This window comes from Salvelinus fontinalis, chromosome 33 (assembly GCF_029448725.1).
Source record: "Salvelinus fontinalis isolate EN_2023a chromosome 33, ASM2944872v1, whole genome shotgun sequence".
In the NCBI taxonomy this organism is placed as follows: domain Eukaryota; kingdom Metazoa; phylum Chordata; class Actinopteri; order Salmoniformes; family Salmonidae; genus Salvelinus; species Salvelinus fontinalis.
The window spans coordinates 30,833,350-30,905,438 of NC_074697.1; the positions used below are offsets into that span (position 1 = coordinate 30,833,350).

Consider the following 72,089-nt stretch of genomic DNA (forward strand, 5'->3'; position numbering starts at 1 on the left):
AACCCCAGTCTGGTCAAATATGGGTCTTTGAAGAGGGCACTGACAAGATTAGTCAGATATCTCCTACAGACACTTGCAATTGTTCAGTTTAACAATGACAAGATTAAACTATTAGAAATCCTTACTATGTATTAATCACTTATTATTTATTACAAATAGATGACAGTATTCAGCATCTATGTCCTTTCTATAAACTGATCCAGACAACACAGTGAGGTGGGACCATGGATTTAGAGCTCATCAGTGTTCATTCTAAAGGGGAATGGACAGATGAGTCAAAGGCAGGCTTGAAGAGAGGATAGAGTCCCACTCAGTCAACCGATCACTGAGAAAGAATGACTTCATCCACCCCTGCTTAAATTGAATTACTTCAAGGTCAGTCTCCCTCTCTCGATTGAACTTCAATCTTTGACTATATGACTATGGAAAAGGAGCAAGAATTCTGTGATGGTTTTCTGAAACATCCATGATTGTGTTTCAATAGAAGTCGTCGTACCAAATGGTTTTGGAATGAACGAACACGAGGACAAATATAACTGCTTTGATGATGCTTGGGCTATTCATAACCCATCACATTCTGTCTCCATTTTTATTGAGTTTCACTTTCAAATGAACTCAGTCTGTCATTCATACATACAGTATACTCTCTCTCTTCCTCACCTTCTCCCACCATTTTTGTGTAACAAGCGTGATTATTATTTGTCCGAATATTGACTATGCTCTCCGTCTGTACCTTGTTATTAAATAGAAAAGCATGATATATACCAGGGAAAAAACTGTATGAGCTGCTTTAATTAAATGTAAGCTTACAGATGTAGGATCTAATTTGATGATGAGAATTTTCTTGCACAGCAGGAAATGCAAACTTGTAGTGTATTCAAGGTTTAAAAAGGCTTCTAAAGTTAGCAATTTCCACTTTAACATTTGCCCTAATGTATAATGTATCAACCTATACAAAAAATATCCATTAATTACAATCCACATAATTATACTGAACAAAAATATAAACGCAACATGCAACAATTAACCATTTCTCTGAGTTACAGTTCATATAAGGAAATCAGTCAATTGAAATTAATAAATTTGGCCCTAATCTATGGATTTCACATAACTGGGCAGGAGCGCAGGCCTATGCGTGGGAGGGCATAGGCCTACACACTGCGGAGCCAGGCCCAGCCAATCAGAATGAGTTTTTCCCCACAAAAGGGCTTTATTACAGACAGAAATACTCCTCAGTTTCATCAGCTGTCCAGGTGGCTGGTCTCAGACGATCCCGCAGGTGAAGAAGCTGGATGTGGAGGTCCTGGGCTGGCATGGTTACACATGGTCTGCGGTTGTGAGGCCGGTTGAATGTACTGCCAAATTCTCTAAAATTATGTTGGAAGCGGCTTTTGGTAGAGAAATTAACATTCAATTCTCTAGCAACAGCTGTGGTGGACATTTCTGCAGTCAACATGCCAATTGCACACTCCCTTTAAAACTTGAGTCATCTGTGGTATTGTGTTGTGTTACAAAACTATATTTTAGAGTGGCACCTGTGTAATGATCATGCTGTTTAATAAGCTTCTTGATATGACAAACCTGTCAGGTGTAGGGGTTATCTTGGCAAATGATAAATGTTCACTAACAGGGATGTAAACAAATTTGTGCATAACATTTGAGAGAAATAAGCATTTTGTGTGTATGGAAAAATTCTGGGTACTTTTTTTTCACCTCATGAAACATTGAACCAACACTTTACATTTTGTGTTTATATATTTTTTCAGTGCAATTCACATTTCCTGGTGCTGCATGATTATTTTCCTGCTGTAACAAACTGGCTCAAATTAAGACACTACATCTGTAGTGTTCAGGGCATCAATTCAAGTTTGGGCTCCCGAGTGGCGCAGCGGTATAAGGCACTGCATCTCAGTGCAAGAGGCGTCACTACAGACCCTGGTTCATTTCCAGGCTGTATCACAACCGGCCGTGATTGGGAGTCCCATAGGGCGGCGCACAATTGACCCAGCATTGTCCGGGTTAGGGTTTGGCCGGGGTAGGCCATTATTGTAAATAAGAATTTGTTCTTAACTGACTTGCCTAGTTAAATAAAGGCTAAATAAAATACTGGAATAGGAACACTTTCCTTTTTTCGGAGAGGCGATGCATCATAACATTACTACTATTACTACTATGTTAGTGTCATGAGAAATATTATTTGCTTGTTTACATTTGTATTTGATCATTTTCCAATTTAAAATTGAGGATCTTCTAAAGAGACCAACTTGATGTGAGTGCAACCTTCCAACCTTTGCAAAGCGTATGAAGCTGCAGTCAGGCAGGCAGTTTGTTGTGAGCCCTTTTGCCAGTCACATCTCCTTCCTACATACAGCCTAACGACATCTCATCCAGTTCATCACAGCAGTTTGTTCTGCATGGCCTGCACCACAGCACTGTTGCCCAGTCTACTGCCTGTGATGTTCAGGGTAATGTAGATCATTCTGCTTACTGGTTTCCTGATTATTAATGGTCATATTCTGCTGCTGCTGAAAGTTGTCTTTACTCTAGGATGGCTAACTATTCCCTGAGAATCAGTGAGTGAGAGACATACACACGCATACACACACACACACACACACACACACACGTAGAGCGTCAGTCTATTGGGGGAAGTAAGCTGATACAGAAACGTATAATTTGGGCCCATCACTCCTGCATCTTCATCACGCTTGGCCTGTCATCTGATGGAGCCAGTGTCTGTGTGGTTAATGGTGTTTATTGTGTAGGCCATTCTGGAGATCCCTCAGTAGAATAGGCCACAAGACAAATAGTTCCCATCACTATCTGTCTGGTTCTCTGTGGCCATTCCAAATGAAAATGAATGATAGAATGTTGCTGTGACATCTGAAGACTTCTCTGAGGAAAATTGTTGTGAGCAACATCAGTAGGTTGCGTCCCAAATCAAATGACACCCTATTCCCTTTATAGAGCACTACTTGCGACCAGACACCATAGGGCTCTGGTCAAACAAAGTGCACTAAATAGGGAAAAAGGTGCCATTTGGGATGCATACATGGTCTTCTGTTGAAGGAGACGGTATACAGAGTGCACTTTTATATCAACCTCTCTATTAAAGGCATTTAAAGTCACAAAGAAACAGAGGGCACACGGTTAACTTGTAAGAATGTGCATTTTCAATCGGAATTATCTTTGTTGCTATAGAGAACCATGTTATAATCATTTCAGCCTCAATGTTGGCACAGCTGGATAGTAGGACTTTGACAGGATCTATCAAAAGTGACAAATTCTGCAATTATTCTAAACTGACTGTTAACCTCATTACATCTTTATTTTCCACTGGTCTGAATAAAGAACTTGAGAAACAATGATTCTTACAAATGAACATGAGTATATCCCCATGGTCAGTTACAATCGACTGATTGGCTCTCAAAATAACGATGACTACTAACACCATGGATGAATATTGACCATTATCAATCAAATAAAAAGTGTGTACCCAAAACACGCTTCAGCCCAGCTTAAACAAAAAGGGAATCAGGTGCTCGAATGAGGGACTTGAAAATCCCCCATAAAAGTCTTACCATTTCTAAACGTTCCATATATACTGAGAATACAAAACATTAAGAAGACCAGCGCATTCCATGACATAGACTGACCAGGTGAAAGCTATGATCCCAAATTGATGTCACTTGTTAAATCCAGGAGGAGAGAGCCTTGAGACAATTGAGACATGAATTGTGTTTGTGTGCCATTCAGAGGGTGAATGGGCAAAACAAAAGATTTAAGTGGCTCATGAACGGCGTATGGTAGTCGGTGCCAGCCACGTGTACCGGTTTGTGGAGGTGTTTATGTTTGATATACTCAGTGTATAGATTTTCTTTTGTATATACGCTAGTGTAGTCACACTGTGTCTGGATCCATTATGTTACTCTGCTTCAGTACTATTCCATATTTACAGGGCAAAGTATAAACTGACAATAATGCATATCAGTAATTTATTGTATTATTCATTTCAAACACAAACAGTTGCATGAGCTAACCCGTTACATTAGCTTGTTAATCATTCATTGCCTTAGGTTCTGAAACTAAGGGCTCTATTCAATCCATATCCCGGAAGTTTAGCGTTACAGCGTGATACAAATTTTAGGGCAATGTTCCAGCGTTAGTGGAGACTGCATTCACGGTAAACGCTGCATATGTTGGCTCAGTCAAAAATGACCTTACATTTCTATTGCACAATCTGTAACGCTTCAGCGATAGATTGAATAGAGCACTAAATTCATGTAAGCTTGGCTTTCTGCTTACACCTGTGACAAGGGCATTGTTCACTTGCTACAGTAATATTAACATTTTATTTAAAAGCTTTTCATGTGTAAGGTATAGCATTCTTCCAAACCACAAAAATAGGAAGGTTTTAAATGACAGTACACCAGTTAAGCACAGGACTATCTGGTTGTGTTCTTCCTTGTACCTCATTTCACTTAAACATCAATATGAGGCAAAAATAGGGAAATGGAAACTGTGATTCTCCCAAGCCCCTTAACAGAGGGTGGTGACATTCTAAAATAGCATAATATTGTACAATATTAGTACCAATACAGTATATTCTGCACAATCATCCCCATAGTAAGTAGGGACTTTTAAGTGTATACACTAACAGCCTTAGATGTTGTCTTGATTAAAATGTGTATACACTAACAGCTTTAAATATTCATTGTGCACCATATATTTTCTTGATTTCAGTTCTCTCTCAAGAACATAATTCAATTTGTCAAACAAAACAGAGCAGGACTGCTGCTAGTTCTCACATTAAAGACAACAGCAAAACTGGCACAATACCATCACATGACGTTACGTCGGGGAAGGACTTCAGTGAGTCACACCACTGCCTGTCAAAATTGCTGAGTCTAAAGCACCGCCTACACCTTCCCAGAATGCTCCTGTTTTTTGGAGTCTGGGGCGTTAAGCTAGACTCCAAAGTCACAGTCTGGGTCTGGCCATGTCAGCTGATCTGGTGTCTGGATTGGCCGTGGTTCTGTTACTCCTTTGGTCCTGAGGATTCCAGACTTGAGGTGGCCTTGCTTCCTCTCAGAGACAGACAGACGGGGGTTGATGCAGTGTAGTGTAGCATCACCCACCAGTAACCAGTCTGCAGTGTAGTGTCTGATTATTAAGACTCCCTCTATCCCAATGCATTCATTAATTAAGCTTCACATAGACAGACAGTCACACGCTTCATCTCACTCTGCATCTCTGGCTGGGGGAACATGCATGAACCGGCAGCCCTGGAGGACACTCTCCTTTCCGTCTCCTTCCCTCCCCCCTTGGCGAGGCCCCAGACCTCCTCTACAGGCCCCAGTAGGGTGCCAGATTCCTGCGCTCCCGCTCGTAGATGTCAGGTATCACCCCGTAGGGCGTCTGCACCATTTTCACAGAGTTCCTGCCAAACAGCTTCCTTTCGTAGTCGATGAGCTGACGCCAGAAGCCCCCATTGGGCCGGATGACTGGCCGGCGGGCCTTGACCCAAGCGTGGGCCTCGGCCAGAGACACGCGGTGGTACTTCATCAGGTAGGCCAGGCACAGGGAGGCTGAGCGGCTCACCCCTGCAGCACAGTGCACTAGCACGGCTCCCCGCTTTCTCCCAACACTGTGGATCTTATCAGCTATGCTGTCGAAGTACAGGGAGAGGGGAGAGTGGGGCATGTCCGCCAAGGGTACCTTCACATACTCCACGTGGGGCCAGTTGAAGTTGGGCAGCTCAATAGTGGCGTTGACCACGCAGGTGATGCCCTTGGACAGCAGCAGGCTGCGGTTAGACGCCACGTTCCCCCGGCTCAGGAAGAGGTTAGGGGTGATCTGGGCAATGCCCCCTAGCAGACTGCCGTTCTCTGTGAGAAGCCTGGGCACGGCTGTGGGCACCACCGAGCTGTGGTGGTGGTGAATGTGGAAAAAGCCACCTTGACTGCGGGAACCCATTGGAGAATAGAGTGCTAGGAGTGATACAGAGAGAGCAGGAGGAATAACAGGAAGGTCTTCAGTAGCCTGAGGTCATGTTGGAACAGCAGAACCAGACAGCAGGTGATTCACCTAAAACAACAAAGGCACACATCCCAATTTCAGACCAAAATGGGCAACAGTTTTTCCCATTTTTTAAATGTGTTTTTATTCAATTTGTGATGACCACTCTCAGACTGGCAAACATACAGGTAAGTGTCAAAATAAAGAAAACCCCAACATAAAGTGGTTTAATAGGGCGCTGGGCCACCACGAGCCAGAACCGCTTCCATGCACCTTGGCATAATTTCTACAAGTGTCTGGGACTTGTCACTATTCTTACATGAGAAATTCTATAATTTGGTGTTTTGTTAGTGGTGGAAAAACGCTGTCTCAGGCGTCGCTCCAGAATCTCCCATAAGTGTTCAATTGGATTGAGATCTGGTGACAGATGGCCACGGCATATGGTTTACATCATTTTCATGCTCATCAAACCATTCAGTGACCACTTGTGCCCTGCTGATGGAGGCAGGATCTTTTTGGTATTAGGATCTTTTTTTTTCATCCTACGGGGGCATAGCCATGGTAGCCAATATAATGGCCTGCCCAGTATTTTTATACATGACCCTAAGCATGATGGGATGTTAATTGCTTTAATAACTCTGGAACCACACCTGTGTGGAAGCATCTGCTTTCAGTATACTTTGTATCCCTCATTTACTCAAGTGGTTCCTTTATTTTGGCAGTTACCTATACAACTACATCAACAGGGTGCCATTAAAGCTATTTGCAATGACTCATCAAATTAGGTATTAGGATCTTTTTGGATGACATTGTGCTGTGACAGAAAAGTTCTGTGTCTGGCAAATGTTACCACAAGTCATCCCTTGCCAAGAGAGAGAGATGTGTGTGTGGCCCGCAGTGCCAGTACCAGGCAGGGTCTATTTACCCCCTCAGGAAAGGTATTGTGGTGGCTCAGTGGCTGTAAAATGCCTCTAAGGCATCTATGGAGGGGAGCCAGAGAGCCAGATGCCCCATCACAGCATAGAAGAGGCTAATAAGAACAAATTGAACAACACAAAAACAATTCAAATACACTGGGCTGGGGACGTTTTCCTGTAACAGGTCACACAGTGGCTTCCAGTAAGTGCAACCAGAACAGTTGTTTGAAATTTGCCAACCTGCTCAATGTGACTCTCCCTTCACTGCACTGGAGCTCCAGAGAAAGACAGCACTGTTCCCCTGCTCAGTAAGAACTGTTACTGAAGCTACTGTCTTCCATTCTGAGTAATGCGTCACTCCTGCTGTCCCTCCCCGTCTCCCTCTTCCTCACTTTGCCTTTCTGACTCACCCTGTCCCCTTTTGTTTTTCTCAGCCTCTCCCTGTCTCCCTCTATCTGTCTCTCTCTCCCCATGCCTCCCTCTACCATATAGACATTGGTCCTCTGGAGGCAGATACACACTACCAGCTCCTCCACAGCTCCTGCATACAGATCAAATCGCTCCAGTCTCTGATGAGAAGGACCCTTCATCCATCTGCATTTAAATTGAAGTTAGTTATCTGGGTGGATCACAGAGTTTAAGGCACTACCTTACACACTGTTGCACTCGTCGTGCGTCATCCCATCCACACCTTGCACACTAACCGGGGGAGCTCTCTCTCCCTCTCTGCCACAGTCTGGTTAACAAGCCACACAGATCAAATCAAACACATGAAATATGAATTCAATCTGCCGTCTGTGCTGAAAACACCTGCACACCCAATGTCACCCTCCACCTCAATGTGGTTGTTCTCTGAGGCTCTCTTTATGACACACACACATATCATAATGCCACTAACCAGGACAAATAGCGCCTGCTTTCTACCAGAGAGCTTCGTTTTAATGGCAGTCGCAGGAATGCCATTCACTGAGGGCTGAGGCTGCATTCCCATCAATGGCCCAGTTTGAACAAGTTGTCTATCTCCCTTATTCCCTGCACTCCCTCCTTCCCCAGCACTGATACAAATACTGCTATCCTATTCCCCTCCGATGCTAACTTCAAAGAAATGTATCCTCTCAGCCCTGGCACGGAATCCCTTGTTCCCGAGCTACATTTCACTCTGGTGTGCATCTTGCCTGCTCACACATGCAGTGGTTGCCATGGAACACTTAGGTGCAGCTGACTCCACAATCTTTCTCACAGTTGCCGTTGGTGATAAACCAAAAATACCTGCAGTGACAGCAACACTAGCAGCAGTCTATGACTGTGTATATACAGATAGTGACTAATTCAAAATTACATTTAATGGGAGAAAGGGAACAGGATATACTGTACCAGAGGTGTCATGCCCATAGGGGGCACAGGGGCAGTTGTCCCCTCAGATTTGTCCAGTTTTCTATTTTATTTTATGTTTCTCTGTAATACTACCTAGCAATTTTATGAAGTTGGCTTTAGCTAGCCCAGACAGGTTCCCAATCTCCCAACCTTTCAGGTTATCAATCAAGTTACCGGGCATGCCTTTGGGCAAAGTTGGTAGACTTTTACTAAATTACTAAATGTACTGAATAAGACTCACATTCCTTTAAATCTCTTTCCAGATTTGAGCAAAGATGCAGAGAAGCATATTTAGTTTATTTGAAATAACCACCAGTCAGGAGGATACACAGCTCAAGAAGTATGCTTAGATAGCAGAAACATATACTTCATTTTGACATAGAATTAGGCATAATGATTATGGCTCTAGATTGCAGGAAAAGGCTGTTTCAGGTGTCTGAAAATAATAAATGATCCTACCACCCCCTAGCCCTGCTCACATACGTTGTGCCCCCTCAGATTTCTGGAGGGAATGAAACAGGAGCAAAGCACAAAACCACTGCCTGGCTTTGCTGACATTCGCTCCCTCCATCCACATGGCTATTTATATCCGACTTGGCCTGGGCAGAGGGGCTGAGGAGGCAGGGAGTAGAGAAGAGGAGGAGGGAAGGAAACTATGGAGGGGATATCATCGAGATGAACCTACTGTCTGCTGGCAAAGTAATGGCTCTCTGTCAATCGAATTTCCTCTGTGGTTTAATTCTCCAAAATAAATATGTAAAATGAAGCTGATAGAGGGAGCAGCTTGAGACACATTTACAGGACCCTTATAAATGTGGTTAGCACCTTCCACAGGGTTAACACTAATATCCATCTGTCGATCTGCCTTCAAGGCACATTATGCACGTTCTCACCACACATGAGGCCTGCCATGTGGCTGGTGCTTGGCTCTATTCGGCACGGCAGAAATGCATTCTCCTACATCTGCATTGCAAACACACAGCCCATCACTCAGTGTTCGTTTCAGGGCATGTCAACACAGGGCCCATCACAGATTCTCTGATGCACATCTCAAATCGCTCTCTCTGCATGGCGAGATTCTGGTCCGGTTCCACCTCCCATAGCACAAATGGGAAACGTGAGCCACGTTGCAGAAAAACTGGAGCCTCATAAATTATCTCTTCTCCCACACCAAATGTGGACCTTCGAAATCAGATCTGAACTGGGCATGTGCAGCTGGCTTAGCAGCTCATTGACACTCACACCCGCCAGTCAAGACATGTTTGAAAATACCGAAAATTCCTGAATCAACAAGTGGCTGTCTGACTGTAACAGAGAGGGAAGTAAGCAGTAGTGTACTGTTCTCTCACAATACAATTCATAATTAGTTCACCCTCATAGACAGTGTTCCCACAGAATGACGCTTTATTTTAGAACACTATCGCTAAATGGGAGCTGTGAGGAACTGTACACCTACCCAGAGCCTTCTATGTACAATAAAGGTCTCTGCATCTATACGTTTTTTTTGGGGGGGGTTATGTATTGTCACATACAGTGCATCCGGAAAGTATTTAGACCCATTTACTTTTTCCACATTTTGTTACGTTACAGTCTTGTTCTAAAATGGATTAAATTAAATTGATAAAAAATAAAAAATAAAAATATTAAATTTACATAAGTATTCAGACCCTTTACTCAGTACTTTGTTGAAGCATCTTTGGCAGCGATTACAGCCTTGAGTCGTCTTGGGTATGACGCTACAAGCTTGGCACACCTGTATTAGGGGAGTTTCTCCCATTCTTCTCTGCAGATACTCTCAAGCTCTGTCAGGTTTGATGGGGAGCGTGGCTGCACAACTAATTTCAAGTCTCTCCAAGTCCGGGCTCTGGCTGGGTCACTCAAGGACATTTAGAGACTTGTCCTGAAGCCACTCTTGCATTGTCTTGGCTATGTGCTCAGGGTCGTTGTCCTGTTGGAAGGTGAACCTTCGGCCCAGTCTGAGGTTCTGAGTGCTCTGGAGCAGGTTTTCATCAAGGATCTCTCTGTACTTTGCACCGGTCATCTTTCCCTCGATCCTGACTAGACTTTCAGTCCCTGCCGCTGAAAAACATTCAATCTTGGTTACTTTAGACCAGAGAATCTTGTTTCTCATGGTCTGAGAGTCCTTTAGGTGCATTTTTGTCAAACTCCAAGCGGGCTGTCATGTGCCTTTTACTGAGGAGTGGCTTCCGTCTGGCCACTCTACCATGAAGGGCCTGATTGGTGGAGAACTGCAGAGATGGTTGTCCTTCTGGAAGGTTCTCCCATCTCCACAGAGGAACTCTGGAGCTCTGTCAGAGTGACCATCGGATTCTTGGTCACCTCCCTGACCAAGGCCCTTCTCCCCCAATTGCTCAGTTTGGCCGGGCTGCCAGCTCTAGGAAGAGTCTAAGTGGTTCCAAAGTTCTTCCATTTAAGAATGCTGGAGGCCGCTGTGTTCTTCAGGACCTTCAATGCTGCAGACATTTTTGGTACCCTTCCCTAGATCTGTGCCTTGACACAGTAGTGTCTCGGACCTCTACGGACAATTCCTTCAACCTCATGGCTTGGTTTTTGCTCTGACATGCACTGTCAACTGTCGGACAATATATAGACAGTTGTTTGCCTTTCCAAATCATGTTCAAACAATTGAATGTACCACAGATGGACTCCAATCAAGTTGTAGAAACATCTCAAGGATGATCAATGGAAACAGAATGCACCTGAGCTCAATTTCGAGTCTCATAGCAAATGGTCTGAATACTTATGTAAATATATAACCTGTTTTCGCTGTGTCATTATAGATTATTGTGTGTAGATTGACGAGGAAAAACATGAATTTAATCAATTTTAGAATCAGGCTGTAACGTAACAAAATGTGGAAAAAGTCAAGAGGTCTGAATATTTTCCGAACGCACCGTACACCAGATAGGTGATGTGAAATGGGTTGTTTTACAGGGTCATTCATAGATTAGTGAACCTCTTCAGCCTAACTTGAAATGCTAGATGAGAATCTGGTCTGGTATGTTTTCCAGTATATTAGGGATGACACCTCACACGAGACCAGGGTTAGGCTGTCTTGACATCTGTCTGAGCAGAGTACCACCTCCCTGTGACACCGGCGACTGGGCGCTGCTCATTCACACCACCAATTTGTCTCCTGTCTGTGGAAGCTGCCATGTAACCCTCTACACAGTCCCGCCGCCCCCTTTTTAAAGTCCCTGTCTCTCAGCTAGAGAAGTGGACCCAAGCCACCTGTAGCACCAACTCATTTAATGACAGAACATTGTGGAGGAGTGACCATAAGATAAGGCTATGTTTTATTGTTTGAGAATATCCTGTTTGAATGGTTTGATTTGTTCAATCTATGTCATTTGATCTCTCTCGCTCTAGTCTATACAGACACAAAGACTGAACACATTCATTGGTTGTTGTGGCAGAATAGACAGTATAAATTATATGATAGGTATCACTGTATTTATAATGCATTTACTAACATGGAGAGCATTTGTTGCTGCCCTATGGCCAGCTGGCTCGATGAGGGTGAGTGAGTGTGGGTTGTACAGTCTACAACAATATTTATGTCACAGGTATAGCATTACCTGTGATGATCAGACCATGGCATTGTACAGTACTAAAAAAGAGGTTGGAGATACATGTTGTTGTTTATTGAGTAGTCGTCTCCTTTTCATCCCTGCTACTTCATAGTTACGAGAGTGGAAACCTCAACCTGTTACTGTGTGTGTGTGTGTGTGTGTGTGTGTGTGTGTGTGTGTGTGTGTGTGTGTGTGTGTGTGTGTGTGTGTGTGTGTGTGTGTGTGTGTGTGTGTGTACAAAGTGAATAGGTGTGCGTGTATGCCATGTGTTGAACATAATTCCAGTAGACTACAAGAATACAAGGACTTGTGATTTCTGTAAGGTCTTGTAAATCACATGGTAGTCTATTTGATTGTAGAGCAAACACATTATTCCCCTTTTAGCTTTATCCCATTGGGATCACACACCAAATGAGCAGGGTATGATAAAATAACTACGAATTATGCAAACCAATTGTGAATATATATAGAGCGATATAGGCTAGACATGTTTTGGTCTCTTGACTGATAGGCTACTGTCACTCTTTGGCCAGCAGTATATCCTACCTTCTCTGCCTACTATAAGATATTGTAGAAAATGATTCAGAAAGACATGCATAGGCTATACTTTGCATAATATGTGAGTTTTACACAAAATATTATCATCACAAGAATAAAACTAAATCTAGATATTTTATCTATAGGCTACATACAGTAGAGGATAAAACCAACTTACCAAACCACTTTACTTTGCCTGAGTCGATGATTTTCCAAGCGAGTTGCTAACGCACGATTCCAGGCATGCGGTTGCAGATGATTCAAACTCTGAACATTAGGTAAAGCAGATCATTCGCACAGTCGTAGTCTTGTGGGAAATAAAATACAATATTAAAGAATAAGTATGTAACAATATCACTAAAATGTCAAAGTCAGCAGAGAGAGAACTCCATGCGAATGAAATGTTTCCAGACAGCTCTCCAACGTTCGCGCAGCAACAGTGTCGCGCAGGAAAACATTCGGTACTGAAGCAAGAACCTAGGTGGTATATTGAAGCGCCTCCCCTCTGAACAACGCAGTAAAAGTAGCTGTGGGTAGGGTACAATAGGTTAGTACCATCATTTGTTTTTCATGAAATGATGGTGAAATCTGACTTGCTACTAGGTATTCTACAGAACTTCACCTACAGGGGACATCTCTCCAAAAGGCAGCTCTTTGAAAACATAGACATGAACATCTGCATCGCTTCAAAAATGTCACAGCCATGGGTCAAAGTAGGGCCATGCGTAAGGGCAACAGAAAGCAATAAAATGTTCTGCCATGCAGGGTCAAAGAGCATGGCTGTCATAGTTGACTGATGTCTACTAATAGAACTGCAAGGAAGCATACTTGAACTTGAAATGTTCTGAACCAAGACACAATGCCAGTGTTTGTTGTTTGTTAGAACAGCCAGCAGCCCTCATGGTCAGAGTTTAAAGGAGTCAAAGAAAACAAAGAGAGAAAAGGTCAGATGAAAACCTGATACCTTTAGCAGGAATCAGATCTGGAATGTCTATTATGGGGCCCAAATGGCACCCTATTCCCTATACAGAGCCCTATGGGCCCTGATCAAAAGTACTGCACTACATTAGGAATCAGGTGCCATTTGGGACTGACACAACACTAGACATCCCAGTTCTATAAATGCTGTTGGCCAGTTACCAAGCCCCTGTGAAGGTCTGGCTTGTCTCATTAGGAGACTGAACGAAAGGCTCAGAGATAGAACACAGGATGGAGAATTCCATGCACTACAGTGTACCGGTTGAACTTTTTCTGCCTTTGGGTATCCTTGCATTCTTCACATTACATTTGAATGATGTAATTCAGGAAATGTGACAACAAACACAAACAAAATGCAAACAATGAGGTACATTTATTTCACAAAGACTGGACTACATAAGCCTGTTGCTATAGGGCAATGTGTTTAATAATACACTGTCCCTATCCTGTGAGTAATCTCTTTGATTTCCTTGTAGAGCAGAGCAGACGGAGGCAGCCCAAGCTGTGAGCTGTGTTGAGGCAGTCTGCTGGCTGGGTGAGATGACCGTACATGACACAGCTCTGAGACCAGGCAGAACAGCTGCCCCAGTAGAGCTTTCCATAAAGCCACTGTGATATACATAGTCTTCACTACATCCATACACAGCCATTGTCAGGGCTGCTGCATGCCAAAGTCTGCATCCCATGTGGCACCGTAATTCAAATAAAGTGCACTACTTTTGACCAGAGTCCTATTGGTGAAATAGTGCACTATGTAGGGAATAGGGTGCCATTTGGGATACAAACAAAGTCAATGTTATTTGAAGACATCCTGAGGGGGGTATTTTCTTACCCATAAACCCAAGCATGGTCCCCGCTCTGAGTCATTCCTAATTACATTCCATGATGATAATCACCAAACTCAATCAACTGTGAAAGAAACAGTGGTCTGTCTACCTGGCTGTGCAGCCACAATACAACACAACACTGGTGATATAGAGCTGGCTGCCTGGCCGGATGGGCAGGAGGGCAAAGAAACAGGGGGCAAATAAAAACCGAAAAGCTTTGTACGTTCCATATGGCGCTCTATTTCCTATGGGCCCTGGTCAAAAGTATTGCACTATATAGGGAATATGGTGCAATTTGGGATGTACACAGGGAGTAGACAGCTAGTCACACATTGTTCCTCTTTCTATATTGGCATGTCATATTTCACAGGACAGGACAAGGTGTAGGAGACAGATATTAGCTCATGCTACATGTCAGTGCTTATCAAAGAACCACAGGAGAAATGCGTGGGGAGGGGAGCAAATTGTGAAAGCAGAGCAAATAGTGGTCTGCCAATAGAATGAAGGAGATTAAAGCCAGCAGTAAGATGTAATAAGGAGTGTTCGGACAGAGGGTGAGGGCAAAACTGAAAAAATATTGAGGGAGAGCGACAGGGGCTACGTCCCTAATGGCGCCCTATTCCTTATGTAGTGCACTATATCAGGAATAGGGTGCCATTTGGGACACATAGAGTCACAGAGAGGAGAGTGTGTTTGAGTGCTGGAGGCTGCAGGGAGAGGGAGACGGAAATGTCAGATGAGTCACAGGCATTCCGGTGAGATGGTGAGGTGGTTTAATATTGTTCCAGAGCCTCCTGCGATGGAGGCTGAAAATATACACTCACTGTCACCCAAAAACAACAAGCACCTGCAGCCGCATTTCAGTGTAGCTGTCTGGTCCGAATCGGTGGGCGGTACCACTTCCTGTTACTCAGAGAGGTGCTCAGATGATGGTGCAGGGTCCACTAGGGCCACAATGACTTGACTGAGGCTTCCTGTATAACAGAGTTTGTTTGTAGCAGACTTGTGGAAGCAAAGCTGTTAAGCAAGCATAGTGACAACTGTCACACCTACCACTGGAGTGTTAAACATTTCACACACAGGCATCTTTTCACATAACATTGTAGTATGTCGTTTCTAAATAATGAAGACTGGTGGTGTATAACTACTATGGCTTGTCAATGGGGCCTATAGAAAACCTTGAATCCCACTAATAAATCAAGAACATTAAAACATGGCACGAGAGCCAGATTCTAATTAAATCATTTAGGAAGAATGTTGGACGTGGCAGCTAACCCATTTTAGTGTCCCAGTGAGAGAGAGCCCTACAGCAGAAATAGAAGTGCTGCGCCAGAAGCATTAGCAGGAGCTGAGAGAGACCTGCCCCATAAGAGATGTTAGTACACTCTTAGAGAAAATTGTTACAAAAGGGTTCTTAGGTTGTCCCCATTGGAGCACCCTTCTTGTTTCCAGGTAGAACCCTTTTGGGTTCCATGTATAAATCTCAATGGAAAAGGTTCTACCTGGGACTAAAAAGCGTTCTTCAAATGGGGACAGCTGAAGAATCCTTTTAGGTTCTAGATATCACCTTTTTTTCTAAGAGTGTACTGCTCTCTCCCAGGACCCTCCACACCTTCCATGCCAGGAGGCCACTTCCAGGGGGGTTAGAGTGAGAGGAGACTGGCCTTGGGTTTAAGGGTAAGCCAGGGAGCTTCAATGGTTTAGGTGGGCATGTCTCTAGACAGCATGGCATCTTTCCACAGAATTATATGTCGGTACAGTACAGGCTCTATAGTGGAATTAAAGGCCTGTGTAAAAACGACTTAGTTGTACAAAGTTCAGACAGGACCTGATACTCTCCTCTGATAATATGATTAATGACGATGCCTGAGAAAATAAACTAAATCAACAGATGCACAGTCTGATCCACCCTTATCCTCTGCTCTGCTCTGTCACATAGCCTTGCTGCAACACTATCGCAACCAAAAGGGAAGAGCCACATTGCGGATTGTTCTGCCATTTATTTTGGGACTGCCATTGATGCATCTCCCCCTTGGCAGGGAGGTGGTAAGATGAGGCATGTGGAAAGTGTTTGTGGTCAGTGATGGAGAGTAGATGTGCTGGACCTGGCTGGCGGTCTAAATTAAGCCCTGGCTGGCGGTCTAAATTAAGCCCTTGCTGCTGCCATTGATGGCTCCCTCCCTGCATCGCTCCAGCTGTGACTGCAGTAAATAGACCTGGGATCGTAAGTGTTTGCAGTGGCAACATGTCAGCAGGAGAGGCTGGGCTTAGCCTGGTGTCTCTGTCACAGTGACCAGGACTACTCCCACATCAAACATCACATTTAGCTGCTGCTAGCTACTGCAAAGAAAACCATGCAGAACCTGTGATAACAGAGCATCAAAGAGCTCTAAAGGAGGGAGGTTGCACTCTTCGCTGTTGCTCTGTGTCCTGATAGGATAAGGATTTGACTGACTGAGAATTCAAATTCCACTTGGAGTAAATGTCTGCAATAAGTGTGCCTCATTGAGTGTAAAAACACTATGTTATGTGTTAAATGGAATGCAGCTGCTTGCTCTCCGGCTTTCGTTACAGCGACTCAGTCAGTGATGAGCGTGAGCAACAGGGCAAGAGAAAGTGTGTGTGTGCTTGTGTGTGTGGCTATTGACACATCTCCCCCCATTCCTTCCACCAGCCAATCCTCTTTTCAGACTTCAGCTCTAGAGTGCCTGAGACCTGGTTGCCAAGGGAACCAAGCGTGTTGACAATGGCAGACAGGTTCCACTCTGTGTTAATCACTGCCTAGCAATAATGGCTGAAAGGGGCCAGGCAGAAGGGAGGGGGGGGGGGGGGGGGGGGGGGCAACGGCTAGAGCTTGTCCTTTCAGCAGGGGCAGGGTTATGTCCCAATTGGCACCCTATTCCCTAAATAGTGGGATACTATACAGGGTTTAGGACCCTATTGGTCCTGGCAAAAAGTAGTGCACTATATAGGGAATAGTGTGTCATTTAGCACACAGGCCAGGACTCCACTGACCAGAAAAAAAAGCCAAGACTGCTTGTTTATTCAACCAACTGGAAGGAAACATCTCTCTTCCATTTTCATCAAATAACACTGCAGTTCAAAATCGATACTGAGGAAGACGAGGGATGCTTTAAAATCAAGATGTCCATTTCTTTAGAAGAGCTGTGTTTCTAACCAAGGTCTCTTCAGAGTTTACACAATACTGTACTTGGGGCTCTGTAAAATGTATCCTCACTTCAACATTGAGAACTGCACAGAACGAGATCATGCGAGGGGAGACTTGACAGGCACTTAACAATGCCTTTGCAAATAAGCAGCAAATGAACATTTCCTGTTCATGATCCCTGAAGGGTCAATTTACCTTATCATACAGTGTCTTGTCCCTACTGTGTATGCGTACACAACAGAGCTGTGAGTACTATTCATCCAAATACATGTTTGTCAGATGTATTGTAGGTTATCGATTGATCATATCTCCTCGATGACTGAACATAGGCCTACAGAATTGAACTGAATGATCTGGTAGTTGTGCATTAGAAATGCTTCAGATTTGGCACAGAGTAGAGAGTACTAGAACAAGGGTACTGATGCCATCCAATGCATCTCATATATTAACTGACCATCCTACCGATCCTTGACTTCGGCGATGTCATTTACAAAATAGCCTCCAACACTCTACTCAGCAAATTGGATGCAGTCTATCACAGTGCCATCCGTTTTGTCACCAAAGCCCCATATACTACCCACCACTGCGTGGTATATGCTCTGTATGCTCTCGTTGGCTGGCCCTCGCTTCATATTCGTCGCCAAACCCACTGGCTCCAGGTCATCTATAAGTCTTTGCTAGGTAAATCCCCGCCTTATCTCAGCTCACTGGTCACCATAGCAGCACCCACCCGTAGCATGCGCTCCAGCAGGTATATTTCACTGGTCACCCCCAAAGCCAATTCCTCCTTCGGCCGCCTTTCCTTCCAGTTCTCTGCTGCCAATGACAGGAACGAACTGCAAAATCACTGAAGCTGGAGACTCATATCTTCCTCACTAGCTTTAAGCACCAGCTGTCAGAGCAGCTCACAGATCACTGCTCCTTGTTTTTGCTCCTTCGTACCCCAGTATATCTACTTGCACACTCATCTTCTGCACATTGTCTGCTTGGTTTTACACTGTAGCTGAGCCAAGCCTGCTTGGTTTTACACTGTAGCTGAGCCAAGCCTGCTTGGTTTTACACTGTAGCTGAGCCAAGCCTGCTTGGTTTTACACTGTAGCTGAGCCAAGCCTGCTTGGTTTTACACTGTAGCTGAGCCAAGCATGCTTGGATTTACACTGTAGCTGAGCCAAGCCTGCTTGGTTTTACACTGTAGCTGAGCCAAGCCTGCTTGGTTTTACACTGTAGCTGAGCCAAGCCTGCTTGGTTTTACACTGTAGCTGAGCCAAGCATGCTTGGATTTACACTGTAGCTAAACCTAACTTGCTTAATTTTACACTCCCCCCATGACTAGCAACAGCTCTTGTTATCAACAGCTCTTGTAATTTGAACCACTAACCTTACTCATTTATTTTATTAATCATTGCCATGTCACGCTTATTCCAAGACAACCCAGCAAATTAACTTGTTTACCTGGCCATGAGACACTGGTGTCAAAATGAATGTCCCAGAGCTTCTTACTGCCTGATAAATGTTTTCTCTCACCCACAGAACCTAATCCTGATTTCCTCCCATGACACCTGCTGACAGCTGCGCTCTGTTTGTGTCCCAAACAACACCCTAGTACCTTTATAGTGCACTACTTTTGACCAGGGTCTATGGGCTCTGGTCAAAAGTAGTGCACTTTATAGGGAATAATGTACCTTTTGGGACAGTCTCTCTTTCCTATTTCACACTCCTCCATCTTCTCACCAGGAGGTAGGCAGGTGGCAGAGTGTGTGTATCCCAAATGACACCCTGTTCCCTATATAGTGCACTACTTTTGACCAGGGCCCATTTGGAACGTAGATAAGGGGTTCACGTGGCCCCACTGAGCCACATTGATTGAGAGTCCAGTCATTGTACCTGGGAGGCAGCGCTTATACCAACAATGCTGACAACTTTTTCAAACTCTCCCATACACCTACAACCTCACAAGCCGTCTTGAACTGCATTGGTCTTAACAAGGTCCTGCATAGTCTGCAGCAGACAGGTATTATAAGAAACTATGCGGTTGGGGCAAAGGATACTAGTTATGGACCACAGTAACAGACACCAATCTCGCTGAACCTCAGAATCATAAACAATATTCTAGTATCATAGCAAAATAGAGAAATAACAATAGGCTGCAAAACAGACTTTCTGGGTTCTTCATCCCTGTAGACAGAGCACATTTCCAAGCCCAAGGCCTCCATTTCAGGAAGCACCCTCCTCCTTATCATCAAAGGGGGGATCTGCAGCTGTAATCAGACTATTAGCACTGGCTGACGTGACGCCGCTGCTCCACACTGCTCTGATAATGCTATCAGAGTAGAGGGAGAGGCCGCTGGGCTGGCTGGCTGACTGAGTCTAGGTGGTAGTTAGCATTAGTCACATCTCTCACGTCACACCAGGGCCTGTATGCACATAGAGTTTCAAGGTAAAAGTGCTTATTTAGGATCAGTTTTGCCTTTTAGATTTCTAAGATTACATGGATGGGTGGGGGGGAGGGGTCTGATCCTAGTTCAGCACTCCTACTCTGAAAAGTTGTATAAATGCGGCCCCAGACCCACTCCACTTGCAGAGAAGGAATCGAATCAGAGATGGAGCCCATTATCAAACTAGGAGAGGTGTTGCTAACAGAACCTGCTTAGATAAAGCAACTCAGCACCGATGCTACGATGGAAAGTTGGTTATCATGTAACAACAGGTAACTGCTATTACACATTAATGATGAGTAAAATACACCATGTACTGTTATACATTTTACATTAAAAAAAATTCATTACAGGAGAAATGAATACACTGTAATTTTCTTATCTGCTCCTGTGTCACTGACAATTAAAGTACTGCACAAATAGGAAGGTACAGTACCAGTCAAAAGTTGACACACTTACTCATTCCAAGGTTTTTCTTTATTTGTACTATTTTCTACATTGTAGAATAATAGTGAAGACATCAAAACTATGAAATAACAATACATAAGTGTTAAATCAAAATATATTTTATATTTGAGATTCTTCAAAGTAGCCACCTGTCACGTTCCTGACCTGTTTTCCATTGTTTTTGTGTATGTTTGGTTGGTCAGGGCGTGAGTTGGGGTGGGCATTCTATGTGTTGTGTTTCTATGTTGGGTTTAAAGTGTTGCCTGATATGGTTCTCAATTAGAGGCAGGTGTTTGACGTTTCCTCTGATTGAGAACCATATTAAGGTAGGCTGTTCTCACTGTTTGTTTGTGGGTGATTGTCTTCCGTGTTTGTATGTATGTTCGTACCACACGGGACTGTAGCGTTTGTTTGTAGTCTGTACCTGTTCGTGCGTTCTTCGTGTATTTGTAAGTTCTCATGTTTTAGGTCAGTCTACGTCGTTTATTTGTTTTGTAGTTTGTTAAAGAGTTTTCGTGTTTCGTCGTTCTGTTAATAAATATTCATTATGTCTTCAAAACCCGCTGCATTTTGGTCTGATCCCTACTCCTCCTCTTCAGACGAAGAGGAGGAGAGAAACCGTTACACCACCCTTTGCTTTGATGACAGCTTTGCACTTTGGCATTCTCTCAACCAGATTAATCAGGTAGTCACCTGGAATACATTTCAATTAACAGGCGTGCCTTGTTAAAAGATAATTTATGGAATTTCTTAACTTCCTAATCCGTTTGGTACACAGAAGATAGATTATTTGGTAAAAGACCAAGTCCATATTATGGCAAGAACAGCTTAAATAAGCAAAGAGAAACAACAGTCCATTATTACTTTAAGACATGAAGGTCAGTCAATCTGGAACATTTCAAGAACGTTGAAAATGTATTCAAGTGCAGTCGCAAAAACCAACAAGCGCTATGATGAAATTTCTCAGGAGAACCGCCACATGAAAGGAAGACCCAGAGTTACCTCTGCTGCAGAGGATAAGTTCATTAGAGTTACCAGCCTCATAAATTGCAGCCCAAATAAATGCTTCACAGAGTTCAAGTAACAGACACATCAACTGTTCAGAGACTGCATGAAATCAGGCCTTCATGGTTGAATTGCTGCAAAGAAACCACTACTAAAAGACACCTGTCCTTTGGACTGATGAGTCCAAATTTGAGATTATTGGTTCCAACCACCGTGTCTTTGTGAGACGCAGAGTAGGTGAACGGTTGATCTCCGCATGTGTAGTTCCCACCGTGAAGCATGGAGGAGGTGTGATGGTACATGCAGGTGACACTGTCAGTGATTTATTTAGAATTCAAGGCACACTTAACCAACATGGCTACCACAGCATTCTGCAGCGATACGCCATCCCATCTGGTTTGCGACTATCATTTGTTTTTCAACAGGACAATGACCCAAAACACACTTCCAGGCTGTGTAAGGGCTATTTGACCAAGAAGGAGAGTGATGGAGTGCTGCATCAGATGACCTGGCCTCCACAATCACCCGACCTCAACCCAATTGAGATGGTTTGGGATGAGTTGGATCACAGAGTGAAGGAAAAGTAGCCAACAAGTGCTCAGCATATGTGGGAACTCCTTCAAGACTGTTGGAAAAGCATTCTAGGTGAAGCTAGTTAAGAGAATGCCAAGAGTGTGCAAAGCTGTCATCAAGGCAAAGGGTGGCTACTTTGAAGAATCAAAAATATATTTTAGATTTTTTTAACACTTTTTCAATCCTACATGATTCCATATGTGTTATTTTATTGTTTTGATGTCTTCTCTATTATTCTACTATGTAGAAAATACTAAAATGAAGAAAAACCCTTGAATGAGTAGGTGTGTCCAAACTTTTGGCTGGTACCGTGTCAGTTTGGTTAGAACATATACAAGGCAAGACTGACGCAAAATTTAGGACCGGAAGTTGATAAATTCAGAGATACACTACATGACCAAAAGTATGTGCTCGTCAAACACCTCATTCCAAAATCATGGACATTAATATGGAGTTGGTCCTCCCTTCGCTGTTATAACAGCCTCCACTCTTCTGGGAAGGCTTTCCACTAGTGGTTGGAACATTGCTGCGGGGACTTGCTTCCATTCAGCCACAAGAGCATTAGTGATGTCGGGCACTGATGTTGGGCGATTAGGCCTGGCTCACAGTCAGCATTTAATTTTATCCCAAAGGTTTTCGATGGGGTTTATGTCAGGGCTCTATGCAGGCCAGTCAAGTTCTTCCACACCGATCTTGACAAACCATTTCTGTATGGACCTCTTTTTGTGCACGGGGGCATTGCCATGCTGAAACAGGAAAGGGCCTTCCCCAAACTGTTGCCACCAAGTTGGAAGTACAGAATCATATAGAATGTTATTGTATGCTGTAGCATTAAGATTTCCCTTCACTGGAACTAATGGGTCTAGACTGAACCATGAAAAACAGCCCCAGATCATTATTCCTCCTCCACCCAACTTTACAGTTAGCACTATGCATTCGAGCAGGTAGCGTTCTCCTGGCATCTGCCAAACCCAGATTCGTCCGTCGGTCTGCCAGATGGTAAAGTGTGATTCATCACTCCAGAGTCCAATGGCGTTGAACTTTACACCACTCTAGCCGACGCTTGGCATTGCGCATGGTGATCTTAGGCTTGAGTGCTGCTGCTCAGCCATGGAAACCCATTTCATTAAGCTCCCGACAAACAATTATTGTGCTGACGTTGCTTCCAGAGGCAGTTTGGAACTTGGTAGTGAGTGTTGCAACCGAGGACAGACAATTTTTAAGCACTATTCGCTTCAGCACTCGCCGGTCCTGTTTTGTGAGCTTGTGTGGCCTACCACTTCACGGCTGAGCTGTTGTTGCTCCTAGACGTTTCCACTTCACAATAACAGAACTTACAGTTGACTGGGGCAGCTCTAGCAGGACAGACATTTGACGAACTGACTTAAGTCACTGAGCTCTTCAGTAAGGCCATTCTACTGCCAATGTTTGTCTATGGAGACTGCATGGCTGTGTGCTCGATTTTAAACACCTGTCAGTAACGGGTGTGGCTGAAATAGCAGAATCAACTAATTTTAAGGGGTGTCAACATACTTTTGTAAATATAGTGTACAATGCTTTGTTTGGTGCTGAGAAACGTAGTTCTCACAGCACCCTGACAGCATCATTTCACCAAGACAACATGAGTATAAAACGTATAAGTTAGTGTCCAGTCCAGCCATGACCTCGGCTGGAACAGTTCTGACTCTGGATGCGTCCCAAATGGCACCCGGCTCTGGTCAAAAGTAGTGCACTATTTAGGGAATCGGGTTCCATTTGTGACACAACCTTGGTCTCAGGCTGGCCTAGGCCTTGTTGATGTAGCCCTCCTTGATCAGGAAGTCGTAGATCTTGCGTGTCTTGTTGACGTCGATCTTGATGAGTGCCCGGGCCTGTGCCAGCCGTAGACCACCCTGCCGCCTGCACTCGTTCAGCAGGGCTTGCTTGTACTCCAGGTACGCACCTGGCACCAGACGCACCACCTGGCACAGCTGCAGCCAGCCACAGGAGAGAGAGCGAGAGAGACACGCCATGTTACATCAACAAAATGCCAGTCGTGACTGCATCCCAAATGCCACTGTATTCCCCATAGAGCAGCGCTCTCCAAGCCGTTTTTGGAGAGGTGCTGTCCTGTAGGTTTTTGCTACAACCCTAATCTAGGGCACCGGATTCTGATAATTAGCTGGTTGATAAACTGAATCAGGTTAGTTACAACTGGGGTTGGAGCAAAAACCTGCAGGAGGACAGCTCTCCAGGAACAGAGTTGGAGCCCTGCTATAGAGTATACTACTTTTTACCAGGGCCTACGAGGAATAGGGTACCATTTAGGATGCACTCTCTGTTTAGCCCTTCATTTCCTGCCCTGGTGGGGCTGAGAGCCTTACATCCATAGAGATCCTAGAATTCATATGTAATAGAATGGATTCTACCTCTTTCTCTCTGTCGTTGAGCTTCTCTGTCACTGGCAGGCCGGTCCGGTTGAGAGGAGGAGCGCTTCTCCTGCTTGTTTCTGTGGAACAATAACACTGTTAAACTGATCTAAAAAAATAAATAAAAAAAAAACAGACTAGCGACGCACAATTGGCATAGCGGGAGGGTTTGGCCGGTAGGGATATCCTTGTCTCATCGTGCGCCCGCTAACCAAGGGGGCCAGGTACACAGTGTTTCCTCCGACACATTGGTGCGGCTGGCTTCCGGGTTGGTGGCGCGCTGTGTTAAAAAGCAGTGCGGCTTGGTTGGGTTGTGCTTCGGAGGACGCATGGCTTTCGACCTTTGTCTCACCCGAGCCCGTACCGGAGTTGTAGCGATGAGACAAGATAGTAATTACTAGCGATTGGATACCACGAAAATTGGGGAGAAAAAGGGATTCAAATTTTAAAAAAAAAAACAAAAAAAAAAGACTATTCTCTTATTGTTATAAATGACAAACTGACAGGTTAACAAAATATTTATGACAGGCAGATTAGTGTAAATATAGCTGTGTGGAAATAACTGAGTACATAGATGTGTCCTACTTGTGCACTGGAGGTCACTGAATGACAACGGAAACAGGGAAGATAAAGCTAGCAGACAAATAAGCATAACGGTCCTGTACGTTGACTGGATTTCTGGATGAGCATCTCTGAGAATACATTAATGTGACTGCACCTGGGACCATGACAAGAAGAGAGGGAGCGGGGGGAGGAGAGGAAGGGAGGGAGTGGGAAAGGAAGAGAGTCCTTACCTGATGTGGTGATGGTGGTGACAACAGGAGTGATACCAGCATCACTGTGGAGAGAGAAGTGTCACTACAGGCAGTGCACACACAAACACACTTCTCACTTTCCGGGATCCTTGTCCACAGAGAGAATTCATCACTAGCAGTTCTGTTTTTGTTTCATGAAGAATAATTATCAGAACTTGGAGAACACCCAAGAGCTGTGCTTAGGATAAACAACAACAAAATGACAAGAACAGCTCTACATAAAAAAATACAAAATCAACAATCAAGCACTGCTTGTAGCAGTTAGAGCCAAGCACACAGTAATAAACTGCAGAGGTGGGTGGTATCTCAGTTACAGCCCAGCACTAGTACCCCTGATTCAAATAGTCAACTAATCATCAAGCCACTGATTAGTGGAATCAGGTGGGCTAGTGTTGGACTTAAACATGAACGTACAACCACATGGTCCAGAGGAATGGATTGTGAAGCACTGGACAAAAGTTAAGAGGACGGGGCTCACATGGCAGCCTGTTTGCTGAGCTACTGCTGGCAGGCCCGTCCGTCCTGAATGTACTGCAGCACATCAACTAGCAAGGTCCTCTTCCTCCGCTCATCCTCCCGCACGTGCTTCACACACTCATACACCTTGGCACCTGCAGGGGGACACAGAGGAGGGAGGGGGTTACTGGTGCAGTCAGTCAGCCCTGGGTCCTGGCTGACACAAGGAAGTCACTAATGAGGCTCTGCCTCTGTCCTAAATTGAACCCTTTTCCTAGAAAGTGCACTACTTTTGACCAGCGCTGTATGGGCTCTGGTCAAAAGTAATGCACTAAATAGGGAATAGGGTGCCATTTGGGACACAGATTCTGAGGGGGACTGTCTGGCAGTAGGGGGGACAGGGTTAGATGGGTAGACTGGACTTACTGCAGAAAGACTGGATGCCTGCTCTTCTGTACTCCTGCAGCCTGCCGATCTCTCTCCTCAGCTCAAACTCCACTGAAAGACAAAGATGACATGAGGTCAGAAAGGCCTGTCCACTCACCTCACTGGTCTATACTGCAGACAGGGACAGACAGACAGGCGGAGAGAGAAACTCTTTACCCCTCACCTGTGCCTACCAACATCAGAGCTGAACATCAGATTAGAGTTGTAACCCAGGCAGGCTCTACCTCTACTGCTGCTCTCTCTGACACAATAAAGGAGTAGTGCCATGTTATCCTGAAGCCCAAGCCCTTTAATCAGAATGAGATGTCTCAGCCCCAGACACAGTCATGTGACCTCCAGCAGGCCAGCCGTTGGGGTCTGCTGCTGCGTAAGGACAGGAGATAATCTGATAGGCTCATTACTACAGCGATGAATTTAGTGTTACCCACAATATTAAAGACAAGGAATTATAGGATGTGTGACTGTGGAGGGAGAAGGGTTGGAAGAAACTGAATTCTATAGGTGTTAACATCAAAATGGACTACTGTGTGTGCATTATAATGTCATACTCACATGCATGACTCTCTATGAACTTGTCGTGTTCGATGGGGCCCACCACCCTGGCGAAACGTCTCATAGCATCATACAGATCCTGTACCTCCTTAGGGTAGCGACGCTCCAGGACTGGAAGACAAAAACACAATGGTCGCGAGACGTAGCTGTAATTGTAGAGCAGGACTGACCAACCCTCTTCCTGGAGATCTACCGTCCTGTAGGTTCAGTCTAACACTACATACCCGACTCAGCCAGTTAAGGTCTTGGTGAGCAGCTAATAAGTAGAATGAGGTGGTAAATTAGAGTTGGACTGTAAACCCGGTAGATCTCCAGGAAGAGGGTCTGGCAGCCCTGTTGTAGAGGATATGACAGCAGTGATCTGTATCACATTAAATCTTGGTAGATTAGAGGCTTTTGAGGAACACCAGAGGAGAAAATGTCCAGACATTGCACATTGAGTGACCCCCTTGCATCACTGAGATAACCTGCTGTGGCCATGAACGGTTTAAAAGCTCCCCCGATGGGCATTTGAACATAACAAGATTCAACAACTGGAGAAATAAACTCAACAAGTTCCACAGACATGTGACTAACAGAAATGGCATGTGTCCCTGAACAAGGGGGGGGGGGGTCAAAAGCAAAAGTAACAGTCAGTATCCGGTGTGGCCACCAGCTGCATTAAGTACTGCAGTGAATCTCCTCCTAATGGACTGCACCAGTTTTGCCAGTTCTTGCTGTGAGACGTTACCCCACTCTTACACAAAGGCACCTGCAAGTTCCCGGACATTTCTGGGGGGAATGGCCCTAGCCCTCACCCTCCGATCCAACAGGTCCCAGACGTGCTCAATGAGATTGAGATCCGGGCTCTTCGCTGGCCATGGCAGAACACTGACATTCCTGTCTTGCAGGAAATCACGCACAGAATGAGCAGTGTCACTGTCATGCTGGAGGGTCATGTCAGGATGAGCCTGCAGGAAGGGTACCACATGAGGGAGGAGGTTGTCTTCCCTGTAACGCACAGCGTTGAGATTGCCTGCAATGACAACAAGCTCAGTCCGATGATGCTGTGACACCGCCCCAGACCATGACGGACCCTCTACCTCCAAATCAATCCCACTCCAGAGTACAGGCCTCGGTGTGACGCTCATTCCTTCGACGATAAACGTGAATCTGACCATCACCCATGGTGAGACAAGCCCTCTGTCCAGCCTGTCTCAGACTATTGCGGACAGTCTGAGCACTGATGGAGGGATTGTGCGTTCCTGGTGTAACTCGGGCAGTTGTTGTTGCCATCCCGTACCTGTCCCGCAAGTGTAATGTTCGGATGTATCGATCCTGTGCAGGTGTTACACGTGGTCTGCCACTGCGAGGACGATCAGCTGTCCATCCTGTCTCCCTGTAGCACTGTCTTAGGCATCTCACAGTACAGACAGTCCTCAGTACAGTCCTCATGCCTCCTTAAAGCATGCCTACGGCACGTTCACGCAGATGAGCAGGGACCCTGGGCATCTTTCTTTTGGTGTTTTTCAGAGTCAGTAGAAAAGCCTCTTTAGTGTCCTAAGTTTTCATAACTGTGACCTTAATTGCCTACCATCTGTAAGCTGTTAGTGTCTTAACGACCGTTTCACAAGCATGGGAAACAGTGTTTAAACCCTTTACAATTAAGAGCTGTGAAGTTTTTTTGATTTTTACAAATTATCTTTGAAAGACAGGGTCCTGAAAAAGGGACATTTCTTTTTTTGCTGAGAGATATATACATTTATTTATTGAGTGGATTCTCGTGGCTTTGCAGACATGGTGATTTCTATATTATATATTCTGTACAGTGAATGTGGGGTAGTATGACAGCAGCTCAAGGCTGGCACAGCTTTGTCTATCTGCAAGCTGGAAGCAGAGTTCCTCATTGATTTAGTGGCTGTATAGTGATGGGAATGTGTCTGACATGCACACACAGGTAGAGTCAATGTCCTGCTGAGTCAAAGATTTGAAACACTCCATAACAGGAATGGGCTGGATTGGTGGTCCTGAGGTACTGATGCCTATAAGAAGAGTGAGACGGTTTGTTCAAACTGCCTGGAGCAACAGCATGATCAGCCCAGGCACGACTCTGTGAGCCTCCCAGGCTTGGACACGGCTTCCATTACCGTGTGACTCACACACACACTTTGACAGTCTCCATGACAACCACGCTGCAGCTCCACTGCAACTCCGGGTTCTCTTTTGTCTTGAAAGACTAACGAGATAGGAGGAGAGATGGGGAGGAGGGCCGTAGTGACTGGAGACTGGTAAATAAAACATAAGGGTGTCCTTGTGCACCCCTAAAACTACAGCCAATTTCCCAGGGCATCACCTGGAGATAACACTGCACTGGGCAGTAATGGAAAAAGAGGAACTGATTGTATAAATCTATTCAGGGAGTCTCTTGCAGTCCCATCTCCCATGAATAAAAAGCGGGACACAAAAATTGATTATATTACCAAGCTAGATGAAAAACTGCCCATGGAGAGGGGATCAATAAGAGCTCACAAATCTCCAATACAGTTGGTCATTAGACCTGCAGTGTTCATTTCATAGGCATCTATTCATAGTGGAGCAATAATTATGCTGCGGCATGCTCTCTGGCACACGTTGCACTGGGCTATTCTCAGCTTCCAGCGTAAATAAAAGCACAGGCAGTGCCTTCAGGGTCCCTCGGGTTACTGTTGATCATTATTGCAACAGTTGTTTACATGCAACCATGGATACATAATGCATATTCAGTCTGGGTGTTATAGTAACGCCTGGTCTCCTGGTTGTTCTGCAGCCCAGCTCTAATCTGTTGGGAGAGCACTTACTCTGGAATTTCCGCAGGTTGATCAGTCCATGGTCCCTGATGATCCTGTAAGACACAACATTAAGACACCAAAGCCAAAAATATGGACACGTCCATTGGTGAATACCAGCCAACTCTCAGGCCGGTAGAGAGAGTGAAAACAGCAGAGGGTTTAGACTGACATTTATCGAATGAGTGATGGTACCATATAGCTGCTAAACCTGAACCACATACACTACATGACCAAACGAATGTGGACACCTGCTCGATAACCATCTCATTCCAAAATCATGGGCATTAATATGGATTTGGTCCCCCCTTTGCTGCTATAACAGCCTTCACTCTTCTGGGAAGGCTTTCCACTAGATGTTGAAACATTGGCCGAAAGGAAGCAAATTCCCGCAGCACAAGAGCATTTGTGCACGAGGACATTGTCATGCTGACACAGGAAAGGGCCTTCCCCAAACTGTTGCTACAAAGTTGGAAGCACAGAATATTCTAGAATGTCATCGTATGCTGTAGCGTTAAGATTTCCCTTCACTGGAACTAAGGGGCCCAGCCAAACCATGAAAACAGCCCCAAACCATTATTCCTCCTCCACCAAAAACTTTAGTTGGCTTTATGCATTTGGACAGGTAGCGTTCTCCTGGCATCCGCCAAACACAGATTCGTCCGTCGGGCTGCCAGGTGGTGAAACGGGATTCATCACAGAGAACTTGTTACCACTGCTCCAGAGTCTAATGGTGGTGAGCTTTACACCACTCAGCAGATGCTTGGCATTGCGCATGGTGATCTTAGGCTTGTGTGCAGCTGGAAACCCATTTCATGAAGCTCCTGAGTCCCGACAGACAGTTCTTGTGCGGAGGTTGCTGCCAGAGGCAGTTTGGAACTTGTTAGTGAGTGTGGCAACCAAGAACAGACGATTTTTACGCACTACGCGATTCAGCACTCACCAGTCGCGTTCTGTGAGCTTGTGTGGCCTACCACTTCGCAGCTGAGCCTTGGTTGCTCCTACAAGTTTCCACTTCACAATAACACAGTTGACCGAGGCAGCTCTAGCAGGGCAGAAATTTGATGAACTGACTTGTTGAAAGGTGGCATCCTATGACAGTGACACGTTGAAAGTCACTGAGCTCTTCAGTAAGGCCATTCTACTGCCAATGTTTGTCTATTGCATGGCTGTGTGCTCAATTTTATACACCCGTCAGCAACAGGTGTGGCTGAAATAGCCGAAACCACTAATTTAAAAGGGGTGTCCACATACTTTTGTATATATAGTATAGCTTGAAGGTATGGTTGTGAGAACAGCTTTGCAACAAGTAGGCTTCCTATGCTGTGAAACAGGATCTGACAGTGGGGCTTACTGAGTCTGAACTCTGTGGCCTGCAAGTCAAGAGTCACTGCTTTGGGCCTCTGCCATGTCACCAGCTCGGGGTGAGGGTCATTGGGCAGGCTAGCAGTGTTACATCCCAAATGGCCCCCCATTCTCTACATAGTGCACTACTTTTGACCAGGGCCCATCAAAAGTAGTGCACTATGTAGGGAATAGAGGGTCATTTGAGATGAGACAAACATGCACGGTCCTGGGATCTCTGGCCAGCTAACATACAATACACGCCCCACATGCCATTCCACAGAGTTAGGGGAGTAGCAACTCATTATGTTTGATTTAGTGATGGATGTATTACCACATGAATGGACTGACCACCGTGGATAAGACCAGTACTGACACACACTGAAGGGGGCTGAGGACGGAGTGTGACAATTCATGAACGTCTCAAATCTAAAAAATAAAAATAAAAAAAAGGTGACCAGGTCAAAGAATACTCAAATTTGACAGTTGTGTAATGTTTAAGCCTTTCAGAATTCATAGCAACCGATGATTCTGAACCAGTGCTTCAGTGATTATGGTAATAGGCTAGTGTCAGTAGAGTGTTGTTTTACTTGCGTAGGTATCACATTTCCAATTTTGGAAAGCAATTAAATGTTCTTGTGGCAACATTTGCAGTGTTATAGGCATATGATGAAGGGCAAAGATGCTAAGATATTTGAGGCCATCTAGTGGCTGAATAAGCCCCTTACATCAGAGTTAAACAAAACATTTCAACTTACTTCTTTCTTCTGCCTCTCTCCTTTAACCTTGAATGGTATATGTCAACAACAGCAATCTTCAACGCTAGATTGAACCAGAAACATATGTCAGACAAAGCAATGAGGATATTTTGTACAATTAACATACACATCCAATCTCTATTGAAAGCAGTGTTGGACTTTACTTTCAATTCAAATACAATACAATGATAGCACTTTCAACTCACCATGTAGTATGTCTGAGTCATCATCCACAAAATAATGTCTTTCAGATCCCACTCAGCGTAGTTGTCAAATTCCTAGACAGGAAAACAAATAACAGGATGGGACCACAGAAGGACAAGGAGATGAGTAAGAATTCGATAGGATTGCAGAGAGATGGCCCTCTGGAGAACTAATATCTTCATTTAAGCAGGGTGGCAAGGGTTATGTGTTGGTTATCTTTAAGTAGTTACTATGATTCTAATTATAATGTGCCAGGAGTATGAGGACATGCTCATTATGACATGGGGAAATGTTTTTAGCAGACGAGAAAAAGTGAATGTCTGACTATGGCTTGTGAGATTAGAACAACTAAAGGCATGGATGCTTTAAGACCCTAGTTCCCCTCACCTCCATGAAGTCTGCCCTGGCAGGCATGTATCCAGCCATGTCTCGAGAAAACAGGAAGTCTGGGCCTGGGGGGGTCGTCAGTGGCTGGGAGGAAAACCAACATGGTACTTTTACCTAGTGCTCTGAAAAGGCCCTCATGATAAACATGTTACTGCTGTGTAAGAAAGCAAGCATAAATGAGGAACGATGTAGTTGCATATCAGATAATAAATGACAAAAGCCATGTATTCCTCCCTGCCTTTATCAGTTAGAAATCATACACAAGTCTAATTAAGCAGTAAGGCCCGAGGAGGTGTGGTATATGGCCAATATACCACAGCTAAGGGCTGTTCTTATACACGTCGCAACGTGGAGTGCCTGGACACAGCCCTTAGCCGTGGTATATTGGCCATATATCACAAACCCCCGTGGTGCCTTATTGCTATTATAAACTGGTTATCAACGTAATTACAGCAATAAATATAAATGTTTTGTCATACGGTCTGATATACCACGGCTGTCAACCAATCAGCATACAGTGCTCGAACCACCCAGTTTACAATTTCTTTTGAAGCATAGCCTAAATTGTATTTGTTGTATGGCTTCAGAATTCTATAATAACTTGTATGACAAAAACTCTCCTTATTACTATGGAGGGAGAAATCCAGAGGAGTAGGTGTGTTGTGTGTATACTGACGTTTGAAGGGAATGGTAGTGTCTGCAGTGCGGGTCTCTATCTGTCTGAGATTGAGCAGGGTGGAGGAGAACAAGGGGTTGTTGATGAAGTTCTTCATGTAGTGGGCCTCACACTCCTCCTTGCTTTTGGTGCGCATCTGATACGCCACATCCTGCTTGTGCAGTAAAATAGGAAAGTGATAGTTATGTTTTTGTAATCAATTTCAACATGTCTATATTGATATTGGCAGACAGTACACAAGAGGGCTGCTACGAATCAAGTCACAGAATGCAAATGGCCCTTTGTGATTGCGATTGTGTGTGTGTGGATACTAACCAGTTCCCAAAGCCACAGTCCATAACTGCTTCCAGCAGGGCCATCTCCTCCTGTGCAGTCCAGCCAAGTTCCAGCACAGGAAAGTCTGACTTCTGTGTGAGGGGGAGGCATGGTATTGAGCATGGTCACTATTGTTTAGCCAGAAACATAATTTTGGTAGATAATGGATAACTTAAGAGTCAATATTATAATAATATGCATTACTCAGAATGGAGGACAGCACAATTAACATCAATATCTTACCATTATTTCATACTTGTGATCACTCTCATGTTTCTTGAACTCAAACCCTCTGGTAAAACACTGAAACATATTTTGGGGGGGTGTGTGTCAGTAGAGTGTCAGTAGAGTTATCAAGTTAGGAAAAATGTATTGACAGTTTTATGCATATGCCAGAGGATGCAATGTGCACCCCTCACCTGGAGACATAGAAGGAAAGGTGAGGGTCCACACTCAGCACATTTTATGTAGGGTTCCACCAGGTTAGATGAGCAACCTCGACATGGGGGCTTGTCAGAAGGGTCATCTGAAAATAAGTCAGAGTAATGTCCAAAACTGGCCAATTCTACTGGTAACCATATGCAGACGTTAGCTACTAGAAATCTTCTGTTAAAATCTGTATTATTGGTCAGATTTAAAGCCAGCATCACAGGTTTAGCAGTAGCTAACTAGTTAACGTTGGCTAACAGAAGCTGCATTCAGGAAGTATTCAGACCCCTTGACCTTTTACACATTTTGTTACGTTACAGCATCATTCTAAAATTGATTCAATTGTCCCCCCCCCCCCCCTTCATCAATCTACACACAATACACCATATTGACAAAGCAAAAATAGGTTTAGAATTTTTAACAAATGTATTAAAAATAAACTGAAATATCACATTTACAAAAGTATTCAGACCCTTTACTTAGTACTTTGTTGAAGCACCTTTAGCAGTGATTACAGCCTCGAGTGTTATTGGGTATGACGCTACAAGCTTAGCACACCTGTACTTGGGGAGTTTCTCCCATTCTTCTCTGCAGATACTCTCAAACTTTGTCAAGTTTTAACCTGTCTAGCCCCGGGGTTCCACTAGCGGAACTCCTCCAACATTCCACTGAAAAGGCAGAGAGTGAAATTCAAAAAATATTTTTGAGAAATATTTAACTTTCACACATTAACAGGTCCAATACAGCAAATGAAAGATAAACATCTTGTGAATCCAGTCAACATGTCCGATTTTTAAAATGTTTTACAGCGAAAACACCACGTATATTTATGTTAGCTCACCACTAAATACAAAAAAGCACAGACATTTCTTTCACAGCACAGGTAGCTTGCACAAAACCAACCAAACTAACCAAGAACCAACCAAACTAACCAAGAAACAACTTCATCAGATGACAGTCTTATAACATGTTATACAATAAATCTATGTTTTGTTCGAAACATTTGCATATTTGAGGTATAAATCATAGTTTTACATTGCAGCTACCATCACAGCTACCATCACAAATAGCACCGAAGCAGCCAGAGTAATTATAGAGACCAACGTGAAATAACTAAAATTCTCATCATAAAACATTTATGAAAAATACATGGTGTACAGCAAATGAAAGACAAACATCTTATGAATCCAACCAATATTTCAGATTTTTTAAGTGTTTTACAGCGAAAACACAATATAGCATTATATTAGCTTATTACAATAGCCAACCACACAACGGCATTGATTCAAGGCAACAGTAGCGATTGCGACAAAACCAGCAAAAGATATTAATTATTTCACTAACCTTCATAAACTTCATCAGATGACAGTCCTATAACATCATATTACACAATACATATATGGTTTGTTCGAAAATGTGCATATTTAGAGCTGAAATCCGTGGTTATACATTGTGAAAACGTAGCAACTATTTTCCAGAATCTCCGGATATATTTCTGACACTCACCTATTCTGACCAAATAACTATTCATAAACTTTACTAAAAAATACATGTTGTACAGGAAATGATAGATACACTAGTTCTTAATGAAATCGCCGTGTTAGAATTCTAAAAATAACTTTAGTACGACATACAGCTTACGCTATAGCGAGAGAGCGCCCAAGATCTGGGGCGGAAACTAATAGTAAACATTTTCGACAGAAATACGAAATAACATCATAAATGGGTCCTACTTTTGGTGAGCTTCCATCAGAATCTTGTACAAGGGGTCTTTTGTCCAGAACAATCGTTGTTTGGATTTAGAATGTCCTCTTCGTCTGTTGATTTAGCAACCAAAACTTGCCAAGTGGCGCGAAGCTGTCCATCGTCACCAAACGCAGAGAACGGAACACGCCAAAACTCACGAAAAATTTCAATAATCTGATAAAACTATATTGAAAAAACACACTTTACGATGATATTATCACATTTATCAAATAAAATCAAAGCCGGAGATATTAGCCGTCTATAAGGAAAGTTTTCAGAAGCCAAAGCTGATTGTCACGTTCCTGACCTATTTCTGTTAGTTTGTTGTATGTGTTAGTTGGTCAGGACGTGAGTTTGGGTGGGCATTCTATGTTGTCTGTTTCTATGTTGGTTTAAGGGTTGCCTGGTATGGCTCTCAATTAGAGGCAGGTGTTTGGCGTTCCTCTAATTGAGAGTCATATTTAGGTAGGTTGTTTCACAGTGTTCGTTGTGGGTGGTTGTCTCCTGTGTCAGTGTTTGTCACACCATACTGGACTGTTCGGTTTGTTTGTAAGTTCGGTCTTTTGTGTAGTCATTTTCCTGTTCGTGAGTTCTGCGTTTTATGTAAGTTTGCATGTCCAGGTTTGTCTACTCCGTTTTGTTGTTTTGTTAGTTTATAGTCAAGTTCGTGTTTTCGTCTTTTCTGTAAATAAATATGTCATCACAACCCGCTGCGCCTTGGTTCAATCACTACTCCTCCTCTTCGGTTGAAGAGGAGGTGGACAGCCGTTACAGAATCACCCACCAAACTAGGATCAAGCAGCAAGGAGGGACAGCGCAAGAAGGAGGAATGGACATGGGAGGATGTTTTGGACGGTAAAGGTTGCTACACATGGGAGGAGATCCTGGCTGGAAGGGATCGCCTCCCATGGGAACAGCTGGAGGCACTGAGGAGAGCAGAGGCAACCGGAGAAGGGAACCGGCGTTATGAGGGGACGCGTCTAGCATGGAAGCCGAAAAGCCCGTGAGTACTACCCAAAAATTTCTTGGGGGGGTGGCTAAGAGGTAGTGGGCCAAGGGCAGGTAGGAGACCTGCGCCCACTTCCCAGGCTAACCGTGGAGAGCGGGAGTACGGGCAGACACCGTGTTACGCAGTAGAGCGCACGGTGTCTCCTGTACGTGTGCATAGCCCAGTGCGGGTTATTCTACCTCCCCGCACTGGTAGGGCTAGATGGAGCATTGAGCCAAGCGCCATGAAGCCGGCTCTACATATCTGGCCACCAGTACGTCTCCTTGGGCCGGCTTACATGGCACCAGCCTTACGCATGGTGTCCCCGGTTCGCCTACATAGCCCGGTGCGGGTTATTCCACCTCCCCGCACTGGTCGGGCGACGGGGAGCATTCAGCCAGGTAAGGTTAGGCAGGCTCAGTGCTCAAGGGAGCCAAAATGCCTGCACAGTCCGGTATTTCCGGCGCTACCTCCCCGCCCCAGCCCAGTACCACCAGTGCCTACACCACCCACCAGGCTTCCAGTGCGTTTCCAGAGCCCTGTACACACTGTTCTTTCTCCCCGTACTCGTCCTGATGTGCGTGCACTCAGCCCGGTGCCCCCAGTGCCGGTACCACGCACCAGGCAAATAGTACGCTTTGAGAATCCAGTGTGCCCTGTCCCTGCTCCCCGCACGAGGCTTGAAGTGCGTGTCTCCAGTCCGGTGCCTCCAGTTCCGGCACCACGCACCAGGCCTACAGTGCGTCTCAGCCGGCCAGAGTCTGCCGTCTGCCCAACGGCGCCTGAACTGTCCATCTGCCAAGCGCCGCATGAACTGCTCGTCTGTATTGAGCCTTCAAAGCCGCCCGTCTGCCATGAGCCTGCAAAGCTGCCCATCTGCCATGAGCCTACAGAGCCTTCCGCCAGACTGGAGCCGCTAGAGCCTTCCGCCAGACAGGAGCCGCTAGAGCCTTCCACCAGACAGGAGCAGCCAAAGCCTTCCGCTAGACAGGATCAGTCAGCCATCTGTCTCCGCAGCGCCATCTGAGCCATCCGTCTCCTCAGCGCCATCTGAGCCATCCGTCTCCTCAGCGCCATCTGAGCCATCCGTCTCCTCAGCGCCGTCTGAGCCATCCGTCTCCTCAGCGCCGTCTGAGCCATCCGTCTCCCCAGTGCCGTCTGAGCCATCCGTCTACCCAGCGCCGTCTGAGCCATCCGTCTGTCCAGAGCCATTAGAGCCGCCCATCTGTCCCGAGCCGTCAGAGCCGTTAGTCAGTCAGGAGCCGCTAGAGCCATTCGTCAGTCAGGATCTGCCAGAGCCGCCAACCAGACAGGATCTGCCAGAGCCGCCAACCAGACAGGATCTGCCAGAGCCGCCAACCAGACAGGATCTGCCAGAGCCGCCAGTCAGACATGAGCGTCCAGAGCCGCCAGCGAGCCATGAGCGTCCAGAGCCGTCAGCGAGCCATGAGCGTCCAGAGCCGTCAGCCAGCCATGAGCGTCCAGAGCCGTCAGCCAGCCATGAGCGTCCAGAGCCGTCAGCCAGCCATGAGCGTCCAGAGCCGTCAGCCAGCCATGAGCGTCCAGAGCCGTCAGCCAGCCATGAGCGTCCAGAGCCGTCAGCCAGCCATGAGCTGCTTTTCAGCCCAGAGCGGCCATTAATCCTGAACTGCCCCTCAGTCCAGAGCTGTCTCTCTGTCCGGAGCTGCCCTTCAGTCCGGAGTTGCCCCTCTATCCTGAGCTACCTCTCTATCTTGACCTACCTCTCTGTCTTGAGCTATCTCTCTGTCCTGCGCTACCTTATCCTGGTGCTGTCCCTTATCTTGATGGTACCATGTAAATTAAGTGGGTGTAATAGGAGGGTGGTCATTCTAAGGGGAAGACGTAAGCTGGGATTGACTATGGTGGGGTAGGGAACTCGCCCAGAGCATGAGCCACCACCGTGGTCAGATGCCCACCCAGACCCGCCCCTATACTTTGTGCTGGTGCGCCCGGAGTTCGCACCTTAGGGGGGGGGGGGGGGTTATGTCACGTTCCTGACCTATTTCTGTTAGTTTGTTGCATGTGTTAGTTGGTCAGGACGTGAGTTTGGGTGGGCATTCTATGTTGTCTGTTTCTATGTTGGTTTAAGGGTTGCCTGGTATGGCTCTTAATTAGAGGCAGGTGTTTGGCGTTCCTCTAATTGAGAGTCATATTTAGGTAGGTTGTTTCACAGTGTTTGTTGTGGGTGGTTGTCTCCTGTGTCAGTTTTGTCGCACCATACGGGACTGTTCGGTTTGTTTGTAAGTTCGGTCTTTTGTGTAGTCATTTTCCTGTTCGTGAGTTCTGCGTTTTATGTAAGTTCGCATGTCCAGGTTTGTCTACTCCGTTTTGTTGTTTTGTTAGTTTATAGTCAAGTTCGTGTTTTCGTCTTTTCTGTAAATAAATATGTCATCACAACCCGCTGCGCCTTGGTTCAATCACTACTCCTCCTCTTCGGTTGAAGAGGAGGTGGAGAACCGTTACACTGATGTCCTTCCCGCGTCTTCCTGAACAAAGTAAATTGGGTTCATGTCATTCCAAGACCTCTCTTTTGACCATAGATATACCTAGACTCCCCATTTCACCTCTCACTGCCTATTGACATCTAGTGGAAGGCGTATGAAGTGCATGTATAGTCATAAATTTCAAGCAAATTGATAGGGAGGCCCTGGAACAGAGCCTCGATTTCAGATTTTTCACTTTCTGACAGGAAGTTTGCTGCAAAATGAGTTCTGTTTTACTCACAGATATAATTCAAACGGTTTTAGAAACTTGAGAGTGTTTTCTATCCAATAGTAATAATAATATGCATATTGTACGAGCAAGAATAGAGTACGAGGCCGTTTAAATTGGGCACGATTTTTCCCCAAAGTGAAAATAGCGCCCTCTATCCTCAACAGGTTTTAAGGTGGAGCATCGCTGCACAGCAATCTTCGATCTCATGGCTTGGTTTTTGACCTGACATGCACTGTCAACGATGGGACCTTATATAGACATGTGTGTTCCTTTCCAAATCAATTTACCACAGGTGGACTCCAATCAAGTTGTAGTTAACTTTATTTAATCAATTTTAAATTCTGTCTCTAACACAACAAAATATGGAAAAAGTCGAGGGGTGTGAATACTTTCTGAAGGCACTATAGATAGGTGTACATACAGCTAGGCTCTTTCAGAATCTGAGAGTATAGATAGGTGTACATACAGCTAGGCTCTTTTCAGAACCCGAACAGTCCCATTACAAGTCAGAATGTTGAACAAACATAATTTCAACCTACTTTACCTGTTGTCTGCTGATTTTGTCCCTATTTCGGGGGGTAATCTGATGCAAAATATCTGCAGGGAAGTGTTATCAACCCGACCTTCAGTACTGTTGTGAACAACTCGATCCAAAAATGAAGGTAGAGACTGTTTAATTGTATAATAGAAACATCTTTAATCCAACAGCTGCAAGGGAGATCTATCTCTGATTTCACAGGTAAGATCTCAAACTCTAAATGGTAAATAGTGAAACAGGGGTAAGATCCGTCAGCTCATTCATGTTTACTTCTGTGGTCATGACCATCTGGTGGGGAAGATATACTGCTGTTTCACACAATCTCCTCACCAAGGTCGTAATGAATGAGAACAGGCAGAATAACAGCATAAGGACTCCAACCAGGGCTAGGAGACATTGCAACACAAGAGTTCTAATGTTCCTCAGGCTACTTTTCACCCATGCAAACAGATGCTGATCTCTCTCGTTATCTTGCTTGTTTACAGTATATACCACCTGTCTGATAGTGGCAACTTACTCAGCAACACCAATAGATAAGTCTGGAATGTAAGTACAACATTCTTCGCCCACCACTGCACAAACCCCTCAGCTGCTAGGAGAATATCCGAAGACAATCTATTTTGTAAGACCATGGTAGGTATTGCCACAAGTTCAGCAGTTAATTCTTCAAAAGCAGTAGCATTAAGTATTCTTTCTACTTCCAGGGTGATGGGTTGCTTAGGCAGAGAGGTGGCATTATTAAAATCAATAGTACAGAGACATTACTAGCAAACTATAAGAAATTGTTTGACCCGTGGAATAGCCCATAAGGTACATTTTTCTTATTTTCAGGTCAGCGGGTTCATCAGAGTCCAGGTTCAAGTCAGCGGGGTCATCTAATCCTGGGTTTCCCCTTGTTTAAGCCGGCCTCGTTGGAGCAGAGAGATCTGGGAGAAGTTACTAGCACGTTCACTCGCATCTTGCTCGAAGTCTGCTCCCACCCAGAGGATGCCCACAGCCACAATGGCTGCAGGTCCCAGGGTAAGCAGAGTGCTCCTATTTGGTTGTAGGAGGTCCCAGGGTAAGCAGAGTGCCTCTACTGGGTTGTAGGAGGTCCCAGGGTAAGCAGAGTGCCTCTACTGGGTTGTAGGAGGTCCCAGGGTAAGCAGAGTGCCTCTACTGGGTTGTAGGAGGTCCCAGGGTGTGCAGAGTGCCTCTACTGGGTTGTAGGAGGTCCCAGGGTAAGCATAGTGCCTCTACTGGGTTGTAGGAGGTCACAGGGTAAGCAGAGTGCCCCTACTGGGTTGTAGGAGGTCCCAGGGTATGCATAGTGCCTCTACTGGGTTGTAGGAGGTCCCAGGGTATGCATAGTGCCTCTACTGGGTTGTAGGAGGTCCCAGGGTAAGCAGAGTGCCTCTACTGGGGTGTAGGAGTAACAGGAGTAACCTCGTCTGGCTCTGTTACCTGCTTACAGTGGGAGGTGTGGATCCAGGTGTCTTTCCCTAAGCACTTTACCACCGTTGGGCTTGTAAGGGCGATCTGTTGTGGTCCCTTCCACCTGGGTTTTGAAGGTTCTTTACCTCTGCCGTGCCTCCTCACCATTACCCAATCTCAGGGCTGGAGATCGTGATGGGGACAGTTGTCTGAGGAGGTTTGGGCAGCAGAGACCTGTGAGTGAACAGCTTGAGTACAGTTAGTCAGAGTTATACTGTACATCATGATAGTGTCATCCAACAGATGCAGATCTGGGACTGCAGCTGGTGGCGATGCTGGGGTCCTCATGGGACAGGCCATGAGTACCTCATGTGGACTAAGTCCAGTTTTCCTGACTGGGGTGGAACGCATTGAAAACAAGGCTATGGGTTGCTCCTACCTATCTTTCCGATTTGGTCCTGCCGTACATACCTACACATACACTACGGTCACAAGACGCAGGCCTCCTAATTGTCCCTAGAATTTCGAAGCAAACAGCTGGAGGCAGGGCTTTCTCCTATAGATCTCAATTTTTATGGAATGGTCTGCCTACCCATGTGAGAGACGCAGACTCGGTCTCAACCTTTAAGTCTTTACTGAAGACTCATCTCTTCAGTAGGTCATATGATTGAGTGTAGTCTGGCCCAGGAGTGTGAAGGTGAACGGAAAGGCTCTGGAGCAACGAACCGCCCTTGCTGTCTCTGCCTGGCCGGTTCCCCTCTCTCCACTGGGATTCTCTGCCTCTAACCCTATTACAGGGGCTGAGTCACTGGCTTACTGGTGCTCTTCCATGCCGTCCCTAAGAGGGGTACGTCACTTGAGTGGGTTGAGTCGCTGACGTGGTCTTCCTGTCTGGGTTGGCGCCCCCCCTTGGGTTGTGCCGTGGCGGAGATCTTTGTGGGCTATACTCGGCCTTGTCTCAGGATGGTAAGTTGGTGGTTGAAGATATCCCTCTAGTGGTGTGGGGGCTGTGCTTTGGCAAAGTGGGTGGGGTTATATCCTGCTTGTTTGGCCCTGTCCGTGGGTATCATCGGATGGGGCTACAGTGTCTCCTGACCCCTCCTGTCTCAGCCTCCAGTATTTATGCTGCAGTAGTTTATGTGTTGGGGGGCTAGGGTCAGTCTGTTGTATCTGGAGTATTTCTCCTGTCTTATCCGGTGTCCTGTGTGAATTTAAGTATGCTCTCTCTAATTCTCTCTTTCTTTCTTTCTTTCTTTCTTTCTTTCTTTCTTTCTTTCTTTCTTTCTGTCTCTCTCTCGGAGGACCTGAGCCCTCAGGACTACCTGGCATGATGACTCCTTGCTGTCCCCAGTCCACCTGGCCGTGCTGCTGCTCCAGTTTCAACTGTTCTGCCTGTGGCTATGGAACCCTGACCTGTTCACCGGACGTGCTACCTGTCCCAGACCTGCTGTTTTCAACTCTCTAGAGACAGCAGGAGCGGTAGAGATTCTCTCAATGATTGGCTATGAAAAGCAAACTGACATTTACTCCTGAGGTGCTGACTTGTTGCACCCTCGACAACTACTGTGATTATTATTATTTGACCATGCTGGTCATTTATGAACATTTGAACATCTTGGCCATGTTCTGTTATAATCTCCACCCGGCACAGCCAGAAGAGGACTGGCCACCTGGTTCCTCTCTAGGTTTCTTCCTAGGTTTTGGCCTTTCTAGGGAGTTTTTCCAAGCCACCGTGCTTCTACACCTGCATTGCTTGCTGTTTGGGGTTTTAGGCTGGGTTTCTGTACAGCACTTTGATATATCAGCTGATGTAAGAAGAGCTAAATAAATACATTTGATTTTGAATTGATTTGTATCCACCCAGGTAGTCCTGGTTGAGCACATATTTTTGCCAGTTTATTTTTCAGAACGCCATTGTAGTGTTCTACAAGTCCAGAATTTTCCGGTTGAAACGGTACATGCAAATTTTCTTAACTTGCATCATGTCTGTAATAATAGGGTGGTGAGTCAGAAGCAGGTGCAGGTGAAACGTTTTAATAAAACCAAAAACACAACACTAACATAAGGCACTACGCCGATACACAAGAACAATACCAACTGGTGAGTAAACATGGGAGAGTGACATACAAAGGGGAGGAATATGATGAAGGTAATGGAGTCCAGGTGTGAATCATAATGATTCATAATGATTCACAGGTGTGCGTAATGATGTATCTCAGGACCGGTGGTTAGTACTCGTACGCGGGAGGAGCAGGAGCAGACCCAGACGTGACAATGTCACACAGTTCTTTTATTATCTTTGAGTTGAAATGTGTCCCCTTATTGCTATCTAGACTTTGTGGTACACTGAATCGTGGAACAATATCATGTACCAGGCATTAAGCCACAGTCTTTGCTTCCTTATTTAATGTGGGGAAGGCTTCAATCCACACTGTGATTCATGTGTCTAAGGTAACCCAACAGTGCCGGTTAAATAAAAATAAACAAATCTGAACAACAAATAAAATTCGAATTTCAACCCTTGATAACTCATAAGGAAATACTTCTATATAATACGGGAATTCAAGGAATAGTCAAATAGACGAGACAGGTTTCCCTCATTCAGGGACAGCGGTCCCTCTCTCTCCTTCTTACAATCCAAATCACAATTAGAACTACTGATCAATTATAAACTTCAGAATTCTCAGTGTTTACATATTACATTTAAATTTCAACCAATGTCCCTGATCTTTCTAGCGAGGGTGAACAGATCAGAAAGTCAGAACAGAGGTCATTCAAAACCTGTTCTTTGAGTCTGTTCTTTAACTTTTCTTTCCCTTTACTTCAGACTCATTATTGTAAAACATTTCAAAGATTCTCTTCACCAGGTTTACATTGGGTTTTTCAGTACATTTCTCATCCAAAATTCAGACAATAGATATTTAAGTAAAATGCATTTGTGTGATCTTTAAGGTACATCCTTTTTAACCTGTGAAGAACATACTAACACAAAGTAGAAATCCCACACAATAAACCAGACACTGTTTTAACACCACTAACAAATATGTATTTGTATAGAAGGGTGGTGTGTGTGTGTGTGTGTATGCAGATGTGTGTTTGGTAAAACACTGGGCAAAAACAAGCAAATGGCCAGGCCTTACGTAATTTGGAGCTCCCTTAACAGCCGGATACAGGTACCTTTATACTTTATAGTAATGATGAGTCTCACAGAATTCGATACTACTATGCCTAGATGTACCACCCTCCATTTTTCAGTGGAGCTTACTGCATTTTGGGCAGGAAGCCTTGATAAAACCATGTGTATACATAATCATTCTGGAGACACATCAGATGATACAGGGTCCATTAAGCGGAATAGGAACCTTCTAAAGTAAAAAAAAAAAAATACTTTAACTGGGACTATGAAATAGTGAAGAAATATTTTAAAGATTTTATTGTTTTATGGCTTATATTTCTTGTCGGGTTGATAAATAACACCTGAGGAAATGCAAAAAAACATCTACATCCACTGACAAAAAGTGTTTAAAATGCATAAAATTCCCTTTCAGGATCCACATTTTGGTGTTTTTAAGGTAAAGGACACATGACCTTATATTTAATGCTTTTTTTGGAATCCACATTTTACACTAAATAAGAACTGATATTTCCTGGGGACAGAAAAGGCACCGCATTGTAAGATTGACCCAGGTAGCTAGCTATGTAGCTACGTTAATTAGCTAACGTAGTGAGACGAGCTGAGCCGTAAGCTAGTTCGATGGATAATGCCTTGATCATATCTGCAGTGTTATTGTGCAAAAAGGGTACGCAGCATCATCTTGATATGTGTGCTACAAAACTTCAACATTCATCTTCTGCTACCCTTTCTGTCAAGCCCTCTATGCATACAGTTTGACGCATATCTTCGATAAATCCAAATTAAAATGCCTCGGTCACACCAACAGCTTCATTGTGTTTTAGTACACCAGAAGTACATTCATTTCCAATGGAACGCTGCGTTTGACTTACAGCATTGCGTTGCAGAGGCAGTTGCAGTGCGTTCTGTGTGGTGAATACGTTGGATTTATCGAACGTATGAGTCAAACTGTATGCGTGGACGTCTTGACAAAAATGGTAGCAGAAGGTGAACTTTTGTTGCACACATATCTAGACGATGCGCATTGACCCTGTCAGTGTGATCAAGGCGATAATATTATGGCTAGATCGATGCGCTGCATTCACGCAAATGCTGCACCGTTCATGCTCAAATGTAAAGCATTTTGAAGGCTAACTAATCTTTCAGAAAAAAATATTATCTGCAACTAGAGTGGAACCACCAAAGCACTCTTGGTGTTTTTATGATTTTGATTGGAACATGAAAATGCCATCTCAATGCATAAGTAAGTAACATATTATTATATATATATATATTATTAATATATTTATTTCAATATAAAAACATACATGGCCTAGCTACCACACACACACACACACACACACACACACACACACACACACACACACACACACACACACACACACACACACACACACCCACACACACACACACACACACACACACACACACACACACACACACACACACACACACACACACACACACACACACACACACACACACACACACACACAAACACTAATGTACAGACACACAACACAATAAGCATACAGTAGCATAAAGCAGCCTCTTCCTTCACTGAATTTCTTCTTCCAAGGCTACTGGAGCTTTTCATACTGTCGTAACATGATGGTGTGCTTTCTGCAAGTTATCATAGCTGTGAATTCACACTTGAGGTTCTTGTGTACGTTATGTAATATGAATATGTTTACTAATGTTGCTGCTCTGTTTGCCTCCATTCTGTTTGAGCTATAACTGGGTACTTTGCTTGATTGAAGGTATGGTTGTGCTTTTGTTCCCTCACTATCGTGAAACCCTACCATCATTGAAGAAGCTGGTGTTGAGGTGAATGCTGTGAGGAAGAGCCGTCGGTATGAGGTAGAGCTGCCTGGACACAGTCTGGAGATGATCCTATTGAGATGAAGCCTAGACGAGGAGGTATATTCACAGCCGCCACCCCAGCCTGAAATGGGACCACCGCTGTTGTGAGGAGATTAGAAGATATTAAAGGTAAAGTGATGACAATATATATGACATGATATCATACAATGTTCACAGGTGGCAATTAGTACGATTTTGAAATCTCAAAACTTTAAGACAAACTAGTAGACTGAATACTTTCTAGTAGGCCATTTTAATTCCACTAGCTTTACTTACTGCTATTTACAGGCATAGTTGATTCCACGTGGTTGTTCTGAATTCTAAAAAGAAAAAAAAGTCGACCTAGGTATACAAGATTGGTTCATTTTTCAAGACACCTTAAGGTTTCTTACCATCACCAAATTCCAATCACTAAAACAAATACACAGACAACTCACAAGGCTGTGATGTTCCATTTCCAAGGAAGAAAATGTTTTTCATAATACACCTCTGTCTTCGTGCCAGATTGGTCTTCTTTACATTGTTGTGGGATCTAGAAAAATAGGCATAGCCACCTATTTGATGTTACAGCAAATATAAGCTAATTGAGTTACACATTAATTGAATCTGTTATTGTAACATTTGAAATTCAGTGATGAGAATTCAGTTTAGTAGTTTAAATCAATACCGTTAGAGGTTGGTGAGGATGGCAATTGTTAGGATTCTGACCCTCAGAGGGGCCGGCATCTTGATTCTTCTCATGCTGTTCCTCACTCTGGGTCTGCAACATCATAAAATGCAATCATAACTTTATATCCTCTGTACTGAATAAAACATAAAAGAAGTGAAAACTAAGTCTCAAACAAGCTTGAGGGTCAATTTCTTCGATTATATAGATAAACTGTTGTAGTTTACTCATTTGAAACTCAATGGCCTTTAGCAGTTCTGCATGTGTTGGTTACCTGGCCAAAACTGACTTCAACTGTGGTCTGCTCTGAGGGATGAATGATCCCTATAGTCTACACTATTGTGCAAATTTTCAAAATGTTGTAAAATTCTAGCAAAAATGCTATATAGTTTCGTTATTAGCTTGCACTTGTTGAGGAGCATAGCACAAACAACATGCTGTTGACATTCTCTTAGACAAAAATCTACATGCATGCATGCACATAGCCTATGTTGAATGTATGTCAATGTTTTTATATTTTATATATATATATTTCTATATGTACAGAGAAATACATAAAAATAGTATTTCGAAAGACAAAACATTACCTTTTTGGAATTGAAACATGTATTCCCCATGTTTTGTATTCGGTGTGGGAACAGGAAAGGGATGTCCCACAAACCTACGTCAGTACGTTGACTGTACGTTTGGCGTCACTGTGCGTCATTTCATTAATCTTAACTCGTAGTATTTAGTAACTATGTAACAACCCGTATATATTTTTAAGACATTTATGTATTTTGAGTGTTTAACATATCAATAATTTAAGATATTTAACTGATTGAAACCATACAGTTCATCAGCTTCCTTACCTTGCGGTGGTTCTCTTCTCCAAACTTAAAGTCTTGTTGACATGAATCCTTGAGTAAGTTACTTACTGTGCCAAAAGTTGTTCATTGTCCTATTCCCGAGTCAAATAGGGCTGTATATGCTATGTCTGGGAGCTTTTGAAAAAGTGTTCTTGCAACTAAAACCTGTTTCGCTTGAAGGAGTGTCCTACTTCAATGATAGATAAAAGAGGAAGACACTTATGGGATATGTAAATGACTGCATTATTACTCACTGCACTATTTAACTCATGCCAAACATATGTTCTGGTTTCATAACATTGACTGCTCTGTGCGGTGGCGCCTAGTTTCCATTTGTGTCATGACTGAGTTAAAGCTGTAGCTAGTTATGTTGCAAGAGGAAATGAAACACTGTTCAGAAGTAAACCATCATTATTGAGAAACAAACAGAATTCATTCCCACTTTTTATTTAATAAAACTAGCTTGTATTGACACTAGGATTGTGAGACCAGAAGAGAACTGTGGAACCATTGACATTTTGCTGACCATCGTTCATTGTTTCATTTGACTTGATGAGGTTTATAAGACTCCACATATTTGTTGTAATGTCAATAAGAATACCTTCTCATATAAACTACATTTAAGAATAATGGGATTGATGAGAGAATAGCATAGGAAATTGGGCAATTTAACTTTTTTATTTTGCTCAATCATGCTTGACTAATCTTAAATCAAATCAAATCAAATGTATATCTATAGCCCTTCGTACATCAGCTGATATCTCAAAGTGTTGTACAGAAACCCAGCCTAAAACCCCAAACAGCAAGCAATGCAGGTGTAGATGCACGGTGGCTAGGAAAAACTCCCTAGAAAGGCCAAAACCTAGGCAGAAACCTAGAGAGGAACCAGGCTATGAGGGGTGGCCAGTCCTCTTCTGGCTGTGCCGGGTGGAGATTATAACAGAACATGGTTAAGATGTTCAAATGTTCATAAATGACCAGCACGGTCAAATAATAATAATCACAGTAGTTGTCGAGGGTGCAGCACCTCAGGTGTAAATGTCAGTTGGCTTTTCATAGCCGATCATTAAGAGTATCTCTACCACTCCTGCGGTCTCTAGAGAGTTGAAAACAGCAGGTCTGGGACAGGTAGCACATCCGGTGAACAGGTCAGGGTTCCATAGCCGCAGGCAGAACAGTTGAAACTGGACCAGCAGCACGGCCAGGTGGACTGGGGACAGCAAGGAGTCATCATGTCAGGTCGTCTTGAGGCAAGGTCCTAGGGCTCAGGTCCTCCGAGAGATAGAAGAAAAGAGAGAAAGAGAGAATTGGAGAGAGAATACTTGAATTCAACCAGGACACAGGATTAGACAGTACTCCAGATATAACAAACTGACCCTAGCCCCCCGACACATAAACTAATGCAGCATAAATACTAGAGGCTGAGACAGGAGGGGTCAGGAGACACTGTGGCCCTATCCGATGATACCCCCGGACAGGGCCAAACAGGAAGGATGTAACCCCACCCACTTTGCCAAGGCACAGCCCCCACACCACTAGAGGGATATCTTCAACCACCAACTTACCATCCTGAGACAAGGCCGAGTATAGCCCACAAAGATCTCCGCCACGGCACAACCCAAGGGGGCGCGCCAACCCAGACAGGAAGATCACGTCAGTGACTCAACCCAATCAAGTGACGCACCCCTCCTAGGGACGGCATGAAAGAGCACCAGTAAGAACAGTGACTCAGCCCCTGTAATAGGGTTAGAGGCAGGGAATCCCAGTGGAGAGAGGGGAACCGGCCAGGCAGAGACAGCAAGGGCGGTTCGTTGCTCCAGAGCCTTTCCATTCACCTTCACACTCCTGGGCCAGACTACACTCATCATAGGACCTACTGAAAAGATTAGTCTTCAATAAAGACAAAGCTTGAGACCGAGTCTGCGTCTCTCACATGGGTAGGCAGACCATTCCATAAAAATTGAGATCTATAGGAGAAAGCCCTGCCTCCAGCTGTTTGCTTCGAAATTCTAGGGACAATTAGGAGACCTGCGTCTTGTGACCGTAGCGTACGTGTAGGTATGTACGGCAGAACCAACTCGGAAAGATAGGTAGGAGCAAGCCCATGTAACGCTTTGTAGGTTAACAGTAAAACCTTGAAATCAGCCCTTGCCTTAACAGGAAGCCAGTGTAGGGAGGCTAGCACTGGAGTAATATGATCAATTTTTTTGGTTCTCGTCAGGATCTAGCAGCCGTATTTAGCACTAACTGAAGTTTATTTAATGCTTTATCCGGGTAGCCGGAAAGTAGAGCATTGCAGTAGTCTAACCTAGAAGTAACGTAAGTGTCCTTGAAACAGTCTTGATATGTTCGTCAAAAGAGAGATCAGGGTCCAGAGTATCGCCGAGGTCCTTCACAGGTCCTTCACAGTTTTATTTGAGACGACTTTACAACCATCAAGATTAATTGTCAGATTTAACAGAAGATCTCTTTGTTTCTTGGGACCGAGAACAAGCCTCTCTGTTTTGTCAGAGTTTAAAAGTAGAACGTTTTCAGCCATCCACTTCCTTATGTCTGAAACACAGGCTTCTAGCGAGGGACATTTTGGGGCTTCACCATGTTTCATTGAAATGTACAGCTGTGTGTCATCCGCATAGCAGTGAAAGTTAACATTATGTTTTCAAAAGACATTCCCAAGAGGTAAAATATATAGTGAAAACAATAGTGGTCCTAAAACGGAACCTTGAGGAACACCAAAATGTACAGTTAATTTGTCAGAGGACAAACCATTCACAGAGACAAACTGATATCTTTCCGACAGATACGATCTAAACAAGGCCAGAACTTGTCCGTGTAGACCAATTTGGGTTTCCAATCTTTCCAAAAGAATGTGGTGATCGATGGTATGAAAGGTAGCACTAAGGTCTAGGAGCACGAGGACAGATGCAGAGCCCCGGTCTGACGCCATTAAAAGGTCATTTCACAAGTGAAGAAGCACAAGTGCTTCACAAGTGCAGTGTCGGTGCTATGATGGGGTCTAAAAACAGACTGAAGCATTTCGTATACATTGTTTGTCTTCAGGAAGGCAGTGAGTTGCTGCGCAACAGCTTTTTCTAAAATCTAGGAATGGAAGATTCGATATAGGCCGATAGTTTTTTATAATTTCTGGGTCAAGGTTTGGCTTTTTCAAGAGAGGCTTTATTACTGCTACGTTTAGTGAGTTTGGTACACATCTGGTGGATAGAGAGCCGTTTATTATGTTCAACATAGGAGGGCCAAGCACATGAAGCAGCTCTTTAAGTAGTTTAGTTGGAATAGGGTCCAGTATGCAGCTTGAAGGTTTAGAGGCCATGATTATTTTCATCATTGTGTCAAGAGATATAGGTCCTGGCAGAGTTGTGCAGACTCAGGACAACTGAGCTTTGGAGGAATACGCAGATTTAAAGAGGAGTCTGTAATTTGCTTTCTAATGATCATGATCTTTTCCTCAAAGAAGTTCATGAATTTATTACTGCTGAAGTGAAAGCCATCCTCTCTTGGGGAATGCTGCTTTTAAGTTAGCTTTGCGACAGTATCAAAAAGACATTTTGGATTGTTCTTGTTTTCCTCAATTAAGTTGGAAAAATAGGATGATCGAACAGCAGTAAGGGCTCTTCGATACTGCAAGGTACTGTCTTTCCAAGCTAGTCGGAAGACTTCCAGTTTGGTGTGGCGCCATTTCCGTTCCAATTTTCTGGAAGCTTGCTTCAGAGCTCGGGTATTTTCTGTATACCAGGGAGCTAGTTTCTTATGACAAATGTTTTTAGTTTTTAGGGGTGCAACTACATCTAGGGTATTGAGCAAGGTTAAATTGAGTTCCTCAGGTGGTTAACTGATTTTTGTCCTCTGACGTCCTTGGGTAGGCAGAAGGAGTCTGGAAGGGCATCAAGGAATCTTTGTGTTGTCTGAGAATTTATAGCACGACTTTTGATGCTCCTTGGTTGGGGTCTGAGCAGATTATTTGTTGCGATTGCAAACTTAATAAAATGGTGGTCCGATAGTCCAGGATTATGAGGAAAAACATTAAGATCTACAACATTTATTCCATGGAACAAAACTAGGTCCTGAGTATGACTGTGGCAGTGAGTAGGTCCAGAGACATGTTGGACAAAACCCACTGAGTCGATGATGGCTCCGAAAGCCTTTTGGAGTGGGTCTGTGGACTTTTCCATGTGAATAATAAAATCACCAAAAATTTGAATAATATCTGCTATGACTACAAGGTCCGATAGGAATTCAGGGAACTCAGTAAGGAACGCTGTATATGGCCCAGGAGGCCTGTAAACAGTAGTTATAAAAAGGGATTGAGTAGGCTGCATAGATTTCATGACTAGAAGCTTAAAAGATGAAAACGTCATTTTCTTCTTTGTAAATTGAAATTTGCTATCGTAAATGTTAGCAACACCTCCGCCTTTGCGGGATGCACGGGGGATATGGTCACTAGTGTAACCAGGAGGTGAGGCCTCATTTAACACAGTAAATTCATCAGGCTTAAGCCATGTTTCAGTCAGGCCAATCACAGGCATAGAGTCATTTTTTCTCAATAAAGTTTCTATCAGTAAAGGGGGGAGGGGCCAAGTGCAACTGCTGGTTCAGTTTTTTTTGGGGGGGGGGGGGGTGATACTGTTTGAAGAGGTGGGGTTTCAGATGTTTTCGGGAGATGGGCAGGGACTCTGCTGTCGTAACTTCAGGGGGAAGCTGGTTCCACCATTGGGGTGCCAGGATAGAGAAGAGTTTAGACTGGGCTGAGCAGGAGCTACCCTCCCGTAGGGCTGGGGGGGCCAAGAGACCACAGGTGACAGAACGGAGTGCTCGGGTAACTGTTTCCCGATAATAATTGATCAACTTACCATTATTTCCAGACCTCTGTCTGCTTCTGCAAGGTTGTTTGGTCTAAAAAGACAAAAATAAACCTCATACATTAATTTTTGCAAATTTGACAGATCAATTGGGCTTGCATCTTTTAAAGTTATATTGTACTACAAATATAATATACAGACTGAGACAACTCACCTGTCATGTCATGTAAATGGAGTACATCTCTGTAAAGGAAAAGAGACTTCTCCTATAACCATGACCGCATTGAAACCAAATTGGTCATCCTCACACTGCAGTGGAACCTAGAGAAAATGGCCATCTTTAGTTACGTATTTTGTTACTTTCCTGACATTACTGACATTCAATGAAAGTATTTTACAAGCTTTTTTCAACAAGTACAGCGTGCTCCAAAACTATTGGGACATTGACACATAGTTTTTTGTTTTGGCTCTGTACTTCGGCACTTTGGATTTGAAATGGTACAATGACTAAGATGCTGAGGTCACACTTGGTTAGGCTAAGGGTTAAGGTTAGGGCTAGGGTTAGTGGGTAGTTTGTTGAAATGTTGTTGACAGTTATTGAACATCTATTTAACATCTACAAACCATCTACTTGAGACTATCCAAATGAAGTGCTACCAATGCTGAAAATGAATATGGTATGTACCCCCAGTTTCCTTATTGTAGAATAGTGCCCTTGAGTTTAAAAAATCCACTAGTTATTGCATAGATGTCCTTCAATTCAAACTGACTCATTTAAACATTATTATTATCTATCCAAATGTTGTTCATGTTCCTTTTCTCCAGTTAAACAAAGCTTGAGATCATGAGCATGTTGATAAAAATTGCTGAATTGTGTCCAGGAACAGATACAGTTGAAGTCGGAAGTTTGCATACACCTAAGCCAAATACATTTAAACTCAGTTTTTCGCAATTCCTGACATTTAATCCAAGTAAAAATTCCCTGTTTTAGGTCAGTTAGGATCACCACTTTATTTTAAGAATGTGAAATGCCAGAATAACAGTAGAGAATTATTTATTTCAGCTTTTAGTTCTTTCATCACATCCCCAGTGGGTCAGAAGTTTACATACACTCAAAATACAACTCAATTGGTATTTGGTAGCATTGCCTTTAAATTGTTTAACTTGGGTCAAACATTTTGGGTAGCCTTCCACAAGCTTCCCACAATAAGTTGGGTGAATTTTGGCCCATTCCTCCTGACAGAGCTGGTGTAACTGAGTCAGGTTTGTAGACCTCTTTGCTCGCACATGCTTTTTCAGTTCTGCCCACAAACTTTCTATAGGATTGAGTTCAGGGCTTTGTGATGGCCACTCCAAAACCTTGACTTTGCTGTCCAGAAGCCATTTTGCCACAACTTTGGAAGTATGCTTGGGGTCACTGTCCATTTGGAAGACCCATTTGCGACCAAGCTTTAACTTCCTGACTGATGTCTTGAGATGTTGCTTCAATATATCCACATAATTTTCCTTCCTCATAATTTTCCTTCCTTTTGTGAAGTGCACCAGTCTCCTTCAGCAAAGCACCCCCACAACATGATGCTGCCACCCCTGTGCTTCACGGTTGGGATGGTGTTCTTCGGCTTGCATGCGTCCCCCTTTTTCCTCCAAACATAACAATGGTCATTATGGCCAAACAGTTCTATTTTTGGTTCATCAGACATTTTTCCAAAAAGTACAATCTTTGTCCCCATGTGCAGTTGCAAACCGTAGTCTGGCTTTTGTATGGCGGTTTTGGAGCAGTGGCTTCTTCCTTGCTGAGCGGCCTTTCAGGTTACGTCGATATAGGACTTGTTTTACTGTGGATATAGATACCTTTGTACCTGTTTCCTCCAGCATCTTCACAAGGTCCTTTGTTGTTGTTCTGGGATTGATTTGCACTTTTCGCACCAAAGTACGTTCAGGCCTTTGGAAGTTGCTCCCAAGGATGAACCAGACTTGTGGAGGTCCACCATTTTTTTTTGAGGTCTTGGCTGATTTCTTTAAATTTTCCCATGATGTCAAGCAAAGATGCACTGAGTTTGAAGGTAGGCCTTGAAATACATTCACAGGTACACCTCCAATTGACTCAAATGATGTCAATTAGCCTATCAGGGGCTTCTAAAGCCATGACATCATTTTCTGGAATTTTCCAAGCTGTTTAAAGGCACAGTCAACTTAGGATATGTAAACTTCTGACCCACTGGAATTGTGATACAGTTAAATAATCTGTCTGTAAACAATTGTTGGAAAAATGACTTGTGACACAAAGTAGAAGTCCTAACCGACTTGCCAAAACTATAGTTTGTTGACAAGAAATTTGTGGAGTGGTTGTAAAACGAGTTTTAATGACTTCAACCTAAGTGTATGTAAACTTCTGACCTCAACTGTACATAAGAACAGGAACAGATACTTATCATGCACACATGGTTATGTAATTAGATTACTCACTGCATAATCTCTTTCCAAATATGGGCTTGTTGAAAGATGTTTATAAGATTAAATATGCACTCTGCAGTGTTGCACTCTTCACGACTGTCTTTGTGTGCTTGGAGCATTTAGTTTGTTGGTGATGTGGACACCAAGGAACTTGAAGCTTTCAATCTGCTCCACTACAGCCCTGTTGATGAAAATGGGGCCTTGCTCGGTCCTCCTTTTCCTGTAGTCCACAATCATCTCCTTTCTCTTGTTAAAGTTAAGGGAGAAGTTGTTGTCCTGGCACCACACGGCCAGGTCTCTGACCTCCTCCCTATAGGCTGTCTCGTCGTTGTTGGTGATCAGGTCTACCACTATTGTGTCATCGGCAAACTTAATGATGGTATTGGAGTCGTGGCTGGCCGTGCAGTCATGAGTGAAAAGGGAGTACAGGAGGGGACTGAGCACGCACCCCTGAGGGGACCCCGTGTTGAGGATCAGCGTGGCCGAGGTGTTGTTACCTACCCTTACCACCTGGGGGTAGCCCGTCAGGAATCCCAGGATTCAGTTGCAGAGGGAGATGTTTAGTCCCAGGTCCCTTAGTTTAGTGATGAGCTTTGATAACACTATGGTGTTGAGCGCTGAGCTGTAGTCAGTGAATAGCATTCTCACATAGGTGTTCCTTTTGTCCAGGTGGGAAAGGGCAGTGTGGAGTGCAATAGAGATTGTATCATCTGTGGATCTGTTGGCGCAGTATGCAAGTTAGAGTGGGTCTAGGATTTCTGGGATAATGGTGTTGATCAGCCTTTCAAAGCACTTCATGGTTAGAGACGTGAGTAGTACGGGTCGGTAGTCATTTAGGCAGGCCAGCTTAGTGTTCTTGGACACAGGGACTATGGTGGTCTGCTTGAAAAATGTTGGAATTACAGACTCAGACAGGGAGAGGTTGAAAATGTCATTGAAGACACTTGTCAGCTTATGCTCGGAGTACACGTCCTGGTAATCCGTCTGGCCCTGCGGCCTTGTGAATGTTGACCTGTTTATAGGTCTTACTCACATCGGCTAAGGAGAGCGTGATCACACAGTTGTCCGGAACAGCTGATGCTCTCATGCATGTTTCAGTGTTACTTGCCTCGAAGCGAGCATAGAAGTCATTTAGCTTGTCTGGTAGGTTTGTGTCACTGGCCAACTCTCGGCTGTGCTTCCCTTTGTAGCCTGTAATAGTTTGCAAGCCCTGCCACATCCGACGAGCGTCCGGAGCCGGTGTAGTAGGATTCAATCTTAGTTCTGTATTGACGCCCTACCTGTTTGATGGTTGGTCCGGAGGGCATATCGGAATTTCTTATAAACTTCCGGATTAGAGTCCCGCTCCTTGAAAGCGGCAGCTCTACCTTTTAGCTCAGTGCGGATGTTGCCTGTAATCCATGGCTTCTGTTTGGGGTATGTACGTACAGTCACTGTGGGGACGACGTTATCGATACACTTATTGATGATGCCAGTGACTTATGTGGTGCACTCCTCAATGCCATCGGAAGAATCCCGGAATATATTCCAGTCTATGCTAGATAAACAGTCCTGTAGGTTAGCATTTGCTTCATCTGACCACTTTTTTATTGACCGAGTCACTGGTGTTTCCTGCTTTCTTTTTTGCTTGTAAGCAGGAATCAGGAGGATAGAATTATGGTCAGATTTGACAAATGGACGGCGAGGGAAAGCTTTGTACGCGTCTCTGTGTGTGGAGTAAAGGTGGTCTAGAGTTTTTTTCCCTCTGGTTGCACATTTAGCATGCTGGTAGAAATTATGTAAAAAAAACATTTCCCCATCTTCAGTCGCACCTGTACTTCATTACAGTATATAGCCCACAAGATGTATGTTAATCATGTTGTCGTTCAGCCACGACTCTTTGAAACAGAAGAGTTTTTAATATCACGTTGGTAGGATATCCCCAAAAAAATCTACGTTTTAGAAAATAGTAACAATGAAGAAAAACCCTTGAATGTGTGTCCACACTTTTGACTAGTATTGTAGGTGTGCCAAGCTTGTAGCGTCATACCCAAGAAGACTCGAGGCTGTAATCGCTGCCAAAGTTGCTTCAACAAAGTACTGAGTAAATGGTCTGAATACTTATGTAATATTTCCTTGGTTTTTTAACTAAATTGTTAAAAATCTGTTTTTGCTTTGTCATTATGGGGTATTGTGTGTAGATTGATGAGAGAAAAAACGATGTATTCAATTTTAGAATAAGGCTGTAAGGTAACCAAGTGGAAAACGTCAAGGGGTCTGAATGCACTATAATCTGGGATATGACTAAAGAGGTAATCAGGGTGATTTCTGGCCCCTCGATATTATTGTTGGATCGGATTCTAATAGCTAACATTTTGATGGCCATAATAAATAGATATGTCGATAGTGGACAACCTTGTTTTACTCTTCTTGACAGTTTAATACTTTCTGAGAAGTAGCCATTATTTACTATTTTACACCTAGGGTTAACTAGCTAAGTTAGCAAACAAACAAATAATTACATTTCCCCCCACTGTAACACAGTAGTATGTTGGCCGGCAATACACAATATGGGTTTCAGTAGATAAACTAAAGTTAGCCAGCTAGGTGGCTTGCAGGAAAAATAACTTACTTAGCTAGGCATCGTATTTGTCATCTGCCCTCTTGATGCTGGGATCGGCTGTAGCTGGGCTTCTAACGTTAGCTAAATACAAGTTTTTGTCTCAAATCCTCTCCGCTATATATCCGCTATATTCCTGTTGAAACATGTATGGTTAAATGTTACCATGTAGCTCATATGCTCCATCAGCGAATTCGTGTTGATGAGAGGAATCACTTGAAGACATTGCATCTGGTCAGGATTGTTGTTAGTGTCCCCGTCCTTTAAAAAAAAAGCCTGCCTTGTGGTAGCCTTGTGGGAGAGATGGGGGGCCAGAGCACGGAGCACCTCCCAACACAAGTTTCAGTCTTCCAGAGACTGGAAAAAATGTCTGCTTGTATATTTGGAAATTAATCCGCCAATAGAAACATTGCTGAAAGATATCTAATGGCTCTATCGAACAAGGACAACCATACCTACATCCACAACAACTTATAGTGTGATCAGTATAACATAGAGCCTTCCCGAAATGCCACAAGGAAGGATTACACACATTTTTTGATCTTGGTCCCCCAATCAATACACCGTAAGCCATCATAGGGTGCATCATTCAGCCCTGACCTGCCTTTCTCCTGTCACGTCTACTCCCACTGCCCCGCTCCAGTGCTCGACTTCACCGGTTTACTAACCACCGGTCCTGGGAACCCATCATTATGCACACCTGTGCCCCATCATCAGTCACACCTGGACTTCATTACTGCCTTGATTCCTTACTATTCATCTAGCACTCTGTTCTATCAGTCGTCAGGTAGTATTGTTTATGTTTCCTTGTTAAACGCTTCTCTTCTTTTGTATTCATTCCATGTTCGTCATCATTAAACTCACACTGCGCTTGTTTCCCGACTCCCTGTGTCTGTTACACGTCCTTGGCAATTATGTGTAAAACACATCTCACTGTCCTAGAAATGCCTCAACTATTATGAAAAGAAGCCCAGATTCGCCCAGTGTGAAATTCCCCTTTAAGTCTGTCAATTTTGTGTATTCATGGATGATAAGGGAAGACAGTCTTTCCCCCCCAAACATTTTTTTACCAAGAAAACATTTAAAGATGTATGTACACTACATGTATGTACCTGCTCGTCGAACATCTCTTTCCAAAATCATGGGCATTAATATGGAGTTGGTCTCCTCTTTGCTGATATAACAGCCTCCACTCTTCTGTGAAGCTTTCCACTAGATCCACTGGAACATTGCTGCGGGGACTTGCTGCCATTCAGCCACAATAGCATTAGTGCGATCAGTCACTGATGTTGGGCGATAAGGCCTGGCTCGCAGTCAGAGTTCCAATTCATCCCAAAGGTTTTTGATGGAGTTGAGGTCAGTGCTCTGTGCAGGCCAGTCAAGTTCCTCCACACCGATCTCGACAAAGCATTTCTGTATGGACCTCACTTTGTGCACGGGTGCATTGTCATGCTGAAACAGGGAAGGGCCTTCCCCAAACTGTTGCCGTAAAGTTGGAAGCACAGATCATCTAGAATGTCATTGTATGCTGTAGCGTAAAGATTTCCCTTAACTGGAACTAAGGGGCCCAGCCGAACCATGAAAAACAGCCCCATACCATTATTCTTCCTCCACCAAACTTGACAGTTGGCACTATGCATTCGGGCAGGTAGCGTTCTCCTGGCATCCGCCAAACCCAGGTTTGTCTTTTGGACTGCCAGATGTTGAAGCGGGATTCATCATCCCAAAGAACTACTTTGCAATATGGCTCTTTTTGGGGGACTTTGCTTCCCCAGTGATTTTATAAACGCACTGCTACTGAAATCTGTAGAATTATTGAGAACATTGTCCACAAGCTACACTGCCTTGTCAAACCAAGGAACTGGACTTGATCATAATTGAAAAGCAATGGGACACTTGGTGGCTTTATAATTCAAAAACAAAGAATGTAAATACTAGGAGTGTGAGACCACAGAGCCTGCTAGACCCTGCTCTTTTTTCGGGCCATACTCTCTCTTACCACAAGGTGATGATCCTGCACCAGTCATTGTTTGATGGTACACCAGTTATCTCACCAGTCAGAGAGCACTGAACTACATACACACATTGTTTTACTCTCCTCTTGTGGGGACAATTTATCATTCAGTGACAGACTAAATAACTTTTAGAGAGCATACTTAAAGTAAAAAGGGGCATATTGTTACTCAATTGTTTACAATGTTTATTCTCTGTAATCCTGAAGTGTTGCTCTTGCACACTGGAACTCATGCAACTGCCTGTGAGAGGCCTGCATTATTCTAGGCCTGTTCAAAGGCTGCTACAATGGACAAACATCAAAGATAAGCTGCAGGAACCTTACATGTAGTCCAGCCCACTATCTGCCTCAGGAGAGCATGCACTCACCATGCGTCAACCTATTCAGAAAATAAATGAAATTTTCACTGCAGTTCTCTGTTACTCGTGCCAGGTAACCTAATGTGGTGGCATATAAAATCACATCTAGAGCGCAGGCTGCATCCATTATCCACGGGGGAGGCTAACAAAGGGAATAAAGTGAGCATCACACAGACGAGTGCTTCTATACGGCCCCCACTGCAGCATCACTGTCTGTTGGCAGACAACCTGCCATCTCTCCATGCATGGCCCCCCGCCTTTACCCTGTTTTACCCTGTGGCTCCCAACCCCTGCCCCCGAGCCCTAGGGAAACGCACGACAGACTAGGCACACCCCTGCCCCGGCCTGCAGGCCCCTTTGTGGATCAAAGGACGCAAAGCCTTGGGGTTCCTGTGTATAGAAGTGTGCCAGATTATGCACTAGCCAAACAGATGCCCCCTACTCCCCATTCTCCTCCTCCATCGCTCCCCCACTCCCCATCCCACCCTACCATCTCCACTCCCCCTTAACCCTGCAGTCTCCAGCTGCTGTGATTTAAATGAGGGCCCCATGAAGAAAGGAGGGCATCTGCCACACGCCCCAGAGCCTCTCCCCAGAGCAAAAAACAAATTTAAAGCGTCCCTCTCATGGAGTTGTCCTGTAACAAGATTAAGTCCTTTGAAAAAGTAAAGTGGGCTAAAACGGAATGGATAGGTGCATACACTTTGAATTGGAGCTGAAGCTTTAGGACAGAGATGGAAGCAAAAGACACCTGGGTGATGTCATTGTCATTACCCTCCAAATTACAGATTGGATATGGAGCTTCATTAGGGACATTTTCTGAAAAAAAACTACAAATAGATCAAAACCAAGAGTCCTGAAAACATATTTGAAGTGTGTACAGCACAGCACAACACTGACATCTGCTAAGGACCTGAAACAAGTTCTGTATGTATGGTAATGTTTTATATCGATTCAGAGGAGAGAGGGGAATGATGTGTTCAATCATTAATAGTCTTTCCCATTCCCATGATCTCATGGTCCTTGCTATCTGGAATCCTTGGGACGTCCCTATCCCATTGAAATTGACATTTCAAATGGTTATGGTAAGGGTTACGGTTAAGTGAAGGCTTATGGTTAGGGTTAGGGTTAGAGTAGGTTTTAGGGTTTAGGGTAGGGACATCCCAAGGATTATGGATAGAAATAACAATGATCTCATTATCTCTCCTCTCTCATGTCTGGTCCATTGGCCTTTTCTGCTTGAACGGTTCCTCACAGCAGAGCAGACCCTTAATGATGATGAGCATGGCACGGCGTTATGACCTCACTACTGCATTAATGCTACCAGCCAGGCAGAGTGGGACTGAAGCTAGAGCTAATTCCGGGGCTCTGATCAGTACGGCATCTGCCAATCAGACCAGTTTAACAGACATTAGACCCTGGTACCAATCCTAAGAGGAGTGGTTGATAGGATCAAATGACCACTGTGGCCATAAAGATGAATCCCTCATCTCTGTTTACAAACACAACATGCTGTATCCTGTGTTTAATGAATGAAACAGTAAGGCTATAAGGCCAGTAAGGCAATTTCTTTAATTTAGGATTAAGCAAATGATATGTTGTCAGTAAATGCGTAATCACTCTGTAAAGGCTGCTTTCACCACTGATTAATTAATATACCTGCCCATTCACTCTAATTAACACACAGCTGCTGCTTAATGAGCTGCATGCAGGGAGGAGAGGGTACAGTATCTCTCTCTCTCTCTCTCTCTCTCTCTCTCTCTCTCTCTCTCTCTCTCTCTCTCTCTCTCTCTCTCTCTCTCTCTCTCTCTCTCTCTCTCTCTCTCTCTCTCTCTCTCTCTCTCTCTATCTCTAAGCAACAGTGTCAGAGGGTGTTTGTTTCCACATTTGTTTCCATGCATTTTTATCAGTTTCACCTGAGACATATAGCTCGTTGTGAAAACCCCTATATCTATCTGACTCCTAATAAATCATTCATATGTTGATAACGATCAAAGAGTTACAGTGCATTCTGAAAGTATTCAGACCACTTTACTTTTTCCACATTTTGTTACGTTATAGCCTTATTCTAAAATGTATTCAATATACAATTTTGCTCATCAATCTACACACAATACCCCATAATGACAAAGTGAAGAAAAAAAACAAATACCTTATTTACATAAGTATTCAGACACTTTGCTATGAGACTTGAAATTGAGCTCAGGTTCATCCCGTTTAAATGATCATCCTTGAGATGTTTCTACAACTTGACTGGAATCCACCTGTGGTAAATTCAATTAATTGGACTTAATTTGGAATGTCACACACCGGTCTATATAAGGTCCCACAGTTGACAGTGCATGTCAGAGCAAAAACCAAGCCATGAGGTCGAAGGAATTGTCCGTAGAGCTCCGAGACAGGATTGTGTCGAGGCACAGATCTGGGGAAGGGTACCAAAACATTTCTGCAGCATTGAAGGTCCCCAAGAACACACTGGCCTCATCATTCTTAAATGGAAGAAGTTTGGAACCACCAAGACTGTTTCTAGAGCTGGCCGCCCGGCCAAAATGAGTTATCGGAGGAGAAGGGCCTTGGTCAGGGAGGTGACCAAGAACCAGATGGTCACTCTGACAGAGCTCTAGAGTCCCTTTGTGGAGATGGAAAAACCTTTCAGAAGGACAACCATCTCAAGATTCTCAAGATCTAGTCTGAGGATGATCTACTCAAGATTCTCTGTTCTGATGAAACCAAGATTGAACTTTTTGGCCTGAATGCCAAGCGTCACGTCTGTAGGAAACGTGGCACCATCTCTACGGGGAAGCGTTGTGGTGGCAGCATCATGCTGTGGGGATGTTTTTCAGTGGCAGGGACTGGGACCCTAGTCAGGATCGAGGGTAAGATGAACGGAGCAAAGTACAGATCTTTGATGAAAACCTGCTCAGGACCTCAGACTGGGGAGAAGGTTCACTTTTCAACAGGACAACGACTCTAAGCACACAGCCAAGACAACGCAGGAGTGGCTTCGGGACAAGTCTGAATGTTCTTGAGTCGCCCAGCCAGAGCCCAGACTTTAACCCAATGAAACTTCTCTGGAAAGACCTGTAAATACGTGTGTAGCGACAGAGATTGAGAGGATCTGCAGAGAAGAATGGGAGAAACTCCCCAAATAAAGGTGCGCCAAGCTTGTAGCGTCATACCCAAGACGATTTGAGGCTGTAATCGCTGCCAAAGATGCTTCAACAAAGTACTGCGTAAAGGCTCTGAATACTTATTGTCACGTTCCTGACCTATTTATGTTAGTTGTTATGTGTGTTAGTTGGTCAGGACGTGAGGTTGGGTGGGCATTCTATGTTTTCTGTTTCTGTGTTGGTTTTGGGTTGCCTGGTATGGCTCTTAATTAGAGGCAGGTGTTTGGCGTTCCTCTAATTAAGAGTCATATTTAGGTAGGCGTTGTCACAGTGTTAGTTGTGGGTGATTGTCTTCCGTGTCTGTATGTTATTTCGTACCACACTGGACTGTTTCGGTTTATGTAGTCTGTTTCCATTTCGTGCGTTCTTCGTGTCAATGTAAGTTCTCATGTTTAGGTCAGTCTACGTCGTTTGTTATTTTGTATCATTTCAAGTGTAGTTCGTGTTCGTTTTTTCGTGTTGCCATCATCATCGTGTTAAATAAAAAGATGGCTTATTTCCCTGAAGCTGCATTTTGGTCTGATGATCCTTCTCTCCTCTCCTCGTCTGAGGATGAGGAGAGCGACAGCCGTGACAGAATCACCCACCACTCCAGAGCCAAGCAGCGGAGGCAAGGGAAAGCTCGACAGGGCAACAAGGATTTCTGGACTTGGGAGGAAATATTGGACGGGAGAGGTCCATGGGCACAGCAGGGAGAATATCGCCGTCCCAAAGCTGAGCTGGAGGCACGGAGGAGAGCAGAGGCTACCGGAGAGAGGAACCGGAGCTATGAGGGAACGCGTCTGGCACGGAAGCCAAAAAAGCCCGTAAGTAATTCCCAAAAATTTCTTGGGGGGGGGCTAAGAGGTAGTGGGCCAAGGGCAGGTAGGAGACCTGCGCCCACTTCCCAGGCTTACCGTGGAGAGCGGGAGTACGGGCAGGCGCCGTGTTACGCAGTAGAGCGCACGGTGTCTCCTGTACGAGTGCATAGCCCAGTGCGGGTTATTCCACCTCCCCGCACTGGTAGGGCTAGATTGAGTATTGAGCCAGGTGTCATGAGGCCGGCTCAACGCGTCTGGTCTCCAGTGCGTCTCCTCGGGCCGGCATACATGGCACCGGCCTTACGCATGGTTTCCCCGGTTCGCCTACATAGGCCGGTGCGGGTTATTCCACCTCCCCGCACTGGTCGGGCGACCGGGAGCATTCAACCAGGTAAGGTTGGGCGGGTTCAATGCTCAAGAGTGCCAGTACGCCTCCACGGTCCGGTATTTCCGGCACCACCTCCCCGCCCCAGCCTAGTACCTACAGTGTCTACACTACGCACTAGGCTACCAGTGCGTATCCTGAGCCCTGTTCCTCCTCCACGCACTCTCCCTGTAGTGCGTGTATCTAGCCCGGTGCCTCCAGTTCCGGCCCCACGCACTAAGCTACCAGTGCGTCTCCAGAGCCCTGTACAAACTGTATCTTCTCCCCCTACTAATTCTGATGTGCTTGTCCTCAGCCCGGCGTCACCAGTGCCGGTACCACGCATCAGTTATAGAGTGGGCTTTGAGAATACAGTGTGCCCTGTCCCTGCTCCCCGCACTAGTAGGAAGGTGCTTATCCTTAGCCCGGTGCCTCCAGTTCCGGCACCACGCACCAGGTCTACAGTGCACCGTATCCGGCCAGAGCCATCCGTCTCCCCAGCGCCATCTGAGCCATCCGTCTCCCCAGCGCCATCTGAGCCATCCGTCTCCCCAGCGCCATCTGAGCCATCCGTCTCCCCAGCGCCGTCTGAGCCATCCGTCTGCCAGGAGCCTGCAAAGCCGCCCGTCTGCCATGAGCCTGCAAAGCCGCCCGTCTGCCATGAGCCTACAGAGCCATCCGCCAGACAGGAGCCGCTAGAGCCGTCAGCCAGACAGGAGCCGCTAGAGCCGTCAGCCAGACAGGAGCCGCTAGAGCCGTCAGCCAGACAGGATCTGCCAGAGCCGCCAACCAGACAGGATCTGCCAGAGCCGCCAACCAGACAGGATCTGCCAGAGCCGCCAACCAGACAGGATCTGCCAGAGCCGCCAACCAGACAGGATCTGCCAGAGCCGCCAGCGAGCCATGAGCAGCCAGAGCCGTCAGAGAGCCATGAGCAGCCAGAGCCGTCAGAGAGCCATGAGCAGCCAGAGCCGTCAGAGCGCCATGAGCGTCGAGAGCCGTCAGCCTGCCATGAGCGTCGAGAGCCGTCAGCCTGCCATGAGCGTCGAGAGCCGTCAGCCTGCCATGAGCGTCGAGAGCCGTCAGCCTGCCATGAGCGTCGAGAGCCGTCAGCCTGCCATGAGCGTCGAGAGCCGTCAGCCTGCCATGAGCGTCGAGAGCCGTCAGCCAGCCATGAGCGTCGAGAGCCGTCAGCCAGCCATGAGCGTCGAGATTCGTCAGTCAGCCATGAGCTGCCCTTCAGCCTGAAACGGCTAGATACCCAGAACTGCCCCTCTATCCAGAGCTGTCTCTCTGTCCGGAGCTGCCTTTCAGTCCGGAGTTGCCCCTCTATCCTGATCTCCCTCTCTATCTTGATCTACCTCTATATTCTTATCTATCCCTCTGTCTTGATTTATCTCTCTGTCCCGGTGCTGTCCTTATTAGTGATGTTATTAAGAGGATTTTGTGGGGGTAAAAAGAGGGTGGACATTCTTGGAGGGAGGAAGCTAGGATGGATTATGGTGGGGTGGGGACCTCGCCCGGAGCCTGAGCCACCACCGTGGTTAGATGCCCACCCAGACCCTCCCCTAGACTTTGTGCTGGTGCGTCCGGAGTTCGCACCTTGTGGGGGGGGTAATGTCACGTTCCTGACCTATTTATGTTAGTTGTTATGTGTGTTAGTTGGTCAGGACGTGAGGTTGGGTGGGCATTCTATGTTTTCTGTTTCTGTGTTGGTTTTGGGTTGCCTGGTATGGCTCTTAATTAGAGGCAGGTGTTTGGCGTTCCTCTAATTAAGAGTCATATTTAGGTAGGCGTTGTCACAGTGTTAGTTGTGGGTGATTGTCTTCCGTGTCTGTATGTTATTTCGTACCACACTGGACTGTTTCGGTTTATGTAGTCTGTTTCCATTTCGTGCGTTCTTCGTGTCAATGTAAGTTCTCATGTTTAGGTCAGTCTACGTCGTTTGTTATTTTGTATCATTTCAAGTGTAGTTCGTGTTCGTTTTTTCGTGTTGCCATCATCATCGTGTTAAATAAAAAGATGGCTTATTTCCCTGAAGCTGCATTTTGGTCTGATGATCCTTCTCTCCTCTCCTCGTCTGAGGATGAGGAGAGCGACAGCCGTGACACTTATGTAAATGTAATATATTTTTTCAAAGATTTGTAAAAACCTGTTGTCGCTATGTCATTATGGGGTATTGTGGGTAGATTGAGAACATTTTAGAATAAGGCTGTAATGTAACAAAATGTGGAAAAAGTGAAGGGGTCTGAATACTTTTCCAATGCAGCGTAAATAAAGATAAATGATGGTAATAGGACAGGCCATCCTTCAAAATACATCTAACATCACAACAAATACCTATAAAACAGGAGCCAATATTTTGTTAAGAAAAAGCAGTATAACAGGGGTAATGGTATTATGTCAGACATGGCTTGGGGAAAATGAACACGAATAGGCATTCTGTATTACTCTCTGGTGGTGATTGCTCGGGGCTGGGGGAGGGACTTGGTGGAGGAGGAGACGGTAGTATGCATGGTATGACCCCAAGCTGATCTGATGGCTGGGCTCCAGAGCCACAAAGATTTTTTTAATGGAATTTAATAGTAGTCTGTAATGACTGTGTGTGAAACACCCAATGTTAATCAGTACCTGTTACAAAGAAAATGAATCTCACTGTTCTCCGCTAACTTCGAAAGCCAAGTCAACAAACAGATCACTGACCATCTCGAATCCCACCGTACCTTCTCCGCTGTGCAATCCGGTTTCCGAGCCGGTCACGGGTGCACCTCAGCCACGCTCAAGGTACAAAAAAAAAAAAAAAAAGACATTACCGTGCAGCCGTCTTCATCGACCTGGCCAAGGCTTTCAACTCTGTCAATCACCATATTCTTATCGGCAGACTCAATAGCCTCGGTTTTTCTAATGACTGCCTTGCTTGGTTCACCAACTACTTTGCAGACAGAGTTCAGTGTGTCAAATCGGAGGGCATGTTGTCCGGTCCTCTGGCAGTCTCTATGGGGGTACCACAGGGTTCAATTCTCGGGCCGACTCTTTTCTCTGTATACATCAATGATGTTGCTCTTGCTGCGGGCGATTCCCTGATCCACCTCTACGCAGACGACACCATTCTGTATACTTCCGGCCCTTCCCTGGACACTGTGCTATCTAACCTCCAAACGAGCTTCAATGCCATACAACACTCCTTCCGTGGCCTCCAACTGCTCTTAAACGCTAGTAAAACCAAATGCATGCTTTTCAACCGTTCGCTGCCTGCACCCGCACGCCCGACTAGCATCACCACCCTGGACGTTCCGACCTAGAATATGTGGACATCTATAAGTACCTAGGTGTCTGGCTAGACTGCAAACTCTCCTTCCAGACTCATATCAAACATCTCCAATCCAAAATCAAATCTAGAGTCGGCTTTCTATTCCGGAACAAAGCCTCCTTCACTCACGCCGCCAAACTTACCCTAGTAAAACTGACTATCCTACCGATCCTCGACTTCGGCGATGTCATCTACAAAATAGCTTCCAATACTCTACTCAGCAAACTGGATGCAGTTTATCACAGTGCCATCCGTTTTGTTACTAAAGCACCTTATACGACCCACCACTGCGACCTGTATGCCCTAGTCGGCTGGCCCTCGCTACATGTTCGTCGTCAGACCCACTGGCTCCAGGTCATCTACAAGGCTATGCTAGGTAAAGTGCCGCCTTATCTCAGTTCACTGGTCACGATGGCTACACCCACCCGTAGCACGCGCTCCAGCAGGTGTATCTCACTGATCATCCCTAAAGCCAAAACCTCATTTGGACGCCTTTCCTTCCAGTTCTCTGCTGCCTGCGACTGGAACGAATTGCAAAAATCTCTGAAGTTGGAGACTTTTATCTCCCTCAACAACTTTAAAAATCTGCTATCCGAGCAGCTAACCGATCGCTGCAGCTGTACATAGTCCATCTGTAAACTACCCACCCAATTTACCTACCTCACCCCCATACTGCTTTTATTTATTTACTTTTCTGCTCTTTTGCACACCCGTATCTCTTCTTGCACATGATCATCTGATGATTTATCACTCCAGTGTTAATCTGCTAAATTGTAATTATTCGATTTATTGCCTACCTCATGCCTTTTGCACACATTGTATATAGATTCTCTTTTTTCTACCATGTTATTGACTTGTTTATTGTTTACTCCATGTGTAACTCTGTGTTGTTGTCTGTTCACACTGCTATGCTTTATCTTGGCCAGGTCGCAGTTGCAAATGAGAACTTGTTCTCAACTAGCCTACCTGGTTAAATAAAGGGGAAATAAAAATAAAAAATAAATAAAATAACTAGTTGTTTTAATGAAAGCCCTACATTGGGCCACTCAAGGGCATTCCCATAGGGCGGCACACAATTGGTCCAGCGTTGACCAGGGTAGGCTGTCATTGTAAATAAGAATTTGTTCTTAACTGGCTTGCCTAGTTAAATGAAGGTTACACAAAGAACCCCCCCCCCCCCCCGCAAAGGTTGAACATCAGCTGACCCCTTTGAACCAATGCATTGACCTACCATGTGGTTTATTAAAACAAGAGGAGAGTATATCCTAATGGCCATGGATGCCTCCCAAATTGCACCCTATTCCCTATACAGTGCACTACTTTTGACCATGGACCCTGGTTAAAAGTAGTGCACTATAAAGGGAATAGGGTGCCATTTTGGACGCATTCCATGTTAATCACATGTAAATCTTAACTGTCAGAGAAGTCTTATGTTGCGAAACAAATGTTGTCAAAACGGCATGGAAAGAGGCTGACAATCCATCAGTGACCCAGGGCATGGCAGGGAGGAGCACCTCTCAGGAGCACCTCTCAGGAGCACCTCTCAGGATCACCTCTCAGGATCACCTCTCAGGAGCACCTCTCAGTCACGCAATACACAGAGTTTCAAGGTGACACTAGTATTGTTTTTTACATGATTCATCTGTGACCAGGGGAAAATAAACTGCCTGCAACGTGTGTGAGATTAGGAGTGCTGATATGGAGGCTAAACTGATCCTAGATCAGCACTCCTCTGCGATTCTTTGTGAATACAACCCTGATGTTTAGGTCCAAAAATAGTGAATCTCTACTGGGGTCTACCTTCCTGTTTTACTTGTTTGCTATCATCTCAACTTCCTGTCAATATCCTGGTATTCTGACATTGGGTATTTCCTGCTGCTGACGGTGTGGGATGTGCTTAATAGTCTAATGAGCACTTGAGTTACTGACATATGTCACTTGATTGCACAAATTACCCCCTGAACAAAGCCTGTGGAGGATGTTTGAAGCCCCCTTAATGTCATGCCCTTTTATTCATTTACGATGTAAAAGATTGCTGCTGAAATTCCTTGAGGCATACCTACCACAGTGCAATGTTAATATCATTAGGGATCTGTCCTCTGTCGACCTCCTACGCCCACAGACAGTGTAACGTTACTGCAGGCATTGTTATATAAGGAAGTTATATCCACAGCGAGCCAACTTAACCTATGGGCTCCCACACCGATGTGTTGTGGGGTTTATTTTGTGTGTGGGTGGGGGGGGGTCTCTCTAGCATATGTTGAATCCTGAGTGCAGTGAGAGTTCAGGAAGGTCAACAAGTGGGTGTGGAATGTACGCATTTCCGACGAGGTGAGCACCTCCACACACACGAGCTCTGAGAAAACACGTATCGGGCCTCTGCCCAGGAGACGGGAATGCCAGGGGGCTGCGTCCAATGAGCCACAGTGGTTGAGGAGCTACTGGGTTAAATCAAACACAACAGAGAGAGAGGGAGAGAAAGAGAGGAGTGAGACAAATGCGAAGAGTCTATAGGGGACTGGTAGATAATGTGCATTTCTGGAATGAGGAAATCCCTTTCGCTTGTGCACAAACACATACAAACACACACCGTCCACCCCACGGAGGTTAAGATACAACTGCCGCAGAGACAGAGAGAGCACCCGGTGTGAATGGCCCTGCTGTTTTATCTGTACCTCTCACGGCAGAGCGGCTCCGCCACAACACTGTCAGAGCACATCAGTAGAGGAGAACCTGATCGCTCCCACAATCCTGCTCTCCAGCCCACTCCTGGGGAGAACGAGACACCACATACAGCCTGGTCACACCAGCCCATTGAGCCTCTCTGGGGGTATGTCCCAAATGACACCCTATTATCTTATAGTGCACTAGTCTTGACCACGGCCCTGGTCAAAAGTAGTGCACTATAAAGGGAATAAATAGGGTGCCATTTGTTACGTATCCCGGGTCTCAGCACGCTCTCTAACACATTTGGGACAATGTAAAGAGTTTTGAATTGGGATAAACTGTTGCACTGAGTAGAGAACTTTATGCCCTGCCTGAGGTTATGGCTGTAGTGGAATGTGACAAGGCACTTCACTTAATGGCATACACTACCGTTCAAAAATTTGGGGTCACATAGAAATGTCCTTGTTTTCCATGAAAACATACATGAAAGGAGTTGCAAAATGAATAGGAAATATAGTCAAGACGATGAAAAGGTTATAAATAATGATTTTTAATTGAAATAATAATTGTGTCCTTCAAACTTTGCTTTTGTCAAAGAATCCTATATTTGCAGCAATTGCAGCCATGCAGCCTTTTGGCATTCTAGTTGTCAATTTGTTGAGGTAATCTGAAGAGATTTCACCCCATGCTTCCTGAAGCACCTCCCACAAATTGGATTGGCTTGATGGGCACTTCTTACATACCATACGGTCAAGCTGCTCCCACAACAGCTCAATAGGGTTGAGATCCAGTGACTGTGCTGGCCACTCCTTTATAGACAGAATACCAGCTGACTGCTTCTTCCCTAAATAGTTATTGCATAGTTTGGAGCTGTGCTTGAGGTCATTGTCCTGTTCTAGGAGGAAATTGGCTCCAATTAAGTGCCATCCACAGGGTATGGCGTTGAGGGATAGCCTTCCTTCTTCAAGATCCCTTTATGCTGTACAAATCTCCCACTTTCCCACCACCAAAGCACCCCCAGACCATTACATTGCATCCACCGTGTTTGACAGATGGCGTCAAGCACTCCTCCAGCATCTTTTAGTTTGTTCTGCGTCTCACGAATGTTCTTTGTGATCCGACAAACTTAGATTTGTCTGTCCATAACACTTTTTTCCAATCTTCCTCTGTCCAGTGTCTGTGTTCTTTTGCCCATCTTTTCTTTTTATTGGCCAGTCTGAGATATGGCTTTTTCTTTGCAACTCTGCCTTGAAGGCCAGCATCCCGGAGTCACCTCTTCACTGTTGATGTTGAGACTGTTGTTTTGCGGGAACTATTTAATGAAGCTGCCATTTGAGGACTTGAGGTGTCTGTTTCTCAAACTAGACACTCTAGACACTTGTCCTCTTGCTCAGTTGTGCACTGGGGCCTACCACTCCTCTTTTTATTCTGGTTAGAGCCAGTTTGCGCTGTTCTGTGAAGGGAGTAGTACACAGCGTTATACGAGATCTTCAGTTTCTTGGAAATGTATCACATGGCCTTCATTTCTCAGAACAAGAATAGACTGACGAGTTTCAGAAGAACGTTCTTTGTTTCTGGCCATTTTGAGCCTGTAATCGAACTCACAAATGCTGATATCTGTAGCTGTGAAGTGAAGTGCTTTGAAAGGCTGGTCATGGCTCACATCAACACCATCATCCCAGAAACCCTAGACCCACTCCAATTTGCATACCTCCCTAACAGATTCACAGATGATGCAGTCTCTATTGCACTCCACACTGCCCTTTCACACCTGGACAAAAGGAACACCTATGTGAGAATGCTATTCATTGACTACAGCTCAGTGCTCAACACCATAGTGCCCTCAAAGCTCACCAATAAGCTAAGGATCCTGGGATTAAACACCTCCCTCTGCTACTGGATCCTGGAATTCCTGACGGGGTGCCCCCAGGTGGTAAGGGTAGGTAACAACACCGGCCACGCTGATCCTCAACACGGGCCCCTCAGGGGTGCGTGCTCAGCCCCCTCCTGTACTTCCTGTTCACTCATGACTGTACGGCCAGACTCCAACACCATCATTAAATTTGCCGATGAAACAGCAGTGGTAGGCCTGATCACCAACAACAATGAGACAGCCTATAGGGAGGAGGTCAGAG

At 44.8% G+C, this 72,089-nt stretch overlaps 1 protein-coding gene, 1 long non-coding RNA gene and 1 pseudogene across 2 annotated transcripts; all 3 read right to left on the reverse strand.

Annotated features, from left to right (window-relative positions):
* Positions 1 to 3,981: 3,981 nt before the first annotated feature.
* LOC129832004 (dual specificity protein phosphatase 14-like) lies at positions 3,982 to 12,939 on the reverse strand. The gene is made up of 2 exons (XM_055895716.1): positions 12,618 to 12,939; positions 3,982 to 6,087 (listed from the first exon to the last, which is right to left on the reverse strand). The coding sequence occupies exon 2, from the start codon at positions 5,974 to 5,976 to the stop codon at positions 5,347 to 5,349; it is 630 nt and encodes a 209-aa protein (XP_055751691.1). The 5' UTR covers positions 5,977 to 6,087; positions 12,618 to 12,939; the 3' UTR covers positions 3,982 to 5,346.
* Positions 12,940 to 20,376: 7,437 nt separating this feature from the next.
* Positions 20,377 to 41,057, reverse strand: LOC129831570 (transcriptional adapter 2-alpha-like; annotated as a pseudogene).
* A 4,290-nt stretch (positions 41,058 to 45,347) lies between these two features.
* On the reverse strand, positions 45,348 to 46,412 carry LOC129831535 (uncharacterized). Its single transcript, XR_008755755.1, has 3 exons — positions 46,323 to 46,412; positions 46,162 to 46,205; positions 45,348 to 45,984 (listed from the first exon to the last, which is right to left on the reverse strand). It is a non-coding gene; the product is annotated as an uncharacterized LOC129831535 (long non-coding RNA).
* Positions 46,413 to 72,089: the final 25,677 nt, after the last annotated feature.

Coding starts and splice junctions, on each gene's coding strand:
- LOC129832004 (XM_055895716.1), bottom strand. CDS start 5,976: ATGGGTTCCCGCAGTCAAGGTGGCTTTTTCCACATTCACCACCACCAC.